The sequence below is a fragment of the Theobroma cacao genome, chromosome 9 (genome assembly GCF_000208745.1).
Source record: "Theobroma cacao cultivar B97-61/B2 chromosome 9, Criollo_cocoa_genome_V2, whole genome shotgun sequence".
NCBI classification, from domain to species: Eukaryota; Viridiplantae; Streptophyta; class Magnoliopsida; order Malvales; family Malvaceae; genus Theobroma; species Theobroma cacao.
The window spans coordinates 20,889,324-20,961,412 of NC_030858.1; the positions used below are offsets into that span (position 1 = coordinate 20,889,324).

The 72,089-nt window shown below is 33.7% G+C and overlaps 2 protein-coding genes across 2 annotated transcripts; one reads left to right on the forward strand and one right to left on the reverse strand.

Moving 5' to 3' along the window:
• LOC18589150 lies at positions 1,699-3,499 on the forward strand. The gene is made up of 4 exons (XM_007014001.2): positions 1,699-2,142; positions 2,296-2,578; positions 2,667-2,744; positions 2,827-3,499. Exons 1-4 carry the CDS (start codon positions 1,934-1,936, stop codon positions 2,920-2,922), a joined length of 666 nt encoding a protein of 221 aa, XP_007014063.2. The 5' UTR covers positions 1,699-1,933; the 3' UTR covers positions 2,923-3,499.
• Positions 7,045-30,739, reverse strand: LOC18589149 (calpain-type cysteine protease DEK1). Its single transcript, XM_018127592.1, has 31 exons — positions 30,449-30,739; positions 30,151-30,285; positions 27,707-27,957; positions 26,013-26,195; positions 25,670-25,805; positions 24,885-25,015; positions 24,655-24,769; positions 23,543-24,563; positions 23,235-23,345; positions 21,979-22,037; positions 20,416-20,578; positions 18,503-18,776; positions 18,212-18,362; positions 17,962-18,073; positions 17,703-17,868; positions 17,504-17,574; positions 17,298-17,389; positions 16,951-17,113; positions 16,727-16,798; positions 15,890-16,267; positions 15,692-15,807; positions 15,287-15,584; positions 10,467-10,786; positions 9,862-10,213; positions 9,440-9,760; positions 9,254-9,358; positions 8,987-9,115; positions 8,157-8,537; positions 7,920-8,057; positions 7,568-7,804; positions 7,045-7,483 (listed from the first exon to the last, which is right to left on the reverse strand). The coding sequence occupies exons 2-31, from the start codon at positions 30,267-30,269 to the stop codon at positions 7,178-7,180; spliced, it is 6,471 nt and encodes a 2,156-aa protein (XP_017983081.1). The 5' UTR covers positions 30,270-30,285; positions 30,449-30,739; the 3' UTR covers positions 7,045-7,177.

Consider the following 72,089-nt stretch of genomic DNA (forward strand, 5'->3'; position numbering starts at 1 on the left):
TTTCATCGACACCCATAATATTAGCAATGACAACAGATAAGAAATCCACTAATTTTGAAGTATTCATATCCGAACTCAATTACAAGATTTAGTACTCATACCTTAACCAAACCCAATTAACAATATCTATTAAAATCCAATTAAAACCAAGCACATTTATTATAAAATTTAATACTCATACCTTAACCGAACCCAGTTAACAATATCTATTAAAACCCAATTAACCAAACACATCTATTTAGTTAAAAATGATGTGGCTACTTACCCACAAAACCCAACTCTACTAGAATTTGAAAAAAAAATATATCATTTTTATGTATTTTATTAGTCCAAGTCTTATTAATAAATTCAGAATAATTTTATATTTAGACCATTTATAAATTGAAATAAGTAATTTGTCAATTATAAGTAATCCAAACCTATTTATAAGCGTATTGTAATTTTAATTAAACTAATCCAATAGTGGTAAAACTTGTTTACATGCTACCCAGTATGGTCCCCACATGGCATATGGCCAAGTTTTGCAAGGCAAGTAAAAAAATAATGGAATTTAATTGATATAATGCTTGAAAAAAATCTCTGAATTATTTTTAAAAATTAAAAAAAAATTATTCTTCTATTGCATTCAATCAAATTTTTATATTTTTATTTAAGTCAAATAAACCCTTATAACTAACAGTTGAATATTTGTCATTAGTCAAAATGCTATCTACCATTTTATACCTAGGTGGTACTAATGTGAATGATGAAAATGTCACATGATCATATCATCATGTCATATCAACATATCACGTTATCATCTATTATGACATATCAGTGCCACACGATATAAAATAACAAGTAGCATCTTGGCTAACAACGATTAATTAAATATTAATTATAAAAACTTATTTGATTCAAAATAAAAAATATAAAAACTTGATTGAATACAATAAAAATGTAAAAGATTTATTCGAGTTTTGTTAAATAGTTCATGAGCTTCTTTAGATATCATGTAAACTTTTTTTCAAAAGCCAAAACATAAAGTTTTGTGCTTTATGGAATGAAGATATTTGATAATTTGATATTCATTTATTTTTCTTATAAATATATAAATATGGATTATTTTTCATTTTTAATCTCTTTAATCAAAATTTACACCTAAAAAATTATTAAATCAATATTCCATCCATCTCAAATTAAATGTATATCTTTGACTTGACAAGGAGATTAAAAAGCAGATTTTGACTTAAGGTTTGAATTTTTTTTTAAATATATATATATATATATATCATATTGATAAACTATACTTTTTTAACAAAAATATTAAATATTAATATGAAACTTAAAAAAAGATAAGAACCGCAGATATTTAAAAAAACAAAAGAAAATGGACATAGTTTTATTAGAAAGATTCAAAAAGAAAAGATGAATATTGAAGGGAAGACGAGAAAGAGTATCATTGATTTGACAACATCGTGAAACAAGGCAAGTCATAAATCTCGATCGGTTGGGTCACATGGAATTTATTTAATCGATGAACCAAAGACAAATACAAACCTAATCCAATATACACTAGAAATCGAAAGCTGTTTGGATCCAAAGAAACCCCAAGCGAGGAAAACTTGGACCCGGACCCAACCACCAAAGAAGGGAAAAGGTCATTCAATTGGATGATAATACAACAAATGAAAAAGACTATAAAATAGGATGATTTCTTATTTAGTAAATGTGTTAAAAGAGTAAGAAACAAAATAGGGTGAAAAAAGCAAACACAAAGAGAGGAAGTGAGGGTCGCTTTTGGTGAAGACAACATAAAAGCGCCGTATTTTTGATTTGTCGTCCAGAAATCTACTGTGTCCCATGCTGTAAATCTTTTGTATTTGAAGGCGTTTTCTCCTCAGAGCATTGTTTCTTTAGCCCACAGATCTTGAGAGAAAGTCATATAGTAGCAATGGAGATGGAGGGGAAGAGGGAGAACATGGAGAAAGATTTTGTGTTGCAATGGGGAAACAGGAAGAGGCTTAGGTGTTTCAATAAGCTTAAAAAAGAGCACCGTTTTGGCAACAGCAGCAGCAGCAGCAGCAAGCCAACAACAACAGAGCCTTTACCTTTGCCAAAGAAGAAGATGGCTTCTTCACCTGTTGCCAATCGTCTCAACAGGTGAGAAAACAACTACCCAAATCCAATTTCTTCTTTGACTTTCACTTATTGTATATAAAATTTTGTTTAAGGTACTGGGTTTCTTCATTTGTTGAGCATCCAGCACTAGTTAGTTTTAAGTCTAATCATAGATCCGGAATTTTCCTTTGACAGGCATATTTCTGATTTGGCAACAAATAAACCAAGATCAGCATTGACATCACCAGAGAAGGAAGATAGGTACTATGCAACAAGGGGCTCGGGTTCATTAGGACTGGATGACAATACAAAGGTTTTGATGGATCATCAGGTAAAGGAAGATAAACGCATTGTGTGGCCAAAGTTGTTCACCACATTATCTTGTAAAGAAAAGGAACAAGATTTCATGGCTATGAAGGGATGTAAGCTTCCTCAAAGGCCAAAGAAAAGGGCAAAGGCGATCCAAAGAAGCATACTCGTTAGTCACTCTACTTTTATAAAAAAAATTTTGCAAAAGATTGTCATCTTGCCTCGTTTATTGTTCACCATGGTGTTTGTTTGTGTAGTTGGTGAGCCCTGGGGCATGGCTATCGGACCTGTGCCAAGAGAGGTATCAAGTCAGGGAGAAGAAAACTTCAAAGAAGGTAACTCGTTTTGCCTTTTAACCAAATCTTTTTCTTTTGACCAATTTATTTCTTCTTGTCATTGTTTGCTCCTATAATTCAGAAACCAAGAGGACTGAAGGCCATGGGAAGTATGGAAAGTGATTCAGAAAGAGAATTATGCAAAGGAATGAATGAAACCGTTGATTTTGGTTGTTAGGAGAGACAATTAAAGATATGGATTTTCTTTTTTTAGTGCCATTGTTGAATAGATAGTTAAAGGGCAAAAATAGGGTCTCTCTTCTTGTATTTGATTCTGTAGCTCTGCAAATTCTGATCACATTTGGACTCAGTATCTCTCTTTCTAAGTCTAAATCACAGATTCTATACCAGATAAAGGACGGGTAATCTGACTAGTAGTTGCATACTGTGGAGGTTGGATAAACATCTAGTTGAATTGAGTAGTTGGGATTTCTAGGTTCAATGAGCTCAAAGGGCAAAAGCAATAGCCTTCATCTGGGAGATTCATCTTTGTCCATTTGTTATTCTCAATGCAATCATGGCCAAGCCTGGCGAGAAAGAAATTAAGGGAATTCAGTACCTAACTAGATCATCATGATACTGTCAACCTGCCATGTAGTGTTTCATCAACGGTATCATCTGCAGTTTCAATTTCTTGTTTTAGTTAGGTAGGAAATCTATTTAAGGGTAGACACTGCAGTGCATTTTGTAAGAAGGTATTGTAGTTGTAAGCTTGAAATGAGACAAAGTATTCCATGTTTCCCAGTTTGTTTTCACTCTGGCAAGCATTAGGCTTTGGTTGGAAGGATGACAAAATGGATGGGTGGAAAAACATCCAAGAAAATGATTATCACTTGTACTTGGAGCTGTCGAATATCATTAAAACACTTGATCTTTAAATTAATTAAAAAATAATATTTACAAAACAAGTTATTGGTCTACTAAGATTTATTTTTTATACTCTTGCTGGATATTATCTTTCTTAATCTTGAGAAACAAGAGTAAGAAAATAAATCATTTCTGTTACGATAATTAAATTTGTTTTCTACAATTATACATCATAAATTCAAGTGTAATAAAAATTAAAAATAAATTTTTTGGGAGAAAACTGTTAATTTTTGTATAAAATGATTCTAAATTAATAAATGACTTTTAATATACTTTTTTAGTAAATTAAACGCCTAGTTCTCAAAGTTTGGGGAATACATCATTTTGGTCCATACAATTTAGAAAGCATCTCGTTAGTCCCTATAATTTCCAATATTACAATAAAATGATCATTTACTGATGTGGCAATTGAAGTTTATAAAAAAAATGCTTAATTGGAAATTTTTCACTTTTCTTATGGGCAGTTTCGGGTTCGGGTTTGCGGATGCAGTTCAGGGGTGCTCCTGAGAGGTGCTTTTGACAATTTACATTTTTAATTTTTGAACATTTTTGATGGAGAAGGGGAGGGAGAGTGGGCGGTGAAAGGACCAGATTTGGCTGTCCCACTCACTGATCTACGATCGTGAAGGGCCATGCCCCACTCCAGGTAAGGCGCGACCTCAGTCCCAACTGTCGATATCCATATTTGGCCCTTTCACATGGCTCATTCATTCGGCCGGTAGAAGAGGGGTGACGAGAAAGAAGAAAAAGAAGAATAGAAAAAAATTTTAATTAATCAAAATAGACATTTCCCTTCAAGAGTGTAAACATCATTAATAAAAAATATATAAAAATTAAAATATTTTTTTATTAATTTAAAATTTTATTATCATATTTGTTTTTGTTTAAAAATAACAATCTCCCTTTAATTTCTCAAAAGATCAGTTAGCGCGCACTCCCTATTTTTTTTTTAATTTACAAAAAAAATTAGATTATATAATAATAATTTTTTAAAAAAATATAAAGTATATAATTATCATTTTAATATTGTCACGTTATCAAATTAACGATTACCAAACGACTAGACTTATGTATCCAGCGAAAGATATTTTTTTAAGACGAAATATCTATTTCGAAAACTAATAATAAACTCACTTAGAATTTCGAATAAAACAAAGAGGATGGGGTTATTTTATCTTTATTTTTATAATAAATATGAAATTTATTAGTAAAATAGTTTTGTTCTTTTATATAGAAAATAGCTTTTAAAGAAAATAATATTGAATAAAATATTTTGAAGAAAGCAATTATTTTGCACATCATTTAGCAAATGTTACACGGTAGAATTATAAAAATCAACATGGGGACAATTTTGCTACAGGTAGAAGAAGTACAGGAACCAACAAGTTACATTTTAAATTATAAAAATCAAATTTTAGGTATCACGAGTGTAATAAATTGTCTTCTTTTTATCTTGTCATATGATTTACTTTTTTTTAAAAAAAATTATGATATCAAATATTAGGATTGTGGATATTTTATAAACTGATAAAAATATAGCTTTAAATAAGTTGATAAAATTTGACGTGATTTGTCCAAATTCAATTCAATTTAATTTTAAAAATCTACAAAATAAGTTATCCTCGAAATGACCCAAACACAAAGTTTTCAAACTCAAAATTAGAAGTGACAATTAAAAAAGGTCGAGTTTTTCCAAGTAAAAAGGAAATTCAAAATCATTTTCGAAATTAAGTCACTTTAGTTTGAATCATTTCAAATTCCAATAATTAAAGTTTCCCACTCACATTATTCAAATTTGACTTTCTCGAATTCAAGTTATTTACCTTTATATAAACAATAAATCAAATAGAATTAATTTTGAATGGATTATTCAAGTTTAGATCATTCTGACCGTTCATTTTAAAATCACTTTAAATTCGTATTAATTCAACTTCCAAGAATTTCAAATTCGAGATTATTACGGTCAGATTACTATTTTTTTTTCTAGTAACATGCTTTGTTGACGAATAAAATAACCATCCTCCCTAATCTTAATCTTCTTTAACACATTCTCCCTAATCGTAATCTTCTTCAACACTTTATTGGGTTGGAAGGAATGATCAATTCTTGGAATGGTCATTGAGGGAATAACCAGTACTAAGACCTCTTAGTATTGGCTATTCCAAGAGGCAAGGAAAAGAGAAAAAATATCGAAAAACAAAATTGTCCTTCTTTAATTTAAAAATTACCATTCTATATAACATGCATTTTATTCATTTTTTATAATTTCTCTACCCAACTACCTCTCTGTTTCTCTCACTAAATTAAACTGAATTTAAAATAAAAAGATTTAAAATTCTAATTATACACTTATCAAAATTAACATTTTAAACTTAAAAATTAAATTAAGATTTTAATTATAAATTCTCTATATTTCAATATTTTAAAAATAAATATTTTAATTTACAAAATAAATATTATAATAAAAAATATTTTTATCATTTATCACTTATTCTAAAAATGATTCCTGTCAACCAAATATTAGAATAATTCATAATAACAATTCCTGTCATATATAAAAATAATAAAACAAATATAATTTTCTTTTTTTTTTCCATTCTCCTTCCTCAAAGGTTTTTCATGTTTCTGTCCTCAGTTACTATGCAAAAGCTCTAGGAAGGCACGAGATTCCAATGAATGCAATGCAATCACCATGTCATCAATGAATGTTTCAAACTAACATTCGTTCAGAGCGAGGGAGAGAGCACAAAAGCAACAATATTAAATGGGATTTATACAAAAGGAAAGCTCATTCAGATTATAAAAGCACTTCAAAACTGCAGCCTAAACCGTCAAACCTTTTACAGCTGCAATGCTTTTCTATGTTCCCCTAGTTGTTAGTAATTATTTTCCTATTTCTTTTCATTTTTTTTCCTTTTCATTTACATGATTGGACCTATACTCCTCACAAATACCTACAAATGTACAGTTCAACCGCCACCAGAACCCTCCTCCATTCTTTGCAGACACTAAAGATCCATGATATACAAGGGTTGAGGAAATCTCCAAACCTGATCTATGTGATCACCCGTCGTGTCAAGATTAAAAAGCATTTCGGCTCATCTTCCAAATTGAGATGGGATCAACATTATGCTTGCAGTGGTCGAATGAATTGTTAACTCGCACGCCATCCTTGCAGCTAAGAGCCCTGTGTCACTTTTACCTGCTAGGCAAGACGCTTCAAATCAGTCACTTTAACAGCCCAATATTTCTTTTCCTTCATTTTTTTTTTTTTTATGGATAACAAACAGACATATTTCATACGCTAAGAATCAACAAATTTTGATTGTTTTGACATAAAAAACAAGAAAGAAACTGACTTCCATCAACACAAAAATTGTACACAGTTTCCCAGGAAATCTCTAAATCAGACAATGTTAAATTACCTACTTGCTTTTTGACTGATTTGGTTCAATGAGCCCTGTCTGCAGGTGCACAGTTCACGAACAACCCCAGCACCGAAAAGTTTTACCAGCATGCCCTCAGCCGAAAAAACAAAAGCAGACTAAACAAGTTACCACCACTAACTACAAAGGTTCCAAAATTATGGATGCTTTTGTGAATACTGAAAGAACAAATGGCGCTTCTTCCCCAGGATGTATGGTAGTAGGCACTATTGTGTAACCCTTTGGATCAGGCTCCAAAACCATTTCACATGATATTTCTCGAGAATTCACATAATCTGTACCACCAACTGATTCATGCAGGTAAATGTTGTAAGCAGCACGACGACCACGAGTTTTGAGTATCCTCATTCCAATGTAGAACATCAGTGAATCATGACTTGATTGATAATTTCTAAAACCAGCTGCAGTTCTTGAGAAGCTAACTCCCTGAACAGTTAATGCCACTTGGAAATTACTTGAAAAACTAGAGCAAAGGTAACTAACTAATTAAAGATTCGTTACAAGGCATACCTGAGTTAAGGTGATGAACACATGTATTGGATATGATGCATCTGGACCACTTGCCCTCAATCGGAACTGGGGATTTTGATGCCACGAATTATAATCTTGACAGCCACCAGCACTGTAACCACGCCATTGTCCATGGACAGAATAGCGCATCTCAGGAGGGTAGACCCGACATACATAAATTGATCTGAAGTGAATTTGAAAATCTTGCCAAGACATCCAGAATATACCATCTTTTGACTGTTAAAAAAGGATCACATAAGTCACATAGAAATGAGATATATTCAAAGATAACAAGCTTTAGATAAATGCAATTATCCAATAATTCATGCCAAACTGAAAAAAAAGCAACAACCTGAGGAACATGCTTCAGCTTGTGCCTCATCCTATCAGTCCATTCCGATGATGTATCTGACCAGGGACCATTCCATTCAACTTCATTAGCCCATGGGTTTCGAATTTGAACAAGCTTGTGCCCATCCACCTCTCTTACCTGGATAAAAATTTAATAACATTGATCACCTCTTTCAAACAATTCCTTAGTGGTTAATATTATATGTAGAGCAAGATAAGAGGTTGCATTCTAGTATACCTGCAGTAATGAGTAAGCATGTCCTTGTACTATGCCACTAGAAGAAACATGGACATCAGAACCTGATGGACTTCCAGCACCAAGAAGAAATCCTTCTTGTTTAAAGCGCAACAACTGAGACCATAGTCTACCACTTGCAAGATCTATCTGCGCCTGGGGACTTCTCATGTCAATCTCCTCACCAGCACCACCAGTAAGGTCCACAAGTGCATCCTGAACAAGCCCACCTTCTAGTGCCTCATAAGAACCATGCAACTTGGCATATGCCTTCTCCAATATAGAGACCCATAGTTCATTACCCTTCCTGCTTGTGGCAAATGACGGTTTGCCTGGGGATTCACACGGAATCCAATCATCAACGACAACAGGGACCCACTCACCCTGCAGAGTGTTCATAACCAGAGTATGCCAAGGATCAACATGCTAATTATATGTTGATAAGCAACATAAAACAATAAACTATTCATTAACATCAACAGCTAGTTCATCGAAGAATCAGGCAACACTAGAATCCAATAATGGGTTTTTCATACGATTTGGTCAAGGGGAATTTTAATCTGGTGAAATGTCATGCAATTATGTCACAAAGAAATAGAGTTTTATTTATACAAGCAGAATATTTGGAAATGGAATTAAAACCAATTGCACTGACATCCCAGTTCCTTTACTATCATTTGGTCTTGGTAAATGAATATAGCCAGAGTACTTCAATGCTTTGAAAGTAATAAAATTCCAATAGTATTCTTCCAAAAGATCAACTACTGATACATGATAAGCATTGCAAAATGTGCATACAGTCAATAAAGAAAAATGACTTACAAGCACATTACCTGAATACAGAAGCGAACTGTGTAGATTCCCTCCTCATTGTACTCTGGAGTAATAATTACTTCTGATATTCGTGAAACCTCAGTCAAAACTGCAACAGCACTCAAAAACCAACAATCGCCTAATCGACCCTATTAAATTGGCAGGTAAACACTAATCACGAAGAGCTGAACCACTAAGCTAGCATTACTTAAGAAACATAAATTCAGCAGAAAATGTAAGGGACAAACAACTACTATATTGCAAATTAAGCTCATGAAAGAATGAACCTGACAAACATCAGATGGATTTGCAGTGCCAGAAAATAAGCATGGACGAGAATCTAGACGACCTTCTTTAACAATTTCAGCAGGTCTCATCCACTCCGAAACAACCTAGGTTAGAAAGCCAAGATAAGTTTAAAATAGCAATGAAAGTAAACAGAAGAGGTAGCAATGGATTAGCCAGGAAATCACCTGCAACTTTGAAGGAGGATTCCCCGGATCTATAAACAGTGACAGATCATTTGGAGGGAACTCATTGTCAGTAAAATGCATTTCACCTCGGGCAGAAAGGGCTTCTTTGACAGCCAACTCAACAGAAAGCATCCGCTGATTAATTTCTTCTTGTGTTTCAATCCTAGGTTTCCTATACCTTCTGGCAAAAGAATCCACATGAACCACAAAACCTTCACGTTCTGACCTCCTTTTCCTCCCACTTGAGTACTGACCATCCCAATCTACATCATCCCTATCATATAGGTCAACGTCTGCCGGGTCACTATCCCACTCATCAACCTGAAGCAATAATTAATAACAGTTTGAGTTACATATGTTCTATATTTTGACGAGATGCAAAATTTTAGCACATTTTATGTAAATTGACACTAGAACCATACCCTTGGGGGTGAATCTGCCCAATGCCAATTGTCCTCGGGGAAATCAATCAAGTTAAACTCAGTTAAGCTTATAGCAGCATGAAGAGAAGCAATCTCATCTTCATTTAAGCACCTTCCCCAAAGGAAAACATCCATTACATGCATCTTCGACTCGGCCCCTTCACTATCCGACCTCCCAAACGCATCCATATCAATAGGTGGCCTAACACCAACCCAAACTTCAGTCTCTTGTTCCCAAATGCTACTGCCCACACACAATGGTAAACCAGTTTGGTAGCCATCAAAACCACCATCTAAATAGCAAGTTGCCTCCCCTATATCAGCATCAATAGTCATTGTCACAATATGCCACCTGCAAAGCAATTGTAATCCTAGTAAGGCTGAATGTTAAAGGGAAAAACTAAGGGAGTAGATTAAAGAAAATTGCCTTTGTTTTCCCAGCTCCACACCCTTTTAAGAAAAATGTGACTTCATTAAAGAAATATAATATTGGTAATGAAGAAATAAATTTATCTACATAAGGATCACATAGAATTGAGCAAGAAATTTTGGCAGGAGAAAAACTGATTATAAAACATATATAATAAAAGAAAATTGTTAAAAACCTTCCGTCTGCAATACTTGTTGCACTGATACTCCACTCCTTTGCAACAGTTGTCTGTCTGTCACCTTTAGTAATCAATCTAAGTCCAACTTGTCCAGCCTCAATACCTTGTTCAGAACCCGCCACCAGAATTTCCCAGCAGACCTTTTTCTGGAATTCAGTCCCTAATAGACAAACAGGACCAGACTCCGGTTGGATCATCACTGCAATTGAGAAGCTGACCTTTTGACTTTGACACATGCTCGGATCAATTTGGCCACAGTGTCTGCCACTTGTAGTTGGTTCATCATCAAGAATGCACACAGCACCAGTAATTCCAGTCTGTCATCAACATTTATCTTTAACAAATTAAAAATAACACAAAAGCAAGGATTTCATTGACACTGAATGATACATTACAATAACCAGTATGGCCCAAGCTGAATAAATATACAGTAGGCCTTCTTATAATTACAGAATTACATCTTTCAAAGCAATGAAAAATCACAAATTACAACATCCACACACACCACTACCACTTCCTGTTGGCTCATCAGGAGTGCAAATAACACCAGTAATTCCAGTCTGTCATTAACATTTATCATTTTACAAAAGTAAAAATAATTATACCCAAAAGCAAGGACCTCATTGATACTGAATGGTACATTACAATAACCAATATGTTCCAAACTGAATAAAAATACAGTAGACCTTTACTTTCATAATTATGTATGTCAAAGGAATGAAAAATCACAAATTACAACACACTGACGCACAACTTGCACTATAGATGCGAAGGCATAAAGGCTGCACATCAACTTACACTATAATATCATAAAATCTTTATATATTTAGTAATATTAAATCCATAATCATTTACCTCTATGTGCTACTAGTTTTACATATTTTCTTTTTTAAAAAGAAATAATTTTACGAGGAAAAATTGTGAGATGTGAGAAAATTAAACTTGTTATATAGCAGGGTTAATCAGGATTAAAATTTTATAATAGATCTATGATGTTATCAAGTGTAATGAAACAAGGTGGGAGATTAGGAAGGACAAAAGGACTTCCTCCTATTTCCTTTACTATAGTACTATATATATACAACTAGTATATCAGCAACCTATAAAAATAAAAAATAAAACAAAATTGTTATCTTTACAACAATCATGCTAACTAAATTAAATACTGAAAAGATAACATAGATAAACAACAATCAACAAGCTCATTGTTATTTCATTGCGCATCTACATTCTGCAATATATCTGATGAATAGAAAAAATAGTTCCAAATATAGAAAAAAGGTTAAATACTTCTATTTATTGATTTTATATAGGGTAAACTTCACATATTTATTTATTTTATATAGGGTAAACTTCACATACACCCTTAGTGGTATGACTTTTTTTCACATTACACTGAGGTTCTTTTTTTCCAAAACAGAACCCTGTGTTTTACTAACATTCCCAAAAAGGGTAATGGTGTCGAATTTTGACTAGGAAGACAATAAAACCTGTATATTCTTAAAAGCCTTATTTTTTGCATTTGAACCCTAAAACTCCCTAATTATTCTTCAATTAGAGAGAGAGAGAGAGAGAATTGAACCTATTTTCATGCTTACTTCAGAGAGAGAATCAATCCAAAGAGGAGAAGAAATTCAGAAATCATTCGATTATAGTTGTAGGAAGACAACAAACAGAGGTCTCCCATATTTTCTTTAGTTGGATTTCCCGTGAGTTGCAATTGGGAAGAAATTTTGGAGGTAAGTTCAGTTTCTCTCTCATACAACTAGCTTCCATAGCACATTAACAATGAAATTTGATTTTTGATTTTTTTTTTGTTAGTTTCATCAAAATCTGGGTGTTGAGTAATTACAAAATTAGGTCTTAATTTTTGGGTTTATGGTATGTTAAAATTGGATATTTTTTAGTTCTTATTTTTAACCCTAAAATGAAATGATATTTCATGAAAATTAGCATGCTTTTGAATAAACACTTAAAACAGTTCTTTGTTAATGTTGCATGTATTTCTATTTCGTGGAAATTGTTTATTCTTTTTATTATAATACAAGTTAAATAATAATCAAAAGTTCTATTGCATATTACATGGGGAATGAATGTAAGTGGAGATGTGCACTGTTATAATGATTTCTCTGTAGATGTAGTTTTATATTATGGATTATACAAAATTTTTGATAACTTGGGACCATATGATTGGAATGGTACTAAAATGTACTATTGTTTTTACCATAATTTAGACTTGATTCTAGGTTGATGAAAATTGAAACAGACAATCGTGGCTCAAGATATGTTAAAAATTTTATAAAAATGAGTACAGCTATCCTCTATACTTGGTGTCTAAAGATCAGACTATTATTCCAACAATAGGCTTACTCCAAGTAGGGAGAATCAAGCCCATGTGGGTAGTTCTAGTGCACCATTCGGCTTATGTACCCAAGATCAAGCGCCTGGTTTTCTTACGGAAGAAGATTGAACTGAGCTGTATGTAGATGGTACTAGTGGTGATGGTAATCAATGGAGGTATTTTGGGAAGAACTGTTATGATCCAATATGGAGAGGCAGGGGGGTGGGGGGGGTGTGTTAGCAAACTTGACTGGTGATGAAGAGGCATTTCTTGGTTTTAAATGTGGTGAAGTGGGTACAAAACATGAGAGTTCTGTAGAAGATGTGCCTCCTAAAAATATTGCTAGTGAAGAAATGATTGTTGAAGGTGTGGATTGTCAAGAAGGTAGGATAGATGATTACATGAACTCGACTGAGGATGACATGAAAAAGTTTATAGAGCTAGTGGAAAATGAAGATGTATTACACTGTTGAAGTGTTCAGGTGATGAGGGAGGAGAAAACTACCCTAAATACCATGCACTGGGCATGTCAAAAGTGGAATTGGAAATGGGCATGGTGTTCTCATCATTAGTGCAATTTAGGTTGGCTTTAAAGAATTGGGCAGTAGATGGAGGATATGACTATAAGTTTCAACACAATGATAGTATTAGAGTTTCTGTGATTTGTAATACTGATCCTAAAACTTGTCCTTTTAAAGTTCATTCATCTGTAGTAGGTGGTGAAAAAGCCTTTCAAATCAAGGCACTTAAGCCCCAACACACTTGTGCTAGAACATCAACAATGACTCAAGGTGATGCAAAGTTCTTTGATAGTAAGATTCTTAGAAACATTTAAGGAGGATCCAAAGCAAAATGTCTTATCTCTTCAAAACAAAGCATGGAGAGAATTAGGTGAGATTAGCAAATCAGCTCTGAACAGTGCAAGAAGCAAAGCTTTGGACATTATAGGAGATTACAGGGGTCAATTTGCTAGTTTATGGGATTATTGTGAAATGATTCAGAGAACTAATCTAGGGAGCACTGCTAAAATGTACAACCACCCGTTATGGTGGATGGGATAAACAAGGAGATGCCACCAAGGTTTCAAAGATTGTACCTTAGTTTTCATGCCTTGAAAGAAGGGTTTTGGAAATATTGCAGACTAATAATTGGTATAGATGGGACACATTTCTCTTGGAATGGGTACTAGAAGGAAAAAGGGAAGTTACAATATAAAGAGAGGAGCTGCAAGGAGCTAGTTAGCTTTAAGTATAGCTAGGTTTAAATATAATTGTGACCTTTTTTGTGTATAGAAGCTGTGACTTTGGATAGTTGTACGGTGGGTTCCATCTAGATAATTTTGTATAGCTAAGAAACTTTTGAGTTTGGTGTACATCCAAAGTGATTTTGCTGGCATAGGGATGATGATAATATGCTTACCCAGTAAATGTTAAGGTGAATTTTGTGTACAACTTAACATAATGTAAGACTTTATCTTGATTAAGTGATTATATGATGAATTTTTAGGGTTTATTGAAGACTTAAGAAATGTTTGATCCAAGTTATTATTATGTTGTGGCTTGCTTACCTTTAACATGTGCTTTTTTTATCTTTAATTTCAAGCCAAATAATCTTGTAATCATCTCCTTTGTTCTTTTGGCAGCCATATATCTTAGTTCTTTAAGCATCAGAATTTGAAATTTTTGGTGTGATTTATTTCAGCCCTTTTACTTCATTTTTTTGGAAACAACAGGAATACATAGTGGAATACAACTGCCAATATTTCCTAACCCCAAGTTTCTGAACAAGGTTTTGGAGGGTGCTTTGGGGCTTTTGTAAAATATTTTTTAGTCTTCTTCCAGTCACATGCAACAGATTGACACCGTTACTTATAACACAGGGTTTTTTTTTTTTGGAAAAAAAAAGAACCCCTGGGTGCTACGTGGGAAAAGGTCATGCCACAAGGAATGTATGTGGAGTTTACCCTTTTATATAAATTATAGTGCACAATTACCTAAACATAACATATATGGCATCCAAGAATCTTGCAAACCAAATTAAACACTTACAAGTAAAAACGTAGATAAGCAATAATCATCAACAAGCTCACAAATATTTGGCTACCTTCGTGTAATTCATCAGATGAATAGCAGAAAATGGCACTAAGTAAAGAAAAAAGATTTAATGCTTCAATTTATTGATTTTTATATACAGTATAGTAGACAATTACCATGCATGATGCAATGCAGTACACATATACTACACTATTATTTCTCAGAATTAATTCAGTTTCATTCTAAAGTAGTATGCATTAGCAGATTTGTGTATAAGTATTTCTCATCAAATGATTAAGCTATAGGAACTTATTCCATGCGAGATAATAACCATCAAGGAGCAAACCATGTTGATAAGCAAAAGAATTATAAATAAGATAGAAGCAAAATAGGGAGAGGCCAACTGACAGCATTTCAAAATGTAAATAAGAAGAAAACTCAACCTGAAGTGCTCGACGAGCTAACTGAGCTGTACGTATCCTACGTGCAATACTTGAAACTCTCTCACGTGCAAAAGAATCCTCGAGAACAGAATCACCTCCTACTGCACGCACTGCAGCTGCCATGGCTGCTGCCTCACGGCCGCCAGCATTAGGAATAGAAGAAATGAGGGAAGCTTCAATCTCCTTCCACTTGCGTTCTTCCTTCTCCAGAAGGGCCTTTCTTCTCTCTTTACCTCTCCCCTCCTCTTCACGTCTCTGCATTAAGATTTCCTCTTCCATCTCCTTTTCTCTTATATAACTATAAAATCATAACAAGAGTAGTTAAAAACAGAGTATAAAGGTTTAATTTTAATTATATTTTTTCAGGTAAAATTAGCAAATGAAAACATGTCAAACAGTTGCTACCTCTCCTGGATTATTTCAAACTGCCTACGGTCCTCTGGCATCCATTTCTTGATTTTCTTGGCACTTAGATCTGAGAACCCTATGCTGTCAAGAAAAAGGTTCAAGCGCACCTCATCCTGCCACATAGTTATAAAGATATCATTAGAAATTGAAAGCATATAGCATCACACATGAAAAGCACATAAGGCAATGACAAACCTGTACTCGTTCTGCCTTAGCAGTCAAACCAAGCAAGAGTAGTAAATAACCACCAAATTTATCCCACATGTAGACCCATTCAGTATCAATTGCCTCTTCTAAAGCTAAAATTCGTGCATGTGCACACATTTCTCTTCTGTAATCAACATCACTGGTTGGTTCATGGTGAAACCTCCTACGATATCTCATTCTATGGAAGAATGATCCAGCGACTAGTTCCTCATTTCTAAGACGATCTCTCAATTTCATGACATCATCTCTAGGAAGCACAAAATTTCCTCCCTTATCAAGTGTAGCAGCAGGGTCTCCTACCAAAAGAGCTGCTGAGCTAGCAGACCTCTGTGGAGCGGAATAGGTTCCAGATAAAGCATTCCTAGTCTGCTTGCAAACATAACAACAACTTAATAATCAAAACTAATATTTGCCTCCATTACAAAAAAAATTTACTAAATCACGAATAAGATTTTCCTGACCAGATTCTGAAATATAAAAGGAACCAAGTTAAAAAAAAGGAATGGATGGAATGGAATTAATACTAAAGACATTAAAAAATAAATAAATAAAATATCTCTTAAGGCAACAAATGAGGAAAAAAAATATAAAGGGAGATTTATGCATCTTCTACAATGAGGGAACACAATGAACAGTAATGAAGAAACAAGAAAATGAAACTGCAAAATAAAAACCTCAACTGTGATTTAGAAAATGGCATGACAGAAAGCAGAATAGTACGTTAAACTTCGAAGAAAAGCAAAACAGAAAATTTTACAACAGAGTGACAAGAACAAAACATATCTTTAAAACGTGAAACCAATTTGTAGAAACATCTCCACACACCTTAGTAGCAGATCTAGCAATTGCTTGGACAACAGTATCTTTGCTGAGAAAATGGACTGCGTCTTCCATCATCTGGTGGTAATAACAAATGGCATAAAGTTAAAAGGCTACATGCATGTTTATTGAAATAGAAAATTGCACACTATATAGGGCAACATGCCCGAAAAAAATATAGCTCCAAGTTGCAGCAACAAGCAAATCGGAAGATCAGACATGAACCGCACCTTAAGAGTTAAGCATGGACGAGAAACAGCAAATCCAAAGGCTACAACAAGGGTTACAGCAGATACAGCAGCACCAGCAAATGGTGGATAGATTTTCAAGCTAGCGACAACACCCCAGCCCTCAGTTGCCAGTGCAATCCCATACAACACAAGAAATGCAGCACTGCAGGCAATTGATCACAGAAGAAAAAACAGAAGTCAATAAATGATGGTAAATATTTAGGTTTGTAATCAAAAAAAAAAAAGATTGACTTAACAATACCAACAGAATAGAATGAATAAACAAATGTGAGTGAAGATAAATTGGAAATCTATCAGACAAAATAAAACAGTCTATCTTAACAAACCTGACATTCTTTCCGCAGTCTGCATGAGCATCATAAACATATACAGGCAGCACTCGTGGAGAATAAACAACAATTGGTGGTGAAAGAAGAACCTACACAGAAAAGAAGCCACTTTTGTAAACAAAATGAAGAAGTAGCACAAGCAGAAGAATCAGAGATAAATAGAATATACAAACTTTGTATCAATAGAATCGAACATAACTCACCGTCAGAGCCCTTCCAGCAAGGAGAAACAAAAATGAAAAATAACCGACAGATGCTCCAACAAAAGGTTTATCTGAAAAATGAAGGCAAGATGGTAATGATACCAGTAGCACAAGTTGCAAAGTTACACATCAAAGCTACAGTGGATATTCTCAGATAAAGCACCAAAAATGTTATAGGTAGGATGGTGTTTGTGTTCACCTTGAAACCAACCAACAAAAAAGGCTGCCAAACCCAAAAGAAAAGCAAGGAAGCAAACCAGGAACATTTGTGTCCTGGTTAAATAGAAATTGTTTGATGCCCAATGGTGGATAACACCAATAGCTAGAACAATCAAGAGAAGTACTAATAGAAATGCTGCCCCGATCTGTTTGTGACTCAAGAAAGACAACAGATTAGATAGGGAAATAAGTATTGAAGAATAAACTAAATTAAGGACATCAAAATAAGCCTCACTTACTGTCCATGGCTTAATTACAACAATAACAGCAGAAATTGCACCAAGCAGAAGAAGAAGACCAATGGTAACAAATACATATACACCTCGCGAAAGTTTCCAATCATCATCTTTCCTGCAAAATAATAATAATAGTAAAAAACAAAAATTTCACAGTGAAAAATAATGGTTAACAAGAAGTTCAAACAAATATCAAAATCAGATTGAGGCTTAAACATTCATTATTTGTTAAATTCAGAAGAAGTTTACTGACCATTTAAGTAATCCAGAGCAAAGAGCTAGCAATGCTGGAATGCAAACCAATGGAAGTAAAGCAGCAAGAAAATCACCAGTTGTAGGAACCTGGTCATCCCTAGACTTCACAATTTTCAAATAGGAGGCACCACAAAATGCCACAAGTACAACTAGCAAAATTAACAGCAAAAGAAAATAAGATAGAATAACATATTAGCAAATGAATGAAATAATTGCTTGTTCAAAAACATACAACAGAGGTTCAATTGATGAGCCAAAAGTAAAGAGTATGAGAATAAAGAAAAAGTACCTGAGAATATACCAACACATACAGCAGAAGAGGCAGAGAACCGGTATGTTGCAAACCATGAAATGATTGGAAGCACACCAGTAACTGCTAAAGCAACTGCAGATGCCATTGCCCAGCCAAGGTAAGCAGATGATGCATATGGAGAAGAAAAGTTATTCTGTTCACCAGTCCATCCCTTGTATCTCAAATCCTCTAAAGGCTTAGCAGATACTATTGCACCCAGCGCAAGTACAGAACCAGCAAATACCGTTATACAAAGAGTAAGAACAACAACCTGACAAGGACAGCAATGAATGTTAGAACCAAACAGAAAATTCAATACTGCAAAAAACTTCCATAGAGCAAAACGATGTGTAACTAGAAATTTGAAGAGTAAGCAATCATAAATCTCTTGGCAGCTCACTTCCAAAAAATGACAAAAAATAGCAAAACACGGAAACTACATAAAATGCGGCTTCATATTAGTACAGCCTAAACATGACTCGCTAAAACTTACAAAAAATGCCTCCATTACATGATTATTTAAGTATGTTACTTGTATTATACAACTTTTTTTTAGAAATTTAAGCAATCTAAACTAATAAGTCTAAATTAGTAATAGATAAATGATCTACCAAGAGAAAAATAATACTCATACTAAAATTTTAAGTCAAGCAAAATAATATTAATGGCAAATAACATTGCACAAAGTAAGGGTATGTAGTAGATAATGCTCCTTTGAATCTTGGGTTACAAAATGAAAAATCTACAACATTTTTAAATGACAAAAATTTTAAAATATATAGACCTGCCATTTTTATATGAAAAAATGACTTGTTATTATACTTTTCAAATTTTCTTTAAATATTTTTTCTTATTTTGATATTACAAGAAGCATTAAATATTTTGTGTTTTATGAAATTGTTTTAGGTTACAAGTCTTAATTAAAATCATATAACCAATTATTACTTAATATATTGACCTCCAATAAGTATAACTCCTAGTTCCATCCCTGACTGCCAATCAACATTGACAAATGAAAGAGTTTGATGAAGGCAACTGGGTGCTTGTGCATTTATGGCACAAAAGGTACCTATCACAAACTTAAGTCAATGAAGTTTGGACCATAAAAAGTGTTGAAGAAAATCAGCTCCAATACCTATATGATAGAGCCACCCTCTGAATTACAAATTAGTCCCATCTTTAAGTGCATGATTTATATTAATTTGAGGGATTTGATAAGGAAGTGGCAACTACTAATGAACAAGTTCATCAATTTCCAACATAAGTTATTAAAGACTGTGTTCGATGTTATGGAAGAAAAGTCTAGAAAAGGCTTGTCAACCTGAGGAGATTGATGTAAGAGCATCCTCAAACCCTACTAAGTTTATTATTTTGATATGTTCTTTTTTTTGTTTGCTATTTAGTTTCATCATCAATGACTATATTTTTATTTTATTAAGAGACCATAAAACTCATATGTGATCATTTAATGAGTTTCAATGGCTAGGATTTGTGGGGTTTATTTGTATCGAAGGGCTAGGATTCAAACTTGTTGTACACCTAGTATAAATTGTCTTTTTAACACAGTATGCAGCCATATTATATTTGGATATTATTCGTTAGTCTACAACCAAGACCTAGTTTGTTCCAAATTTAATTTACATCAAATTTAGCCTTTATTCTGGCTTTCTAATACTGTTTTGGTTTTCTTTTATTGTTTCTATACCATTAAACATTATAGCTTTCTGTTTAAACTGTTAATTGAAATGAGAGCCAAATCCATAAATAAAAGATCCTGAAGGCAAGCTGAAAGATGATTCGTGATGATGAATTTACAGAGTCATGACCCTGTAAATTCATGACTCTGAGCTGAGGAGAAAGCACTAAAAGAAGGTGGGGGCAGGGAAAAAAAGAGAAGGGGCAGAACAAACCTCCTTTGTCCCAGGAGGTCGATGGTTTCCTGCATGACCTACACACTGAACTTGTGGAACCCAAAATTGGTAGCCATTGTGGATCCATTTGGGAATGGCAACAGAAAGACATGCCACCATGAGAGGAACAGTCAAGGACAATCCAAGAAGCACCGATGACTTGCTGCAGAAAGAAAACAGATATTAGGGCATAATAGGCAATTAACCTGACACCACCACTACGATCACAGCAGTAGTCCAAAGAACAAAATTGTAAATGTGATAGGGAAAGTGACAACAAAGGGAACATTCTTAACAAGCATGTTGATTATATAATATAGCTGTTAAACAATGAGTAAGAGATATCTAGTTCTACATGAATCAAATTGGTTTTAACCTTAGAATTTCATAAGGACTTACAGAACCACAAAGAGAGATTTCCATCTGGGCATAACAGGAAAGAAAGCATAAATTTATATATCCAGGACTAAAAATCTTGGGGGAAAAAATTTTTGGTAAATGTACATGACAGGCATATATCACTGGCAAAACTATAGCTGCATTTGATTGATGCTTTTGCTACTTGTTTTTTCCTTCCGGAAGCTAATAAGCCAAAGACACATTTAGATAAAAAAAACAAACAATAGTTTTAAAATATTATAGATAAAACATGTAATTATTTTAGAAAACAAAATGCATTATTCTACTTCTACATAGACAAATTATTTTAAAATTGGTGTGACATTTTAATTATTTGTCCATTTTTAATCAATTACAAGTTTGCTTTTCACCTTTTCACTTTTCCTTTATATCAACTTTTCAAGAAGCACAAAGAAAATAAAAAGCGAGTAGCAAAACCATCAACTAACTGGAGGCTAAGTAATTTGCATTCTTTATTCCACATCACAAGAACCATAAAATTAAATATACGGACTAGCTAATGTGCCAATCCCAAAATGAACCAATGCAAAGCTGTTCAAAGAAAAGATAAGTAATGGTTCTCAAAGATATATATAGAGACTTGTGACAGCTTAGTGTTTAATTATAACAAACGCACAAAAACACAAGAATTTTTAAAAATATATAAAAACAAAACCCTGCAGAAGAATTTAAATGGAATGGGCTTTATGACATGTGGGCTTTGTGAGCAGCTTTTATATAGGCAATTTAAATGGAGTTTTTTTTTTTTTTAATTGGGAGAAGGGGGATTCAAACTCTGCTCTTTAAGTAGAAAGATCATGCACCAACCAATAAGCCAAATACTCGGGTGAAGGCAATTTAAATGGAGTTGAAAGAAGACATTTAAGCAGAAGAAATTAAGAAAAAAAAGAATCATACATTACATAACAATTCTAGCACATTACAACTGAACACTTGGAAATCTAGCCATTCAACTGAGTCTAAAGACCTTGAACGACATCAAAGTATTTTTCATTTCACGTATTTTATGCTGCATAAATCACTATCAACCGAAAGGGAAAGACATCTAAAGACAGGCCAAAAAAATATTGAAAGATGAAACTAACTAATTCAAGCTTAAAGAGACTATGAAACGCATACATTCTAGAATAAAATAGACCATACCTTAGGAATGAAAGCAGCAGTCCAACACAAGTGCTGAGCAGCCACGCAACAAAGCCATACTGAACATAGCATTTTGAAGAGAAGAAGAAGAAAAATGGTAGAAAACAAGGTCATTAAATTCAAAACAAAGAGAATTCAAATACTAAAGTGGAAGCAACATGAATGAATACCAGAAATGGTAATCTAATATTGGATGTCATTACAATATTAATGGCCGCATCAACAATGTTAAATACTGTAGCCAAAGGAAACAAAACAAGTAAAATTTATTATTAACTTCTCCGATAACGAGGAAATGTATTAAAAGATAAAGGGTAGAAGATTAAATTGATATTTTGTAAAATTGAGTGCAGCTGCATAATAAATTTTGTAATTAGTGGCACACGCTGAAAAGCCCACAAATTTTAAGTTCTAAATCTCATTATGCCCACTCAGGACAAGGGCATAAAGGAAGCATATTAAACTGGGAAAATGCAACTATGTAACATAACAACATTCCTAGCTATACAACTATCTACCAGCACTAAAGATTTGGAAAACCATCCTTCCTTGACCTAAAGATCTGCAATCATGAACAGGTGTAGTTTTATTCTAAAAGATAAATATACTCCATCAACTATGAGAAGTGGGAGATATCAGGGGGCAGGGGCCTCTCTTCAATGCTTGGCCTCAATAAGAAAGCATGGTCAAACAAAACCACTGGATGTGGAAAGTAGAAGGCATATAGGACCCGTATTATCAAATAAGTCTTTTCTAGAAATCTTTAATCTTCATGAAATTGACAACAACTCAGGACGAGAGAAGTATAAGAAAACTTCCGTCAAGGTAAGGATTGTCACCTGCTGAAACCACTAAAATACACCTACTGAAACCACTAAAATATTCCTTCATGAACGCATAGGAAGAAAAAGACAATGACCATATCTTAGGAAACCAGTAGACTTAGCAAACCAGTTGAAGCCTAAAGCTCCTACATAAAGAATCATTTGAGAACAGAATGCCTTTATACTAAACAAATACGCCAGTTTATTATGAAAATAAATACGATTTAACCTGCATTTCAGAGCCAATAAATTGTGGACAACCACATTATAAACTTGGAAAAATCACAATAACTTCTCAAAAGAAACTTCCTTAGAAATAATTAAGACAAACACAATCAAGAAAATGCTCATACTAGCTATTGAATTCAATGTGAAACCAAATCACAATTTCATGTGGAAACATCCAACATAAACTTGAGATGAGCAGTATACCCTCCGAGGTTTTGGTGTCAAGGCTGAATCTTCTCCTTGAAGTGAACGAATGAAAGCCATGATTGAACAGACAACAGGAGATAAAAGCAGAACAGCAAAGCCAAATTCAAACTGCAAGAGATGCATGCAGAGAATGTCTAAATCAGCATATATATGACAGTGCCAAACAACCTTATAACTGAGATCAATCTAGAGCATAGCCTATTTACAATTATTGAAAAGATGTAAAACATGTATATCAATCACGGCACTACCAAGTGCTATCAAATAAAATAAGCAACATCCCAGGGGAAGAAGGGCCCACTCACTTGCTGATGTGTAGCACTTATAATTTTGATTGTCTTTGGACGAAAAACTGCCACAACAATTGTTTCTATAATAAAGACGAAACTAAAGAGAACCCATGCTCGCTCTGGAGTACTCGCTATATGATGCAAAACAAGTCTGGACAACTGCAGCCACTTTTCAAGCCCTTGGAGTCTCAATTCTTCTGACAGAGAGATCTGAACGGGCATAGCATTATCAACACTACTGGAATCAACAATTGTGATATCAGTATTGTCTCGATGATCCCTATCCGCATCCAAACTACTCCTCTGTAGTAATGCAAGAATAGTTGGATCCAAGCTCTTCTCCTTCAACATCATAGCAAAATTAGGATCCAATCCTTTATCTTGCAATAAACTAGTCAGTTCTCGATCACCATGCCTTGCCCTCCTTTTCAACATTGATGTAATCCTAGGATCACTCAACCTTTCTTGAAATGCAAGAGCTAAATTCATATCCAACATTTGTTGATTTGCTGAAGTTGATGTACTAGACTCGCAACCTTGGCTATCAAGACCACTACTAGAGCAAACCACAAGAGAGTTATAGGGGTCAAAATTTTTATCCGATCCAACTTCATGCTCTTGCACAACTGAGCGATGGGAACTGCTATGTAAGGCTAAACTTGGTCTTCCACTATCTATGCTCTTATCACTATTGATCCCCTCTTGAAAACTGGCAGTTGGACACGTAACAAGATTATTCCAATTATTAGCATCAACCGAGCATTGTACAATACTTCTGCTACTATCTTCAATAATATTATTAAGATGGCCTGCTTCAACGCTACTACTGCGTTTCACACTTGAGCCGCAACCATCAGATGAGCTAGAAGAACTATTTTGCTCCTTCCTTCGAAAACCTTCCCTTAGCCGAATTACTGTGCTCTGCAAGGCATCTCTCCTGGCAGCTAACGGGTTTGTAGCTGAAAAATGGCGAGAAACTGCAGCACCTAATAGAACAGATGCTACAACTGCATAACTAATACAATGCCCCAAGTACCTGTACAAATTTCAAAAGAAGACAGAAACTATTATAATGCAATAGCAATACAACCAGCAATACTATAATCAGGGGAGAGGCTAGAACAAACCAATAATGCACTCCGAAGCAAATGAGAAAGACCCGAGAAGTTCCAGCAACAAAAAGTGCTGCAACACGACTTTTAAGAAGCTGAAACCCATACAAGCATGCTCCCATGTTCCAATCTACAGAATAACAAAGATAAATGAACTAAATTTGCACAACCAGGATATGAATGTTTATACCATGACAACAACGTAAATATCTAATAGAATATTAACATAGTAGTTATTAGCATACCAAGAATGATAACTGCAGCTGATGTGATGGCCCCAAGCCAATGTGCATCCTTTGCTGTCAGACCATATAAGATAGAGTAGACGAGAAGAACAGCAAGGGAGCCAAGGTAAAGAAGTCCAAGATGTGAAGCTCTACAAACAAAAGCAAAAATCCAAGGAACAAAGTATGGTATTAAAATAAGCCTTTGAGGAACATAACAGCTTTTTCCATATGCATCCTTGAGAAGAATAGAAAAAATATTAATATTTGACACTGTATATAAAATAGGTCTTGAACAATTCACATAGTCTATTCTGAAAAAAGAGAGAAGAGGCTCTTGAACAATAACATCTCTTCCTTAAAAAGAGATAAGTGGAGAAAAACCTTAATGAAATAAATAAAATATAAGCATACTTGGAGGTATGTATAATCTGCAACATGAAACAGAATTCACTATCCCAAAGTATCTACCAACATTATTTTGGTCATGCATACTCAAAAGACTGATCCGTGAGCATGGTATAGAACAAGAGATGATAATTACTCAGTACACACATATATAAAACCAAAAACTACAACCATCTGGCAATATTTCGTACCACACCCAAATATGAAAATCCATCATGTTACAAGGTGACCCTATTTCCACGCATGTTGCGTATTGAACACAAATGTTCGTCATTATGTGAGTATGCTGGTGGGACCCACATGTAAGTAAAAATGACTCAATATGCATTGAGGAAGCAAAAGTGTGCAAAGAAGTAGGGTCACCTGAGCAACAAAGAAAATGCAATAAATAGTTTTACCTACTGAATTCCCGAGGATATAACTCATTTGGATCTGGTGGTTCTGGTATACAAGACACAGGACCCATTTCTATACTATCAGAATATGCAAATTTATAAGCCCTCCGGACATACTCATCCACGTCCAAGCCATTTCCTGCCCAAATTGATGAAATAGAAGAGACAAAGTAAACCAATCTACGCGTCTAAACCAGAAAATAAAAAAGATCAAACCATTAAATAACCCAGTGCAGCTGCAAGATTAATGTCCACGAACTGTCAAATGATACCATCATATTCTAGTTGCATGTGCAACAAGGAACAGAAAGGAGACTCATAAAAATAGCAATAGAGCAAAGGTTACCATTGAAGACCATGCAGCAGATAAAGAGCATATTGATTGCTAAGGCTATTGCTGATACGCCAAAGAAGAATCCAGAAGGAGAATATCGCTCAGATGCACTGGAACCAGCCGTAACATACACAGCACAAAGTTCATATGCACATAGCAGAGCAACAGCCAGCAGGAGTAGAAAAGCAACAGCCCCTGTCAGAGCAGAAACAATCCAGTATGAGATTAAGAAAAAAGGTAAAAGAATGATTAACAGCCAATCAAGGGCACCCATATAAACAAGATGGTGTCCTTAACATCAACACATCACAGGTTCCAACATCCCTTTCCTTAAACCTGTTGTTTACAATAGATAGTCTCTTCAACCATTTCACCTCCTAAACTTCAATAATTTTCTTTTTCTCGGAGCTTTAGCAAGCTAGCTATTTTATGTTCCCTTCTACCCAAAGTACATATTTGGTATGTCATTGCTAAGTTAGTGCCCATTTGGCCCAGCTTGGATCTAAAGTCAACAAGACGGATGAATACTGTTTTTTTGAAAACTGTCAGACTGCAATTTATTCAAAATAAATGTATCTGTCCATTTGAAAATATTACTAGATATGTCCCTCACGCATCAGCTTCTCAATGCAGTTCTTTCAGAAGCTTTAATTTGAAGCTTAAGCATTTAAACTCCAGAAGCTCACTTTGAGCTTTTACAGAAGTTAAGAGTTGAAAGTTAAAACCCCCATTTGGCTCTGCTTTAGCATTCTAGAGTAAAGAAGTTGCTCGAGAACCTAGGCCTAAGAAGCACCAAAAGGTTTTCAGTAATCTTCTAGTCTAACATGAAGAACATGTCCAATGTTGCTTAAATACCAAACCACTCAGTGTCGGGTTGAAAACGTTTATTCCTAGGCAAATCTTCACCCCCTAACTAGAGCAGTTATGAAACATTAATGAAAAAACTTGCTACAATTTCTGTTGGTAGATACTCTCTTAAAATGCATAAAGTAAAGCTACTCCATTATAATTATAATTAGTCTACTAAGGAATTAGTCCATGGTTTTAGTCAGATAGCAGTCCTTTAATACCATTAAAATGCTCTTTTCCCTCCAAGAATAAGCTTTTGAGCTGATATAGTTCAACTGTATACTTATCAGCCTCAAAGACGCTAACTCAAACAACAATTCAGAAAGGGGACGAAATTAGAAATATAACAAGACAAGAGAAATGAGCAACTAAGTAGGTCAAATAGCCAGTAAGGCTCACAAGTGAGGGTCAAAAGAAAAGGAACCACTATAAAACACTTTTCTCAGACATTTGACAATAGCAGTATAATCTAATAAACTCATTGCTGTATAATCTAACTAACAATTCCTTTCTTTGGAGATCTAACATTCTCAAGTTTACTTCTTCATTGAAGCCAATGCCTTTTCCCAACACTGATTTTTTTTCCCTAATGATTTTTATTTCTACTACTTAGTTCATGGACTTTATTATGTTCTTAAAAAACTAGACAGATGGACACTTAGACTAATGAGATTATTATGAGGTCCATCTCTTGTGTGAAATAAAAAAACCACCGCAAAGCTTCAAACAAATTTCAATTAATTTGAAATAACACAACCGGGGAAATAAACATAGTCGCCTTTTTAGAAGGAAAATGAAGTATCATCACCCTTTTAAGTTGAAAGGGGGCAAAAAAAAGGGGTCATGAAGATGCATACTTGAGCTTTGCCATCGAGTCCTCCACCACAGCATAATTGAATAGAATGCCAATAAAAGAGCAGTGCCAGCCATTATCACAGCCAGACCAACAATATCTCGACCCAATATTATGATTAGCCAGCATCCCCACATGATAAGTACCAGAACTGGAGATACAACAACTACCCATGCCAATAGAGATAGAAAACCACATAGCATACCCAATTGAGGTCCTTGTAAGATACTCGGCCATTTCCTGGCAAAAATCCAACTGAAAAGAGAAATGCAAAACAAGTGTTGAAAGAAAATCAGAAAAATGACAATTAAATCGCAACCACCTCCCCACCCCCTTACCCCAAGGAAAAATGAAAAAAAAAAAGGGAAAGGAAAAGGCATGAATGAAACAATTAATTTTATGCAGCACGACACAAAACATTCATACCAACCAAAATAGCACTTACATTCAATTTTTTTTTAAAATAAAATTAGGAAAAGATCGCTCCATCCAGTAAACAGAATAACAAAATGTTCTACGAAATACTGAGACACCATTGGTGAAGTATGAAGAGATGCATAATCGAGAGAATTAATCAACTAGCAACTGAACTATGCAACATTCTAGGATTGGTACTTTTCAAATCTTAATCAAAGACAATACCACTGCCTAATATTAAACCCCTATTGGATATTTTAATCTTTCTAGTTATTTCTTTTAGTAATAACCAACTAAAAGATCCAATATGCCAATCTTCCCACTAGATATTTCAGTAGTGAAAATTATAAAATAAAGAAAAGGTCAAGCAGCATATTTTGGCAACTTCGGGCCAGGAATGATAATCTGTGATTGGTTTTACTGTATGAATACAGTTCTTTTAGTGGAATTCAGGTTTGATTTCTAATTTTGTGAATTGAAAGGTATAAGAAATTGATTTGTCTACCACCCTCACAAAATTAAATGATGATTGTACGAGAAAAAAAGTATTTATACTCATGCCACTCAACAAAGCAATAAACTTCAACGTCCATTGACTTTTTCATTCCACACAGTACATGAACTGAAAAGCAAAATTTTCCATCTTCCCACTTTTCCATTCACTCTATAACCATTAAATGGAACAATGCTTCTGTTACCTTGCAACCAAAAATATGCACAGAATCAAAAATCATGTATGAAGATACATTGTTTTCTGTTTTCACGGGGCTTGTTGCTAAGAAAAGCAAACATTCAAAGAGTTTACATGTAATTTTTCTCTGCCCTGAACATTAGTATGAGGGAGAATGAATCAAAAAAGGATTCAAGTTTTTAATGCCTTGTTGGAAAAGTTACTTTGTTAAGTACAGAAATTTTGCAAGATCTTAGTGGAGATTGTATGATGAATCTAGCACCAGTGAAAATGACCAAGTTGCGATAAGTACTTCGAAAGGTTTTCCCTAAAGTTAGAAAACATTTTGAGTCATATGGTTCCTCCTATCCAATAGCTATTATTAAACAGCAAAACAGAATTATGCAAAGCTAAGAAAATATGGTTATTCCATATTTGCAAATAAGTCTTCAAGACAACAAATTAAAAAGAAAAAAGAAAAACCTCAGATAGTTTTTTTTTTTTTTGGTGGCAACATTTGCAACACCAAAGAAACATTTCCAACCTCCCAATAGGCACACTGCTCAATATATGATTTAGCAAATTGTTTATATTTCAAAACAATACCACAAGCAGGAAGTATGACATCCCCAGATCAGTGCCAATCAGTAAAGTGTGTGCATTGCCTTAGCTACACTATTAAACATGAGAAACTACATTCTGTTCGGTAAAGTTCCAAATTCATGTTTGTCAGCATTTCAAAATTTTAGACCTTTCTCATGTCACTAGAGACCTTTCTTAACCTTCCATGAGAATCTCCTTTTATTTCTCCGGGTTTCTCCTTTGACTCCAGATTATGTTCTATTTCATGCATATATTTTCTTCAAGAAGCCTGATTTCATGACTGAAAGAAAGTTTCTGGAAGAACCACTAAAGTTTCAAAGATGAAATATAAAATTACAAGAACATTGTTTGGACATCATTTGGCATCCAGCGGTACTTTATTCACAGAAATGAAATAAACCGACCTGCTTGTAAAGGGAAAAAGTCATATAAATGACTAAATGTGTTCTTATTGGCATGAATTAGTTACTCATGTTTCCGGAAAAAGAAAAAATTAAATCATTAACCATATACAGGCATTGCACTAAATACATGTAAGCCACATTACTAATAAAGCCAACTGAATAAATGATTAATAATCAGCTTCATAATCAAATTTTTAATCTGATGAAAATGCCATAAAGACTAACATCTCAGCTTGTAATTATCAATGTCACACTGCATTCTTAAAAGTCGACTTACATAATGCGTATCCATGTGATTATGTTAGCAAGCATATCAGTAACGATAATAAAATTAAAAAATGTTAGATGAAATACCTATAAATCCGCCATGGGCGCCAATTGACGGCCCAGAGTATGGAAAATGAAGCTGAACCCAAAACTGCAAAAAGGGTCCCAGAAATCACACACGCCAGTGCAACCCCATCCCCTTCCATGGCTTCCTTCTCTTACCTTCAAACCACAGGCAAAACCATTTTTTTTTATCTCCAAGTTATAATTTTTTAAAAAAAAAAAGGCCAAAAGACAGAAGAAAAAATTAGAAATTTTTATGTTTCAGGAAAAAATAATAGTGAAACCCAGATAAAGAACAGTGATGCAGAAATGGGGGTATTACCTACTTAGGTGAAGCGGGCTTAAAGGGCAATCGCATGACGGCGAATTTAGCTGAAAAGAGTGAGTTTTGGGCATGGAATTGGGGGGGCGGTCTCCAACTAGGGCAAATTGGTCATTTTCAGTGAGCCAGGGCTCAAATGACGATGACGAAAACGAAGAAGAGGAAGAATTTGAAGATGAAGAGAAAACGGGACCCGGTCCTCTAGGGTTTCTTGTTCTTTGAGAAAATTGCCCAAAGACTAAAAAACTCACAGATGAAGGCACAAAAAGAAAGAAAAGAGTAAAGTTTAAAACCCTACAGCTCTCTCTCTCTCTCTCTCTCTCTCTCTCTCTCTCTGCACTCTCCCAAGTAAAACTAAAACAAAATAAAATAAAATAAAATAAAAATAAAACAATATAATTAGAAAACCCAAACAAAAGCTTTTCTAGACAGCGAAAGTAAGGGCACCTCTTAGAGAGAGAGGGAGTGGACAAACAATGAGAAAAGATAGGAGAGTGGTCATGGTTATGGTAATAAAATAAAGTAAACCTGTCCATATGAATCTCTGTCCCCCCAGCAAATCCACGCCCACTTTGACTCATCCACCGTGACTGGCACTCGCTAATCAGACACACCGGCCTTTGGGAGCTGTCTTATCCGATTGGAGGGTGCTCGCCACCCCTTTTCACTGGGGCCATGACTCTGGAATTCTCTTGGGACCATGTTTTAGGGGTATTTTTTTTGAAACAAATTTACCTCAATTTTTGTAATTTATTTATTTTTATTTAATAAAATAATAAAGAAAGCCACCTCAAAGGTCAATTTGTGGACAATGATGTAAGTTTTCTTGATTTAGTAGGTGAAGAATTGTTTCGAGTGTTCAACACACGGACCTTTTAATTCTACTTAGACAACGACCTGCAACCAATTTGCCCACTAAATCACAAAATTAATCCGCATTCATATGCTGAAAGATGTTGTTCTGGTTACGAGGCAAATTGATAAGCCCAAATTAAGCAACATCTATTCATAGATGGATCTTAACTAAGGCAAAGCCTTATATAATTACAACGGATGGTTTTATAAAACAAAAGTATATTCAATTAATTTAAAAACTAAAAGCATATCTTAAGCCCATTTCTTCTTACTCTTCTTGAAGGCACGACCGCGACCTTTTTACCATCTCTGATTGCTTCCTCATTCATTCAAAATCAGAAGTTTTACACGAGCTTGATTCAGCAACGTAAGGCATGACCTGAAGGCTTAGTGACCTCAAGATGTAACATCTAGTTCCAAATGACACGCAATCGTATCGAAATTTGTAATATTTATGATTATGTGTTATGTTGACTTTTATATGTTCCCAACTAAGTGGAGGAGACCGGATCACAAACATTGACTTATTATGTATATAGAGTAGCTCAGTCCAAATAACAATGGGTTTAATATATTTACATTGTCTTAAAATATGACAAATAAACCTTTCAAGCTATTTATAATTTTTAAGGCCTATGCTAGGGTTTATTACACTATCAAAATTATGAGCTTTACCGATGAAATATTTCATCAACAAAATGTTAAAATTTATTTGTGTATCAATTTATCGACGGAAAGTTCTGTCCTTACGTGGTTGACAATACTTTCGTTGGTGACGAAATAATACGTTGTAATTTTTTTGAATGAAATATTTTATTGAAAATTTTGTCATTAAATTAGCTAATTTATTGTTAAAGGGAGTTGTCGATGATGAAACAATTCCATCAATAGTTTACAGACTAAATTTGCCCATGGATTAGTGAGAACCTCATTTGTAAATTTCATTCATGTAGAGTATAAATCCGTTAATATTGACAAAAATTCCATCGGTAATAAAAACTATTTTTAAAAAATTTTAAAACATAATGATAAAAAATAAAAACTACACAAATACAAATATGTAAAAAAAATTAAATATTATAAATATGTAAAGCAAATAATTTTTTAATTAATAAAATCATTAATACAAATTATATTATTTTTATTACAATTAATTAAAAATAAAAAGCCAAAAACGTATAACTATATAAAGAATACAAATGAAAAATAAGTACAAATCTATCTATTAACATCATCCCTTCATTGCAAGGGACTATTGACCGCTCTGATGAAAATTCGGCATGGACTACTGACCACATCATGCAATTGATACTTTGCTAGACACTAAACTTGAACTTCATAGTATTAGTATGTGGAAACATCCCTTCAACAAAAGCACTCATTTTGAAAAAAAGAAAAAAAAGACAGATAATATAACACATGTTCTATTTTAAAGATTTCAATACCGACAACTCGTATATTCTATATGAACTTAACCTACCTACCCTAAATTATTTAGCAAATAGGGATTTCACAACAATATATATGCTTAATCCCTACTTGCTAAATAATACCAAATAAGTCAATCAAGTCCATTGAATGTATAAGTGACGAATTGTGCTGTACTCCCTAACGAGGAACTTGGATATTCCCTGAACCTAATCAACGTACTCAATGCCGACAACTCGTACATTGCAAAAAATATTACAATGTAAACAGCTCGTATATATTATGGATCTGACCAACTGACTTAAATTAAATTCAATTTGAGGTTGGTCGGTCAAGTTCAGGGAATATTCGAGTGATAGGTTTTGTTGTACACTCTAAACAAACAATAGTTTTAAATAAGTCTTAAACGAAATAATCTAAGTAGAGATTACAAGTTATAAGTAAATATAAATAAAAAAATAAATATGATATATAATCAAAGATTAAGCAAACACCTTAACATAAAATGTTGTTTTCTTGTGCATAAGGTAATGCGAGTTGTTAATGGTAAAGATTAATAATAACATAGAGCAGAAAGTATAACCATTGGCTCCTAGATACCTCTTAAGATATTTGCAACCTCACAATCCACAAGGCATTTAACATTTTCTAGAAGTTTTGCAAATACTACCAAGGAGATATCAATAATTTGGTATACTATACCTTTAACTCATTAGGTTTAGCAGAACAATCCATTGCTAGCTCTATGTCTTCTAAATGGAGAGCTACAACCAACTTTAATAATTGTTGAAGAAGGATACTTTTTTTTCATTTATTGGCATGGAGCTAACAATGGATTGTGAGGCTAAACCTTAATGAGTTAAACAAATTGTATAAGTTAATGGTATCTCCTTGGTAATATCTGCAAAACTTCCAAAAAATGCTAAATGCCTCATGGATTGTAAGATTGCAAATATCTTAGAAGGCATCCAAGAACAAATGGTTATTCTCTTTACTCTCTACTAGTGTTAATCTATTCCATTAACAACTAGTATTACCTTACATACATGAAAATGGCAAACCCAAGGACTGAAATGGTTTTCACTAAACATCTGTGGATAAAAGCTAATTAGTACCATAAAACACCTTAGTAAATTATAAATAAAAAAGAATTAAAATTAATTAGAAAAATAAAACAAAAAGAGAATATAAATTCACATTATTAAGACAGTAGATACAATATCTAAAAAGATCAATCTCTCTAAATGATTCTTGACTTCTTGGGCTTCACACTTCAAACCATGCCTACTCTTTCCAAGTTTATTAGATAAATATAATGACATAGTCTGGTAAACTTTGAAAGCAATGCTAACTAGACTATGTCAGTATATTTATCCAATAAACTTGGAATAAGGAGGCATGGTTTAGAGTATGGAGCCTTAGATGCCAAGAATCATTTAAAGAAATTGATCTTTACAAATATTATGTCTGTCGTCTTATTAATGTGAATTTATATTCCTTTCTTGTTTTATGTTTTATTTTTTCGATTAACTTTGATGTTTTTTTTTATTTCTGATTTATTAATGTGTTTTGTGGTACTAGTTAGCTAGTGAAACCCCAAAATTTCATTTAAGTGAAATTTATTCAAGTTGTAAATGTTTGTGTGAGCCTTAATATAATCGTGCTATTGGATGAGTTTTCCAACTACTTTATTATAAATCTCTCGTTAATATTGTGTTACATTAGTGTAAGTGTGATGGTGGAAGAATGGGAGTAAAAGGAAACCCAAAAAATGAATTTTTGCAAGTTAAGGCAAAACGGGTCAATCCCTATAAAAGAAGGGTCGATCTTTAGAAGTTTTGTCACATCCCTTTTTTAAGGATCATGATCGGCACTAGGAACTATGTGGGCATGGCCCGTTAGGCCCTAGTAAGCCTCATACTCATCAATCATTCATTATCCATAAATACATGCATTTATCATAATGGGATAGACATCCACATAAACCATTCATAAAAGCATTTAACATGAATATGTTCATACATCCATACATACGCGACATCCCACAATTATGGAACTTCTTAACATAAAATGTGGAAACACATTCTTTCATTAATAACATCCGTATAACATATATTTCTTCTCAACATTTCAATGCACCTTAAGTGCTCATGGGGGCCCTTAAGCCATTATCTATCACATTTATACAATTCCATATAAGTATAACACCATTCAATGGCTTCACAATCAAAACATAATCAAGTATTTATAAATAAGAAAAGTAAAGACCGACTTGTAGCGGAACATGACTCGACCCTTTAAATTGCAAGTAGTTGCTATAGCACCTACCAAGAAGAAACAAATCATGTGTCCATGACATAAGTTGCTATATAACTTTACTCACTAATCTGCAAAAAAAATGGGAAACTAACATTTGAGTCACAAAGACTCCGTGAGTGAATACAGGAGGGGGACAAACCAAGAGGAAGAGTTTTTTCCATAAAACATACTTTACAAATATAACACAAGTTTCATAAGCATCCACATATTATTTTCAGTGCTTAATAAACATTATTTCAAATCATTTCTCATAAATGCAATATAAATCCGAGTTATGCAACCATTTGGATACACCAGTTGTAATTCTATTCACAAAACATTTATAAAGAGAAAATGAGATATTTCCTTTCCCTTTTGGTATTAACACCTTACCTATGGCAGTGGCAATATTCTTGCATTTAAACCCTATATGGAGTGTGCCATTCATCACATTTAAGTTTATATATTCCTTTTAACTTTTAAATTTGTTAGGCATCTATATAGCCATTACATCTTAACAAAGAATATAACATTTAATCATATCAATTACACCTTAACAAAGAATATAACATTTAATCATATCAACATTTCATAGTATAATAATGACATCAAACTCATTTACATCATGTGTGTCACATCCCATTTGGTGAAAGGATTGTGATAGATGCATGAACCTAGACGCGTACAGCCCGCTAGGCCCAAGCAAGCCTCTTTGCATCCATTCATTCACATTTGAGTTCGTTAACTAATATTGTAATACATAAAGGCAATTAATATACCATTCACAAACACCCATCCATGGACATTAATACATAATAATGGAACTTCTCAACATAAACATTGTATACGCTTCAATCATTAATAACAATAGAGTCAAAATCTTATACATTATGTCGTATAAACATTCATCTACACCCTCGGATATCCATGTAGGCTCACAAGCCACCTTTGCAACATTTAAGCATTACATTCCATAAAGTAAATGTCGTCCTTTGTCTACATCATCATAAATATGTTCATACATATACAAGCATAAGATAAAGATCAACTCATCAGTGGAACTTGACCTAACCCTCTAGGCATTAAGTGGGCTACTAGACACCTAACAAGGAAAGAAAACTAAGAGCTCATCTCCACGACAATGGTAGTAAGCTAATCACTAATCTACAAAACAAAAATAGAAAACTAACGTGAGTCACAAAGACTCCGTGAGTGGATATAGGGAAGAGGACAAGCCAAAGGGGGGAAATTTTTCATAAACATTCATTTGTAATCTTATGTCATTCATAAAAAACTTCCTTCATTTCCATAATACTCATGAAACATGACATTAGATACATTTTCAATCAAATTCAATTGAAAACAAGTTTGCATAAATCATTAGAAACCATTTGCCTTTGAAAAGCCTTGCAAAAACATTTGAAAACCTTATTCTTAAAAAATCTAGCGATACATTTGGAAATGTATCAATAGATTTCACACAGAATGCTTCTTGTAGCATTCTGTCTAAAATCTATTCAATATGTCTCCCTTCTGTATCGATAGGTCAGACAAAAGAATCCTAGTTTTTTCGGTAAATTCTTGCACATAACCATTCTCTAAGTTCTTCTACTTCATGGGACTATACTATAGGCTAAATTTCAATATAACCAAGCTTTCATTCATCACATTCTAGTATACATCATATCAGCAGTATTCATTCAAACATAATCGTAGTCTTAACATCATTAATTCCATAGAATTTTCCTAGTAGATCATAAACATTTCAAAGTTCTAAGTGGTGTCTACCTCAACTTAAGGGGATAATGATGAAATCCTTACTACCTTTGAGACCTTAAGTATAAGATCTCTCTTATCCATGACTTGCATCATAATCATTTAGTCATTCTCATTAACCATTCTCATACTTGGCTCATAGTGTACTTGGAATTCACATCACCTACATCTCATAGCATACATTTCATATCATATCTCATAATTCATAATCTTACCATGGGAGGGAATGTCTACATCCTCCAAGCATTTCATCATCTTATAGGTACATGTCATAATCATTCATAAACTCATAAATGGAAATACATGCATCCACCAATATATCATGTGACATCATGTCAAGCATATACATTGTTATTGATTTCTCACGTAAGTGCACCTATCATTAACAAATAATATAGTAATGAATAGAGTATCGTTCCCACGGAGAATTGTTTTGATTCCTACTATTAATTACTAAAATTAACACACCCTAATTTTATTCAAACAACTAAATTTTAAAATTATTAAAAAGAAAAATCAAAACTACTAAACTGAAACTTCAATCAACTACCAGACCTAAGATTATGATGTCCCTCAATACTTCATCTAATTATTGTCTCTTTCTCTCTCTCTTAACTCAGTTTAATAGATTAAGTTGCTAGCCTAGAGTCCTAAATTATTTACAAATCTCTGTCGAGTTTCTCATAAAAATACATTTTTCAATTAACTTTCTATATGTCTATACAAATTAAATTGGAGAAAAGATTCATTAAGTTTGTGCTCTAATCTTGGCTACGTATGGCTTATAAGTGTATGTCTACCCTATATACAAATCAAATCAACTAATCAACTAAGTGTATTCGATTCTATGCTATTCTATTCAGGGTTTACCTAAATCTTCTTCGTCAAGGTTTAACTTATGTTTTCAATTCAATCTAATTGGTGATGAGATAATTAGAAGCATTAAGAATAGAATAAAATAAACAACTAAATCTATTAAACATAATTAAAAGAGAGATAGATAATTCAAACTACATATTGAGTTCAATCATAATCTTAGATTAAAAACTTAGTTCTCTATCAAGTCACACATCATTATTAAATAAAGTTTAAACAATAAAAACAAACCAAGAAAATAAAAGAATAATAAAAAAAATAAACTCAAGAATTATAATCTTGATCTTCCTAGTCTTCTTGAATCCTTCACATTCTTCTCAACTTCAATGACTTTGTGGCTTGACTCTCAACTATCAATTTGGTGTTTTTTCCTTTCCCTTTTTAAGTCCCATGAAAGGTTATTTTTATAAGCTTTAAAGTTAGGCCAAGTTGGGTGAAGAAAGAAGTCAATTTCAGCGTAAATTTCCTCACTAGACTATGTGAGTCATAGCTTTGCCCAGTTAATTAACAAAAATCGTAATTGCTCTAGGATTACTACAACATGTTAACTTCGACAAGATTTTGACCATCTTCCAAGCCAAACTGGGTAAAGTATAAACATAAAAGTTGTAGCTCTTTCTCTTATCTTTCCAATGGTCTAAGAATTGCTTCATTTGGAGCTTTATAGAGAGAGTTATGACCAAAATACCGAAATATGTGCAGTGGAAGTCTACACCTTAAAATTGCTCTCCTTCTTTCACTAAAATTTTTCTTTCAAATACCTACAAAAGCACAAATAAATCAATAACAACCTATCTTAACCTCATTAACACCAAATTAAGCATAAAATTAACTAAGATTAGATTGACTCACCTAAATAACTAATTTAAAATAATCAAATAAAACTTACTAATTTTTATACATTTCTATAAGAATTAAGCTAAATTACTATCAAAATTAAGCTCAAATAACTCTATATCATAGAGTTATCACACATCGTACCATTAAACTCATTTTGATTATAAATGTTAGAAAGGGCTTGTCCCCCCTTGTTGAAAACTAATACATAATGAGATATTTACATACGTAATAGATTTGCAAACTAGTTGAAATCATTTGTAACCAGCTTTTTTGGAAAGTTATCATCAAAATAATATTTCTTCAAGCATAAAATTCAAAACTAGTTAAAATCATTTGTAATCAAACCATTTGGAAAGCCATTCTCAAAACAATAATTTTTCATGCATCACTATGAAATTCATGCTTACTTTACATATCAAAATACTTGAAAAGATGTATCCACTCACTTATTTGAAGACTCGATCTCTAGCAATGATCAATACGCCACTTCGATGAATCCCTCGAAGTTTCCAACTGATCATAAACATTCAACAATCATTATAACCAATACTTAGTCTAACAATCTTGTAATAACCATTTTGAGCCTTTTCAAAATTACTTAGATTCATCTAAAGCTAATTTTCTATCTTTAACCCATAACTACTTAATTAAATAAATGCTTAAAGACCCATAAATTCTTTATCCTTACCTTAAGTGAGCTTTGATGCTGAGAAAAATCACAAAACCTTAGAGTTTTAGTATTCAATAGAAAATCTGGGTATAAAAACAATATTTTTAGTTCTGAAAATTCATCAATCAAAGATTTTAAAGTTGAAAAATGTCACATTTGTTCATAAAACTCAAATCCAAGCTTTAAATCTTCCAAAATGATGATTTGGGTTCAAAATGGGTTTGAACGAGCTTAGAGTTGATGAAAATTGGTAAACAAATGGTTGAGAATGATAAATTGTCAAACCTCACTTTGAGTAAAGAAGTAAATTAAAGGAATCCTTAGGTAAGTATACATATTTCATGTTTTAAAACATCAAATTAAGTTTTTTACATTGGAAAAATTCATGTTTTGAGGTTCTAAGATGTTTTGCAAAGTTTGGTGTAAAAAGGAACTCACTTGGACAAGTTTTCAATGTTTATTTTTTTGCCTACTAAAGTAAATCTATCAATACATGATCTAATGTATCGATAGATTCCATCTAGAAGCAAATCTATCGATACATAACCCAAATGTATCAATAAATTTTACTCAGAATGCTTTTAAAAAAGAATCCTGATGAATAATTATCGATAAATTTCACAATCTATCAATACATTGCCAAATCTATTAATAAATGGCCAAATCGATTACTAGATTTCATCAATTTCAGAAAAATGAAGGAGTAAAAATGTATTTTCACACTTTAAATATAAAAAGGTCACATTTACAACGGTTTATCATTCTCAGCTATTTCCCCTAGTTTTTCATCAACTCTCAGCTCTTTTAAACCCATTTTCAACCTAAACCAACATTTTGGATGATTTGAAGCTTAGATTTGAGTTTATGAGCAAAGTAACATTTTTAGCTTTCAAATCTTTGATTCATGAATTTCAAACACTAAAAATATTGTTTTATGCTCATATTTTTTTTGAATACTAAAGCTCAAAGGTTTTGTGATTTTTCTTGGCATCAAAGCTCATCTAAAGTAAGAATGAATGATTTATGGGTTTCTAAGTATTTATTGGATTAAGTGGCAAAGGGTTTAAGCTAGAAAATTAGCTTTAGATGAATTCGAGTAGTTTCGAAAAGGCTTAGAATGGTTATTACGAGATTGTTAGAATAAGGATTGATTTTGATGATTGTTGGATAATTAGGATCGATTGAAAACTTCGAGGGATTTGCCAAAGTGGAGTCTTGATCGTTGCTAGAGATCAAGTTTTCAAGTAGGTGAGTGGATATAACTTTTAATGTATTTTGTATATGTAAAGTAAGCATGAATTTTGTAGTGATGCATGAATAATTATTGTTTTGATAATGGCTTTTCAAATGATTTGATTACTAATGATTTCAACTAGTTTTGAATCTTATGCTTGAAGAAATATTGTTTTGATGATGACTTTCCAAAAGAGTTGATTAAAAATGATTTCAACTAGTTTGCGAATCTACTATGTATGTAAATACCCTATTATGTATTAATTTTTAACAATGAGGGACAAGCGCTTGCAAATGTTTTTTTATCAAAATGTGTTTAATGATGTGATGTGTATGTTTAACATGATGTCACATGATATGTTGGTGGATGCATGTATTCCCACCTATGAGTATATGAATGATTATGCCATGTATGTATATGATAATGAAATGCTTGGAGGATGTAGACATTCCTTCACAAGCTAAGATTATGAATTATGAGATATGATATGAATGTATGCAATGAGATGTATGTGACATGAATTCCATGTACACTATGAGTCAAGTATGTAAATGGCTAATGAGAATGATTAAATGATTATGATGCAAGTTATGGATATGAGAGATTTTATGCTTGAGGAATCCGAGATAGTGAGGATTTGGTCACTATCTGCTTGAGTTAGGGCAAGCACCACTTAAATGTGTGGGAAGGCAGAATGCCATTCACAAAGTGCACTAAGAATCCGAGATAGTGGGGATTTGACCACTATTTGCTTGAATGGGTCGAACACCACTCAAACTTGAAATGTCTATGATCTACTAAAAAAGTTCTATAGAATTGATGATGTCAAGACTATGTTTATGTTTGTATGAATATTGTTGATATGATGTATATTAGAATGTGATAAATGAAGGCATAGTTAAATTGAATTTAGCTTATAGAATAGTCCCATAAAATGAAAGAATTTAGAGAATTGTTAAGTGCAGGGAAGCAGCTAGAAAAAAATTAGAATCCGAGCCTGATTTATCTACACTTGAGATGGAAGTATCGATAGATTTGAGGTAAAATGATATAAGAATCATTCTATGTGAAATCTAACAATAAATGGCCAAATCTATCAATATATTCCTCACATAATAGGATTTTCAAGAGTTTTTACAAGTTTGTCAAACGTAAAATGGTTTTCAATGGTTTATGCAAACTTGTCTTCAATGAAATTCTATTGAAAAGGTATTTAAATGTCATGCTTCATAAGCTTTAGAAAAATAAAGGAAAACTACCCTTGTCACGAAGACGAGCTCTAGGTTTTCTTTCCTTGGTAGATTTATAGTAGCCCACTTGATGTCTAGAAGGTCGAGTCATGTTTTGGTGACGAGTTGGTCTTTACTTTATGCTTATATATGTATGGACTGTTGGCTCCATTAGTTTTTGATGATAATAAGATATTCCCATTCATTTGTGTCTAACAATGCTACTTAAGTGTGTAGGATGGCAAAATGTATGCCAATACTGAAATAATCACTAAAAAGTAAATATCAAATCGCATAAGAATGAAGAGCTACATTTGAGCCACAAAATAGAAGCCACTTAGTCGGATAATCAAGGAGTTAGTAAACTAAAACTCAAAAATAAAGATGGTTAGTTCAAAGACAGAGACGACTTAATTGACTAAGAGAAGTTGTTAGTCGACTAAGTGCTTACTGCCAAAATCGAGCTTAGAAATAGAACCAACTTAATCGACTAAGAGATTTTGTTAGTCGACTAAGTGCTCACTGCCAGAGATTGGGTCCAAAGACAGAAACAACTTAATCGACTAAAAAGCTATGTTAGTCAACTAAGAGCTCTCTATCTGCAACTTGGAAGTTGAATGCTAGAAGACAAATTAACAGCTAGAACCAACTCCTAAATGTTTCTAATGGTCAGAATCTGTCAAACAACCAGTAGAGTTGTTTCTTCAAGTGTATAAGGCATTCCCAACGGCTAGAAAACAAATCCAAGGCTTCCAAATCCAAAAAGAGCTCAAAAATAGTAAAAACTAGCTACTTACCTTCTGCATTTCACTCCTATCATTGATATTGATACTTGCACTTCACTTTATACCACTTAGATCAACTTGGTGATCATAAGTACTTCTTTTTCTCTTTTCTTCTTGTAAACTTAAAGTGAGGGAGTCACTCTAAGGTGTTTACTCAAGCTTGGGTTAGCTTGTTTGAATGTATAGGTTATAACTTAGCCTAGAAAAGTTAGTTTTTGGGTTTTGGTTAATCTTGGTAAAAACCATGATGAAAGGTTTTGGCTGAGCTTGTGAAAAGCCATTGTAAAAGCTTGGTGGGAGCTTGAGAATTCCACCGTTTATAATGATATTGTTTAAAAAATCCTTGGTTGAACAATCAAGGTAGTGGATGTAGGTCCTTGACCGAACCATTATAAAATGTTGAGCATTGTCCCTTCGATTTTTAAATTTTCATTTTCATTTCTTCTTGAATCATTTCTCCATCTTTCCATGAACCAGTGATTATTGATCTTCAACTTGTCCCAAATTTAGAGCCAGTTTTTGTAAGAGCCAAAAAGTGTTATTCACCCCCTTTTAGCACATTTACTTGGGACCAAAACCCAAAACTAACTTTTATTAAGATGAGTTGGAACCTATATAACCAATCAAGTAATCCAAGCTTGAATTAAGCCCTTAGAGTGACTCTTTCACTCAAAGTATACAAGGAGAAAAGAAATCAAAGTGTACCTATGATCACTAACCTGATCTGAGTGGTACAAAGTGAAATGCTTAAATTTGTTACAAGGATAGGAGTGAAATGCAAAAGGTATGCAGAGGATTTTTGCTATATTTGAGCTCTTTTTAATCTTGGAAGCACCAAATCTTGTTCTTAACCATTGGGAAGGGTTTTTATTCTTGAAGAAACAACTTTGATAGATGTTTGACAGATTTTGATCGTTGAAAATAGTTTGGATTTGGTTCTAGCCATTAATTTGTCTTTTAGCTTCAAATTCAAATTTTTAGACAGAGAGCTCTTAGTCGACTAACATACTTCTTAGTTGATTAAGTTCATTTTTTCTTTTGATCTAATTTCAGGCTGTAAGTTCTTAGTCGACTAGTGATTGCTCTTAGTCGATTAAGTCGTCTTTGTCTCTGAACTGGCCATCTTCATTTTTAAGTTTAGTTGACTAACTCCCTTAATTATCCAACTAAGTGGCTTCTGTTTTACGGCTTTAAATGTAGCTCTTCATTCTTATGAGTTTTGATATTCCCTTTTTAGTAATTAATTTATTATTAGCTTACATTTTTCATCCTGCACACTTAAGTAGCAAAGTTAGATATAAATGAGTGGGAATGTTTTATTATCATCAAAAACTAATGGAGCAAAAATCTCTCCTTTTTTGATGATGACAAAACATTCCTTGATTAATAGCATAGTGTCTATTTATTCCTTTTTGTTCTTGACAGAATGAGGATTTTCTCCCCTTGAATATGTGCTTCCTTTTAATGCATGCATGATTCTTGTTCTTAAATTCAGTAAGTTTTTATCTATCTCTTAAAGAAAATGACTAGTATAGATTCAAATATAATCAATGTTGTAATTAACTGTTTGTCATATTGTTTCCAAACCTTATTTATTCCAAAACTAAATACCATAAACCATCCAACAAAAATATCAGCATTCATATTCATTCTCAACCAAATTCCATTCACAATATCATAACAAGAATTAGTTATCAGCACAACAGCCCAATATCAGCACCTAATCTTTAAACAACAGCAGTCAAAATAACATAAATATCAAGAACAGATTTAAATGTTTAACCATAAGCTTACAATTTTCAACACAATAACATAAATAGCAAAGTCAAATTCAAATTCAAATTCAAATGTTCAACTACCAACAAACAAAAACAACTTAATCATCATAGTCTGAGTTTTTAAATTGCCCCTATATCATTTCTACCTTCCTTTAAAACTTTTCTACTTTCTATCTCCCCTAAGCTTTCTATCATAATTCTCCCCATTTCTGTCATCATCAAACCAAGGGGTGTTCAATCAGTTTCTGAAGAGGTAGAAGGGGTAAACTCATCAATGCCAAAATAGACATTAAGGGGTTTAGGAGAGAGTTCAGGTCATGGACTTTTGGGTGAGGCTTCAAGGGAAGATTGGTTTGAAATTTGGAATGGATCTGGAGTAGAAGAGATGGCTAAGGGTTTGGCTTTTTCAGCTATCTTAGAAGACTTTTTTCTCTTGAGGAATTTTGTTTTTGTTGCCATGGTCTTCCTTTCTTGACCAAAAGGTTTAAGTTTCTCTTATGTTGGTGCAACAACTTTTCCTTTGTCTTTACCAAATTGGTTAGTTTGCCTTGTAGTGTGCATTGACTCAAGGAATGCTTTGATAGGTGCTGTCTTCTGAGCTTTATCTTTTATTGCTTCTTTTTCTGCTTGTTCTTCTTTGACCATTTGATGAAAAATATCCATGATTGAAACTTCCTCAGAGTTAGGTGGAGATCGCTATTCTGGTTGTGGTTCATCATGTGGTGGAGAGGTGTCATTAAAGGATCCAAGTACTTTAGTGCCTTCATTGGATTTTTCATCATTTTCAAGCTCAAGAGTGGGAGATTTCCTTGGCTGAACTGATTTTGGTTCATGACCTTCAGGCTGAAAACAAGACTTTTAGCAGCTTATTTTGCTGGTGTTGGACTTGCTGTTGCAAAGGTGTCTTCAGTTACAGGACCAGTAGTAGATTTTCCTTTTTCCTTTATCACACTTTCTAACTCTTTCAACTTATCTTCAATTTGTTGAATCTTTGTAGACTGGTCAGTGAGTTTTCCATCTATTCTCATTAGCAGATTTAGAATCATTTCACTTGAAATTTGTGATGAAGTTGCCTTTAACTAAGCAAGAAGGGAATGCTCATCTCTTGGAGTCATTTTGGGGGTTTTAATAAATTTTTCTCCATCAAGCTTGTATCCCATCTTTGGCAGACTTCCTAGGTAGATTGCTTGGTCTATGCTTTTCACTTGATCTCCAATTCATACCTAGAACTCCATATCCCCTTTTCCTTCACCAGTGAGGTGATTATGTTCCCATAAGGCAAGTTTACTTTATCAATTTGACAAGCTCCTCTCATCCTTTCTATCATGAATCGACCTAAGTTGAGTGGAGCAGCATTAAAGGCATGCTCTATCAGCCACATGTCCTGAAGACTTGCGTAGCTGACGCTACCACTTCTCCTATGAATATTTGTAGCAATAAAATATGCAGGATTCGAATTTGAGGGCTTGCGATGAAACTGGCATAACTTTTGGATGAATATCTTTCTTTCTTTCCTGTGATTATCTCCCACAAAGATAAGGGATCATAATTCTCAAGAATTTCATAATCACCTTCTTCACATTCAATTTTGAGTAGATTTCCCAAATCTGTAGCAGTCACCATAAACTCTTTTCCATTTAGGAAGACATTCAAACCATCATTAATAAAATCCTCAAGTTCATTCTAATCTAATGCTATGCTTGCATAAAATTCCTTTTCAAGGCTAGCACTATAGGTTCTGTTCCTAAAGGTGTTACATTTCTTCAATTCCATTTCCTCAAAATAATCCGATAAACTTACTTGAATTTTATGGGTCTCATTAAAGCTATCCTAGTTGATAAATTTACCACATGTAATGGGAGCATTCTCTATCTTTTGGAATTTATCCTTATGAGCTTTATTTCTAAACTTTGAGGACTGAAGATTACCTTTCTTGGAGAGCTTTTCTTTTTCTTGATTTTTGTGCCTTCTCTTTCTGCTTTTTTCTAGTTTTCTTAATCACAGAAGCGGACTTAACTTTCTTCTTCTTCTTTTGAATTTTTTTCGGTGGATTCTCTTCCATAGGTCGTTTTCCCTTTTTCTTTTCCAAAGCGCTACTAGTTAATGTGGTTTGGCCATTTTGGTTTTAAGCAATTTCAGGCTGAGGGTTTCGTGAGTTTGAGAATGAAGGATTTCAGTTTCAAGAAGGTCAGTTTCAGATGAGAGAAAATGAAGAGAGAATGAGTTAAGAGAGATTAATCTTTCCCAAAAAATCATCAATCTCCCTTTCTTTAAATGTGGTTGGTAACCCTTTCTTTCAAAATTCAAAAATTTACCTCTCATTTTTATTTTTTTTGGTTAAGTAGTTTTTCCCTCTTTTTCTTCACCCGATAGACTGTCTCTATTTCTTTTTACTATTTTATTCATTCTATTTGACTGAGTCTTATTATTTAAGTACACAGAATGTTCTTAGTTGATTAAGCGATTCTCTTAATCAACTAAGTACCTATAGTCTTATAAATAAAAATTTCACAAATTTCCTAAAGCTCCTGTACATTAATCATTCCTAGATTTTTCCTAATTTCACAGAATCTTTCCTCATTCAAAGGCTTGGTGAATATATCGGCTAATTGTTGTAAAGTGTTAACAAATTTAATCTTAATGTCTTCTTCCATCATATGATCTCTAATAAAGTGATGTCTAATTTCAATATGTTTGGTCCTAGAGTGTTGGACAAGATTCTTTGAGATGTTGATAGCACTTGTGTTATCACAAAATATTGGTACATTATGCATTGTTACTCCAAAATCTTTTAATTATTGTTTAATCCACAAAATTTGAGCACAACAACTACTTAAAGAAATATATTCAACTTCAGTTGTGGAGAATGCAACATAATTCTGTTTCTTACTTGACCAGGACACAAGCATACTTCCTAGAAACTGACAAGTTCCACTAGTACTTTTTCTATTCGTTTTGCTTCTAGCAAAGTCTTCATCTAAATATCCAATACAACTAAAGGATGATTCTTTAGGATACCATATTTCTAGAGTTTGTGTATCTAGGAGGTATCTAAAGACTCTTTTAATAGCAATCAAGTGTGATTCTTTAGGTTGTGATTGAAACCGTGCATACAAGCATACACTGAATTGAATATCAGGCCTACTAGTTGTTAAATAAAGTATTGATCTAATCATACCTCTATAGAGCTTTTGATCAACACTTTTTCCTTTTTCATCAGCATCAAATTTTATGGATGAACTCATTGGTGTGCTAATTGATTTCAACTTTAGCATATCAAACTTTTTCAGCATGTTTTGAATGTATCTTTCTTGACTGATGAAGATTCCTTTCTCACTTTGTTTGATTTGAAGGCCAAGAAAGAATTTAAGCTCACCCATTATGCTCATTTCGAATTCACCCTACATCTATTCAGCAAAGTTCTTGCACAAAGCCTCATTAGTAGCACCAAATGCAATATCATCTACATAGATTTGAACAACAATTAAATCATTTAAGCATTTTTTAATAAACAATGTTATATCAATGTTTCCTCTAACATACCCCTTTTTTAACTAAAAACTTTGAAGGCCTATCATACCAAGCTCTAGGAGCTTGTTTCAATCCATGAAAAAGCCTTATTTAGTTTGAAGACATAATCAGGCTTTTCAAAGTCTTCAAATCCAAGGGGTTGTTTAACATAAACTTCCTATTGGATGACACCATTTAAAAAAGCACTTTTCACATCCATTTGGAATAATTTGAAGTTCATAAAACATGCAAATGCCAACAACAATCTTATAGCTTCTATCCTAGCAGTAGGAGCAAATGTTTCATCATAGTCAATGCCTTCCTCTTAGTTGTACCCTTGAGCCACTAGCCTAGCATTATTCCTAACTATATTTCCTTGCTCATCTACCTTATTTCTGAACACCCATTTGTGCCTACAATGGGATGATTTATTGGCCTATAAACTAGTGTCCCTACTCAGTTTCTCTCAAATTGATCAAGCTCTTCTTGCATGGACAATATCTAACTCTCTTCTTTTTCTGCCTCTTTAAAGCTTTTAGGCTCGATTTGTGAGATAAAACTTGTAAATTCACATGTTTCTCTAGTGCCTCTCTTAGTTTTAACTCCTTGTGAAATATCTCTAATAATCTGCTCTTGTGGATGATCCTTGATATACTTTCAGCCCTTTGGAAGATCATTGTGTTGATTTTAGTCCTTTGCAAGGTTTCTAAGGATGGAGGTTTTGTTTCTCTTCTTAGGAAATTTTCCTCACTATTTTTCTTGTCTTCTAGGCTCGTTTTTTTCATTTGATTTTCAAGGTCATTTGTATCATTTTCATCATTAGAAATTTCCTTTTGCAAGGCATTAGATTCATCAAAAACTACATGGATAGACTCCTCAACTGTTAAAGATCTTTTGTTAAAGACTTTATAAGCTTTTGAGTTCAATGCATATCCTAGAAATGTAGCCTCATCACTCTTAGCATCAAACTTTCTTAGAGGATGTTTTCCATTGTTCAACACAAAGCATTTGCAGCTAAAACTTCTAAGGTGAGAGATGTTTGGTTTCCTACCTTGGTATAGTTCCTATGGGGTTTCTAATATCATGGCCATTATTGAGACTCTATTAAGAATGTAAGTTGCTGTGTTGACATCTTTTGCTCAAAAGTACTTTGGTAGATTGTTTTCACATAGCATGGTTTAAGCCATTTCTTTTAAGGTTTGATTTTTCCTTTCAACCACCCCATTTTGATGATGTGTTCTAGGTGCTGAAAAATTATGATTCAACCCCTTTTCTTTACAAAAATTTTCAAACTCATCTCCCTTAAACTCACCTCCATGATCACTCCTAATACTAACTATGACAAGTTTTTTTTCATTTTCAACCTTCCTACAATGATTTATAAATGCAGGTAGAGCATCATTCTTATGAGCAAGAAAGTAAACCCAAGTATACCTAGAGTAGTCATCAACTATCACAAACCCATAAGATTTGCCTCTTAGGCTAGTTGTGCTAATTGGTCCAAATAAATCAATGTGTAGTAGTTTTAGAAGTTTAGAAGTTGAGACAATCTTCTTAGTTTTGAAAGATGTTCTAACCTATTTACCTAGTTGGCAAGCATCAAAAATATGATCATTCTCAAATTTAAGTTCAAGCAATCTAAGAACTAGATTTTTTCTTATCAATTTTGAGATGGTATGCATGATCACATGTCCAAGCCTCCTATGCCATAACCAGCTATCATTTTCTTCATTTACCAAAAGACATGTTTCATAATTAGGCTCAAGATCTTCAAGAAATATAACATACATATTTTTGATCCTTTTTCCTATGAAAGAAACTTTATTGGTACTTATGTCTATCACTTCACATTTATTTGAATCAAAACATACCTTAAAGCCTTTATCACACAATTGATTGATGCTTAATAAATTATGTTTCAAACCTTGAACAAGCAACATATGACTAATTTGAGCTTGTGAATTCTTACCAATAGTTCCTATACCATAAATTATACCTTTTGAATCATTTTCAAAAGAAACAGTAACTTCCTTTTTTTTTGTCCAGTTGAGCAAACAACATTTTGTTTCCAGTCATGTGCCTTGAGCAGTCACTGTCCATGTACCATGGCTGCTTCTTCTTCAGTTGAGCTATTGAACATGTGCCTTTAAGGGTTGGCTCAACCTGCAAAACAAATTTTTAGTTTTTCTTAATAGGTACCCATACCTTGATGGGTCTTTGAAGGTTAGCTGCTACATAGGATCCTTTTGGAACCTAAATTTTTCTTATTTTCTACATGCTTCTTTTTCTATAACAGTCATTAGATAGATGACCAGTTCTATCACAAATATAACATCTAGTTGAGGCATTAACATAATGTTTCTTGAAGTATGTGTCTCTTCTTGAATTTCCCTTTTTAAAATTTTTTAAGTGCAGCATTTTCCTTAATTGCTTTTTGTAAAGCTTCAGTTTTGTTTTGTAATTCCAATTTCAAGATCTCAAGATCTGTTTTTGAATGTTCTAATTCCGTTTGAAGAAAATTTCTTTGTTCAAAAACATAATTAAAGTCATGTATAATCTTTTCTAAGTAAGTGTCAAGAGATGCAGTCCTTTTCTTTAAAGCTTTATACTTTAAAGCAAGTTTTTCGAATTCATCATAAAGACATTCATACTCTTCTTGAAGTTCATAAAAAGAAATATCACAAGGGTTGAAGATACCTCGAATTCATCATCCTTTGCCATCAAACATAAATTTGCTCTTTCTTCCACCTTTTCTTTTTCCGCATCAGAACTTGAGACATCACTGTTGAACCAAGTTGCTGCCACCATTGCCTTATTTGATTTTTTATTTTTCTTTGGAGTTTCATCCTTCAGTAAGGGGCATTCTGACCTGAAAATGTCCAGGCTTTTTGCAATCGAAGCATATAACTTTTTCCTTTTTGTTTAACTTATTTTTATTTCTGGTTCTCCATAAAGAACCTTGATATCTTCTATATCCTTTCTTAGCCAATCTCCTGTTCCTTTGTCCCATGAGCTTTCTGAATCTTCTTGCAACCATTGCCAATTCTTCATCATCATCATAGGGTAGATTGTCTAGTTTTTCTTTAAGGATGCTCACTTTAAAGGTAATGCTTTTCTTTTTTCCTTTGCTTCTCTCTTATCTTCTTCATCCTCTTCCTTAAGTTCACGCTCATGAGTGAGAAGCGATCTGTAAATTTCATCAAGGGTGATAACATTTAAGTCCTTGGCTTCACGAATGGCAGTCACCTTTGACTTTGAATTTTTAGGTAGGCTTCTAAGAAGTCTTTTGACAATTTCATGTTTGGAAATTAGTTTGTCTAGCTAACTGAGTTTATTTGTGAACCTATCTAGCATGCTGGTGATATCTTCACCAGGTTCCATCTTAAACATCTCATAATTGTGGGTTAGGAAGGCTATTTTGGACTCCTTAACTTGTGAAGTCCTTTTAAGAATAATCTTAAGTTTGTCCCATACTTGTTTAGCTGTGGTACAGCTTGACACTTTGTTAAACTCAGTGGGAGTTAAAGCACAATGCAAAGTGTTTATTGCATTAAAATTTGTCTGGACCTTTTTGGTTTTAGCCTCAGTCCATTCAGACCTTGACTTGGGAATCATTTTATTTGTCACTACGTTTAAGGTTGAAGGAATGAAGGGTCCATCAGTGATGACATCCCACATCTTATAGTCTATTGCCATTATATAAATTGACATTCTAGTACTCTAATAGGGGTAATTTGAGCCATCAAACAAATGTGGTCTGTTTGTGGATTGTCCCTGAACAACTACTGATTTTTAAAGAGCCATTAGGATCTCCCTTAGGATGTTAAGACTTGAGAAAGAGGGATAGGCTCTGATAAGACTTGTTAGTCCCAAATAAATGTGCTGAGAAGGGTGAATAACACTTTTTGGCTCTTACTTAAAGTTGCTCTAAATTGAGGGCAAGTTTAAGATCAATAATGACTGGTTCGATGCAAGATGAGAGAATGGTTTAAGAAAGAATGAAAATAAAAACAAAAACAGAATAGACAATGCACCAGAATTTAGAGTGGTTCGGTCAAAGACCTACATCCACTACCTTGATTGTTCAACCAAGGATTTTCGAAATCAAATCACTAAAAAAGGTGGAATTCTCAAGCTCTTACCAAGCTTTACAATGGCTTTTAGAAAGATTAGCCAGAACCTTTACAATGGTTTTTCATGAGATCAACCAAAACCCAAAACTAACTTTACTAGGATGAGTTAGAACCTATACAACCTATCAAGCAACCCAAGCTTGAATTAACCCCTTAGAGTGACTCGCTCACTCTAAGTATACAAGGAGAAGAGAAATACAAGTGTACCTATGATCACTAACCTAATCTGAGTGGTACAAAGTGAAGTGCTTAAATTTGTTACAAGGATAGGAGTGAAATGCAAAAGGTATGTAGAGGATTTTTGCTATATTTGAGCTCTTTCTGATCTTGGAAGCACCAAATCTTGTTCTTAGCCATTGGAAAGGGTTTTTATACTTAAAGAAACAACTCTGATGGATGATTGATAGATTCTGACCTTTGGAAACAGTTTGGAATTGGTTCTAGTCGTTAATCTATCTTCTAGCTTCAAATTCAAATTTTCAGACAGAAAGCTCTTAGTCAACTAATATACTTCTTTGTCGAATAAGTTGATTCTATCTTCTGATCCAGTTTTAGGCAGTAAGTTCTTAGTCGACTAACGATTCCTCTTAGTCGATTAAGTTGTCTCTGTCTTTGAACTGGTCATCTTTATTTTTGAGTTTAATTGACTAACTCCCTTGATTATCCGACTAAGTGGCTTTTGTTTTGCGGCTTCAAATGTAGCTCCTCATTCTTATGAGTTTTGATATTCCTTTTTTAGTGATTAATTTATTATTAGCATACATTTTTCATCCTGCACACTCACATAGCAAAGTTACACATGAATGAGTAAAAATGTTTTATTATCATTAAAAACTAATGGAGCAACATTAAACACAAAACCATCTTATAAATAAGGAAGTTGCGGAAAAATCAATATTTCTCATCATGCGAAAGAATACGTATTTGAAAACTGAAAGATATATCACTCTTGAGTAGGTAATCATGGACAATCAACTCGTAGACCCTTATCCACGTAATAACATTTGGAAGGCCCCCCTCCACCGGATTCCCATAGCCATGGCAGTCTCGACATTGTTGGTCAACATTGGAGAAATCATGTGGTCACAACCACGTTTATCAACTCATGGCCTACCCACATATATCAACCCGTAGCTTGACCATGTATATATCACGGACCGTGGCCTAGCCACGTCTAATAGCCTATCGGCTACCCAAAGGTTCTCTAGCTAAAGCTCATTTGTGCATAAGGGTCACACTATCCTGATGGGACATTCGACCTACTCTCGAATCTCCCAGCTTGACAAAACCTTTTATAACCAAATTGGGTTCTCAAAAGTTTATTTTAAATCAATTTCGAAACAAATCACGGCAATGTTATAAATCCATTTAAAAGAATTCATGATGTAAAACCTTTGCATGAGGTTTAAATATTAAATCAAAGCATGGTGAACATAAAGCTTATTCATGAATGCACATCACCAAAACAAGTAAGGCACATTTTGACATAAACCATGGTAAAGAGCTTGTTCCCCAATTTCTAAAACCCTTTACATATATAGCTTATATATTATATATAAAGCTAATTCAAAAATCATGGCATGCACAATCGCTTACCATTTCTACCAGCTTATGCTTTCCACAATAACAATGTATAAATCTTTCAAGAATAGGTATTTAATCCACCTATCGTTTTCTAGCAACTTATGCTTTCCACAATGACATAGAATGAATCTTTGAAAAATTACTATACATACGATATTATATAATATGGAACCTTTTGAAATAAACATGCCTTACTCACCTTAATTCGGTGGGACTTTTCTTCGCCAAATAATTATCCTCAATGAGCTTATCAATGCTAAATCACAAGTCTTTGCAAGCTCTCCTTTTAATTTCTAACAATGCTGAATCTGTATATCAAATTGCATATCATTCAAATTCAATTTCAATTATTTCTTGCTAGCTTCCAACTAACATTTCAACATTTCAAATATATACCACTCAATCATATTCATTTCACTTACCTTTAAGAGCCAATCAACTTCAACAGTATGCTTAATCCTAAGCTTCAATTCTAATTTCCTGCAAGCTCATTCCTTCATTCAACCTTTTAACAATAACATATACAATAAGGTTTATAAATTTCCAGTTCACATAAACACTTCTTTTCTAATCCGTGTCTAAATATATCATGTACAAAAATTCTAGATTTCAAATCTCATTGACTTAACACACTTAAATGTCAATTCCAGCAACTTCCCTTTTTACTTCTACAAAACCTTGCAACAAGTATCTTAACACAATCCATTAATCTCTAGCTCATCAAAAAGTTTTCTTTCAATCAGCACCAAAATCCATGATAAATGTCTAAATCTTAAACTTAAATCCCTTACTATAATAGCTCAATAGCACCATTTCCATAACCTTTAGCAAGCCCTCCATGCCAAGCCTTCTATTTGCTGCCATTAATCAAAGCTTTGATTTAACCGTTTATTCTTGTATATAAAAAAAGATCAAATATCATGATTCTTACCTTTGTAACAGATTTTCCAACCTCAACTCAACGTTAAGAGGCTTAGAATCCTTCAAAGAAGACTTGACAGGTTTAGTTTAAAGAGGAGAAAACCATGCAGTAACTTATTCTCCGATGGCCAAATGATTAATACTTTCCTTCCCCTTACGATCTCTTTCCTTCTTTCAAATTTATAGATTTAATGTGATAATTTTGGAGGTTTAAGGTTCATAAAAGGATTAGGGAAGCACGAGTTTTGGAGAGAATTTGGCAACCCTCTTTGTGTTACAAATGGGCGGATTGCCCAAGAATTCTTCCTAAAAGTCTTTAGAAGTTTTAACTTGGGCGGATTCCCCACGGAATCCTTAAAGCTTGAATGATTGGCCAATGTAATGCCTTGTATCCTTAATCCTTTGTAATCCATTTACTTCATTCTTTGGTAGATTGTATTTCACTTACATTGGCCATACAAAAGTTCATCTTACATGTTGCTTTCGCTCCACATGGGTTGGTAGCCTTTGTCCTCCACTTGCACACACTTTTCATTTAAATATTTTCCTTCCTTTCTTATTTAACGGGGAAACTGCCCACTGTTTATCCATTACCACCTTATATGCTTTGTTTATTTTTTTGTTCCTTTACATGCATTAATTCCCAAGATTTTCCTTCTTGCCTTCATGCCTTCTTTTGCATTTCATTTCACATGTATTTCCATGTATTTTATTTACATTTGCATTGAACTTGCATCCAACTTGAATTTCATCTTGCTTTCCAAAACACAAATATATACATAAAATATTCTCTTAACTTAATATGGTGCAATTGCACATAGGTTCTCAAACTTTTTCTTATTTACCATTTGACCCTCCAAACTTTTCATCCTTTATAAATTGATTCTACAACTTTTGATAATTACAACTTCCCCCCTTAACTTCCCATTATTTGCAATTCCACCTTTCAACATCTTATTCTTTTCAATTAGGTCCTCCCATCATTCTTTTAATTTCAATTCTCTTCTACTTTCTTCCTTTGCACTTATACAAATAAAATGTCAAATTTATACTGCACCAATGTCACTATAATATTTAAATATATACTTTATCTTTCTCATTTAATTTAATGAAGGCATGCGAGCTCCACTAAAGCTTCCTTTCTTTGAAATTTTTCTAACTTCCACTCCCTTACTAAGACAAATTGCACAAATCACACGTTCTTCGTGTAATATAACCAATTTGACATTGGTATTATTTTAATATTATTTTATTCCAAAATTTTTCTCTAACCTTCTAGGGCTCCAAAACATTTTACTTTGCCTCGATTTAGCTCTATAGCACCTTTTAACTCCACAACTTCAACCTCAATAAGATACTATTATTTTATTATTATTTTGTCACATACGAAATATTTTATTCTAAAATATTCCTTGCACCCTTTAACACTCTTAAACACTTTAATTAACCTCAATTGGTATCCAATAAGCTCTATTAGCCACCATATCAAAGTACGAGGTATTATATGTTGGCTCTATTAGTTTTTAATGATAATAAAACATTCTCATTCATTTGTGTCTAATATTTCTACTTGAGTGTGCAGGACAAAAATTGTAGGACAAGAATAATCAATCATTCAAAGGCACATATAAAAAAATCATATGAATAAGAAGCCACAATTGATCAACAAAACAGAAGCCTCTTAGTTGGATAATGAAGGGTATTAGTCAGCTAAAATTCAAATTAGAAGTTGGCGGGCTCAAGAGGTTTGAGAGACAGAGAAGACTTAGTCGACTAAGAAGTAAGTCAATCAACTAGGACTTACTACCAGAAATTTGGACTTCAAGACAAAAACAACTTAATCAACTAAGAAGGAAGTTAGTCAACTAAGTGCTCACTACCAAAAACTGGAATCAGGAGACAGAGACAACTTAGTCGACTAAGAGCCCAGTTAATCAACTAAGATCATTTTGTCAAAAAATTTAAATTGAGCAGTAGAAGATAGATTAATGGCTAGAACTGCCACCAAACTGTTTCCAACAGTCAAAAACTGCCTAACACCTATCAGAGCTGATTCTTCAACTATTTAAGAGGCTTCCAACAGCTAGAAATGCATTTAAGGCTTCCAAGTCCAAAAAGAGCTCAAAAAAATTACAAAAACCATCAGCATACTTTCTGCACTTCACTCCTATCCTTGTAAAAGATTCAAGCACTTCACTTTGTACCACTTAGATCAAGTCAGTGATCATAGATACACCTTTATTTCTCTTCTTCTTTTATATTTAGAGTGTGCGAGACACTCTAAGGGAATTTATTCAAGCTTGAATTGCTTGATTGGGTGTATAGGTTCTAACTTAGCCTAGAAAAGTTAGTTGTTAAGTTTTGGTTGATCCCAGTAAAAACCATTGTGAAAGGTTTTGGCTGAGCTTAGTAAAAGTCATTGTAAAGCTTGGTGAAAGCTTGGAAATTTCTCCGTTCATAGTGATTGGTTTGAAAATCCTTGGTTGAACAATCAAGGTAGTGGATGTAGGTCTTAGGTCGTACCACTATAAATTCTTGTGTGATTATTTATTATTTTTTTAGTTTTTCATTCATCTTTAATTTTTTCTTTTATCTTGCATTTGTCCCTAATTAGAAGTGAATTTTAGTAAGAGCTAAAAAGTGCTAGTCAACCCCTTTTTAGCACATTTATTTAGGACCAACAAGTGTTGGTCCCGTTAATATGTGATAGAGGAGGGGTGAATAGCACAATTTGGCTCTTGGCAAGATGTGGAGCTAATTTGCAGAACTTAAGAAAGTAAAAACAGAGTATAAGGTGCACAATAATTTAGAGTGGTTCGATCCAAGACCTACATTCATTACCTTGATTATCCAACCAAGGATTTTTCCAACGATTCACTAAGAATCCGGTGAAATTCACAAGCTTTCACCAAGCTTTTACAATGGCTTTTCGCAGGCTCAGCCAAAAGCTTTACACTAGTTTTTCACGGGCTCAACTAAAACCCAAAGTGGTTTTTCAAGGCTCAACCACAACCTATAACATTCAAGCTTTCCCAAGCTTGAACAACCCCTTAGAGTTACTCCTTCACTCTAAGTATACAAGAAGAGAAGTTAAAGAAAGTACCTATGATCACAAGTTGATCTAATTGGTACAAGATTGAGTGCTAAATACAATGACAAAGAGTAGGCGTTTAAGTGCAGACAAATGCAGTGAAGCTTTTCTGGTTTTTCTTCTTTCTAAAGCTCAAATCTCATTCAAGGCTTTAAAAAACTTGTTTCTCATTGTTGAAATACCCTTTTATACTTGGAGATGCAACTCTAATGGCAGTTTGGTAGTTTATATCTGTTGGAAACAGTTGAGGATGAGTTATAACCGTTAATCTGTCTTGTAGTACTCTGGTTCAAATTACAGATAGAGAGCTCTTAGTCAACTAACTTGGTTGACTAAGTTGATTATGTTTCTGGTTTGCAGATTCTAATAGAGGGCACTTAGTTGACTGACTTGGTTGACTAAGTTGGTTCTGTTTCTCAAACTCTTCAGCCCGCCATTGCTCCAATTTGAATTTTTGGTCAACTAGTGTTCTTCTTTGTTTAACTAATAAGCTTCCTCCTTGTTATTCAGTTACATCCTGTTGATTTTATCCCTATTTTTCTTTCAAAAATACTCTTTGAAGATTTAAGAAATTAAATTCATATATTAATTTCTTGCACACTTAAATAAAGAAATTAGACACAAATAAATGGGAAAGTTTTATTATCATCAAAAACTAATAAAGCCAACAATCTCCCCCTTTTGGATGATGACAAAACACTCCTTGATTAACAACATAGTGTCATTTTAAATTCTTTTTAGTTTTTGCAGGAATTGAGGATTGCTCCCCTTAAGTATAAGCTCCCTCTTAGTGTGTGCATATTTTGCTTATTTTATTTCAGCCAGTTTTATTCACATCATATTGAAAATGATATTATATATTAAGAGAATATATATGTGCAGCAATATAGAGTGATTTGCATCCAGAATTTTTCAACTGCAAGTTTTGACAGATTTTTATCTATGTTTCAGCAGTTGTCAATAGTTAATTGATTTCAGATTGTGTCTACATCATCCACATTTCAATTGATATGCTATATGCTTCATCTATAACTTATTCTCATCAATCATTATATAAACATAATCTATTCAGCATATAAATCCATATCAGCATATTAGCAGCAGATTTTGTTTATGACAATCAAAATATCAAAAAATCAGCAGACTTTAGTTTACAACAGTTAAATATCATAAACATATCAGCATTCATGTTTCACATACATCCACATAAATAACAAAATTAGAGCTGAGTGTTTAAGTGCCACTAAGGCATAAATAACAGTGAATAAAAAGTATTCCAAAAATGCCCCTGGACTAGTTTTGCTTCTTATCTCCTATTTTTCTAATTTCATGCTCCTCTGGTTCTACTTTCTTTCCTTTCTTAGGTTCTTGGTTTCTCTACCCTAACATTTGTTATTTTTTAAACATTATTCTTTGGTTCCTGCTCCCTTAGTACCATACTACTCCCCTTTTTTGTCAACATCAAAGGAGGGGGATTCTACTCATCGGATGAAACAGAGGGTGAGGATTCACTTCCATAGAAAGGGTCAAGAGGAAACAGAAAGGGTTCTCGAAGATGAGATGACTTTCTACGAGAGGATTCTGAAGAAGATTTGTCTGAAACAAGAACTGGACTGTGAAGAGAAGAGGCTGAAACTGGTTTGGACTTCTCTGTCAATCTGGAAGACTTTCTTCTTTTAAGAAAGGCTGTCTTGGTTGCCATAGTCTTCTTTCCTTTGGTTGGTTGTCTTTCCTTAGTTGGTGGTGCTGCGGTGGCTTCCGGTTTCCTTGTTTTTGCCTTTAGTTTGGGAGTTGAAGCGATTTCTTTCCTTTTCGTACATTTGCACCATCCTTCTGAGTTGCTGTCTTGATAGTGTTTTTTTCGGCTTGTTCCTCTTTGACCATTTGATGAAAAATGTCCATAATGGAAACTTCCTCTGAATTTGAAGAAAAGGCCTGATGTTTCTCAATTTTTGAAATAGCTACTTTAGTCCCTTGTTCTGAGTCATTTTTGCTTTGATGTTCAGGGGAGGGTGATTTGGCTGCCTGTTCAACTCCCTGTGGGGAGTCCTCAGTTTGTAGAACAGGACTAACAGACTTGTAGGTAGAGCTTTCAACTTGAGTGCTAGAACTTGCAGACTTCTCTACTGGCTTTGTTGAACTTTCAGCACCTTGCTGTGCAGGTGAGTGCTGGATGTGGCAGAACTATTTGCAGCCATAGGTTCAGACGCCATGTTTTCTTTCTCTTTCAGCTTATTTTCCAACTCAGCGATTTTATCTTCCATCTTCTTAGCTTCACTCCTTGGTCAGTCAGCTTACCATCAATCCTCATAAACAGATTAAAAATCATCTCATTCGAAAATATGGAAGGAGTTTCTTCAGGTTGAGCAAGCAGACTGTGATATTTTCTTGGGCTAGTTTTGGAGGTTTTAATGAACTTCTCTCCTTCGAGCATATACCCCATTTTAGCTAAGCTGCCATAATAAATGGCTTGGTCTTTGGTTTTCACCAGGTCCATATTATACCTTTTAGCCCATATCTTTTTCTTCTGCACAAGGGGTATAATCACATTCCCATATGGCAGATTTACCTTATCAAGTCTGCAGGCATTTCTCATTTTCTCAATCATAAATCTCCCCAGATTTAGAGACACTCCATTAAAAGCATACTCCATCAGCTAGAGATCCTAGAGACTGATGTAGCTAAGACTTCCACTCCTCCGTTGAATATTTGCTGCAATGAAGTAATGCAGTATCATAATCTGTGGATTGATTATTAGACCTGAATTACTTTTAGAGGAGTATTTTTCTTTCCTTCTAGTGATGATCTCCCACAGTGAGGATGGATCATATTTTTCTGGAAGTTCAAATTCACTTACTTTGCCCTTTAATTTCAGCAGGTTCCCTAAATCTCCAACAGTCACAACAAACTCTTTTCCATTCAAATAGACATTCAAGCCATCTTCTACATAGTCATCAAAATCTATTAATTCATTTTCTTTCAAAGTAATGCCATAGTAAAATTCTTTAACCAGACTTGGACTATAGCAACTCATCAAAGTACTCAGATAGACTAGTCTAGATTTCTACATTTTCCTTAAAACTCTTCCAATCAATAAGCTTTCTGCAGGAGATTGGTTCATTTTCTATATTCTTAAATCTATAGTCATGCAGCTTATTTCTAAATTTCGAAGAAGAAGAAGAACTGATACCTTTATGGAGTGAGGGTTCTGTATCTTTCTTCTTGTGTATTCTCTGCTTGTTTTCTCTTAGTTTCTCGACTATTTCCTTCATTGAGGCAAGCACAATTTTCTGTTTCTTCTTCTGACTTTCTGTTCTAGTTTCTTCCTCTATTGGCCTTTTTCCTTTCTTCTTTTTTGATACATCTTTACTCTGAGATGTTCTAGCCATTTTGGTTTTAGAAATTTCTGAAGATCTGAGTTGGTTTAAGAGGCAACTAAAAAGATTTAGGTTTTTGTTTTTAGAGCAATCGGTTGCAAAGGTGAGGGAAAAAGAGGTTGGCAACAGTTATTGCTCAGAAAACTTCTCATCTTCCTTTAAGAACCACCCTACTTTTATTTTTTTATATTTTCAAATCTCCCTCTAAAATTTTGATTATTTACCTTTGGCAACTCTGCTCTTTCCTCTTTTCACCCGGTAAATCAAAATTTTACCACAATTTACTCTTATTTCATTAAACTCACTAAGTCTTATTATTTAAGGATGTTAGGCCACTCTTAGTTGACTAAGAATTCCTTAGTCGACTGAATGCATTCTGTTTTCAATGTGAGAGTCAAAGCTTTTCTTATAATTCCTTCACATTAACCATCCCCAAATTTTTTCTAATCTCACAAAATCTATCTTCACTCAGTGGTTTGGTAAAAATGTTTGCTAATTGATTAGAGTATTAACAAAATCTATTTTAATGTCATTTTTCATTACATGGTCTCTAATAAAATGGTGTCTAATTTCAATGTGCTTTGTCCTAGAATGTTGTATTGGATTTTTTGATATGTTGATTGTACTTGTATTATCACAGTATATCGGTACATTATGCATAGTTATTCCATAGTCTTTTAATTGTTGCTTGATCCAAAGGATTTGTGCACAACAACTACCTAATGATACATATTCAGCCTCTGCTGTAGATAGTGCTACTGAGTTTTGCTTCTTGCTAGACCAAGACATAAGCATCCTTCCTAGAAATTGGCATATTCCACTAGTACTTTTCCTATCAGTTTTGCTCCCAACAAAGTCAGCATTTGAATATCCAACTAAGCTAAGAGTTAAGTTTCTAGAGTACCATATTCCTAGTTCTTGAGTGTCTATGAGGTATCTAAAAATTTTCTTAACAACTGTTAGGTATGATTCTTTAGGCTTTGACTGAAATCTAGCACATAAGCACACACAAAACTGAATGTCTGGTCTACTTACTGTTAAGTAAAGAAGAAAGTCGATCATACCTCTATAGAGCTTTTGATTTACATCTTTACCCTTTTCATCTAAATCGAGTTTGGTGGATGTACTCATTGGTGTGGAAATTGATTTCAATTTTACCATATCGAACTTCTTGAGCATTTCATGAGTATATCTTTCTTGGTTGATGAAGATTCCTTCCTCACTTTGTTTGATTTGAAGACCAAGGAAGTACTTTAACTCTCCCATCATGCTTATCTCAAATTCACCCTACATTTCATTTGCAAAGTTCTTGCATAAAGCTTCATTAGTTGCACCGAATACAATATCGTCCACATATATTTGCACAACAATTAAATCATTTAGATATCTTTTTATGAACAATGTAGTATCGATGCTGCCTCTATCATATCCTTTCTCAACTAGAAATTTTGAAAGCCTCTCATACCAAGCTCTAGGAGCTTGTTTCAATCCATACAATGCTTTGTGAAGCTTAAAAACATGATCAGATTTTTCAAAATCTTCAAAACCAGGTGGTTGTTTTACAAAAACTTCTTCTTGAATTAATCCATTTAATAATGCACTTTTTACATCCATTTGGTACAACTTAAAATTCATGAAGCATGCAAAGGCTAGCAACAACTTTATGGCTTCAATCCTAGCTACGGGAGTAAAGGTTTCATCATAATCTATTCCTTCTTCTTGGTTGTAACCTTTTGCTACCAGCCTAGCTTTGTTTTTAACTACATTTCCTTGCTCATCTACTTTATTTCTGAATACCCATTTAGTACCAACAATAGGATGATTTGACGGTCTAGGTACCAATGAACATACATGATTCCTAGTGAATTGATCAAGTTCTTCTTGCATGGCCATTATCCAACTTTCCTCATTTTCAGCTTCTTCAAAGTTTTTAGGTTCAATTTGAGATATAAAAGCTGAAAACTCACAAGTTTCTCTAGTTGCTTTCCTAGTTTTAACTCTTTGTGAAATGTCACATATTATTTGGTCTTGTGGGTGATCTCTTACAAATCTTCAACTCTTTGGTAGATCATCATGCTAATTTTCTGCTCTTTGCAGATTTCCTAGAAATGGAGTTTCATTTTCTCTTCTAGATGAGCTTTCTTCATTATTTTTATTGTTCTCTAAGCTCATTTCCTCCATTTGTTTTTCTAGGATTTCTATATCATCATCATCATCATGAACTTCTTTTTGTAATGCATTTGACTCATCAAAAACTACATGGATTGATTCTTCAACGGTAAGGGTCCTGTTGTTAAAAGCTCTATAGGCCTTTGAGTTTAATGCATATCCTAAAAATATTGCTTCATCACTTTTCGCATCAAACTTCCTTAGGGGCTGTTTTCCATTGTTCAATACAAAGCATTTACAACCAAAACTCCTAAGGTGAGAAATATTTGGTTTCCTACCTTCATAAAGTTCATATGGAGTCTTTGAAATCAAGGGTCTTATTGAGACTCTATTAAGGATATAAGCTGCTGTATTTATTGCCTCAGCCCAAAGATATTTAGGTAGGTTGTTCTCACGTAACATGGTCCAAGCCATTTCTGTTAATGTTCTGTTTTTCCTCTCTACAACTCCATTTTGCTGAGGTGTTCTAGGTGTAGAAAAATTGTGATCCAACACCTTTTCATTGCAAAATTTTTCAAACTCATCATTCTCAAACTCTCATCCATGGTCACTCCTTATGCTAACTATGGCTAGTCCTTTTTCATTTTCTACTTTCTTACAATAACTTAAGAATGCTTGTAGAGCATCATTCTTATGAGCAAGGAAGTATACCCAAGTATATCTAGAATAGTCATCAACTATTACAAAGCCATAAGATTTACCTCATAAGCTAGTTGTGCTTATTGGACCAAATAGATTAATGTGCAACATTTCAAGAGGTCTCGATGTTGACACTATTTTCTTAATCTTAAAGGATGTTCTAACTTGTTTTCCTAGTTGCCAAGCATCACATATCCTAGCTTTTTCAAATTTCAATTTCGGCAGTCCAGCAACAAGATTTTTCTTTATTAATTTAGACATAGTATACATGCTCACATGTCCTAATCTCCTATGCCATAACCAGCTATCATTCTCAGCATTTGCAACAAGACATACTTCACTATTCACATCAAGGTCTTCAAGAAAGATTACATACATGTTCTTCAACCTTTTTCCTATAAATGAGATTTTATTTGTACTCATATCAATCATTTCACACTTAGTTGAATCAAAACATACTATAAATCCTTTATCACATAATTGACTAATACTTAGTAGATTATGCTTTAAGCCTTTATCTAGCAACACATGACTAATTTGAGTTTGGGAACTCTTACCAACCATACCTATACCATGTATTCTGCCTTTTTAAAAATCTTCAAAGGATACGGTTCCTCCCTTTCTCTTATCCAACTGAGCAAACAGCATTTCATGTCTTGTCATGTGCCGTGAACAACCACTATCCAAGTACTAAGGCTATTTTTTCTTGAGTTGAGCTCTTGAACATGTCTCTTTTAAGTCCAGCTCAACCTATAAAACAGAATTTTAGTTTTTTTTATAGGTACCCATACTTTGATGGGTCCTTGAGTGTTAGTTGCAGCAAAGGATCCCTTAGGAACCCACATTTTCTTAACTTTTTGTACTTTCTTTTCTTAAAATAGTTATATGACAAATGACCATGTTTACCACAATTATAACATCTAGGTAATGCTTTAGCTGGCTATTTATTGTGGTATGCTTCTCTTTTTGAATATTCATTTTTCAAACATTTAAGAGCTGGGTTTTCATCAAGAGTTATTTGCAAGGCTTCAGACTTGTTTTCCAGCTCTTGTTTTAAAAAATCAGAGTCAGTTTTTGAGTATTCTAACTCAGCTTGCAAAATATTTCTTTGCTCAAAAACAGAGGTGAACTCTTGTTTGATTTGTTTCAAATCATTTTCAAGTAATGCAACCTTTTTCTTCAATGATTTGTATTTTGAAAAAAGTTTTTCAAATTGATCATAAAGGTATTCATATTCATCTTGTAAATCATCATAAGAATTAATGTAGGGAGATGAGGATACCTCTGATTCATTCTCTTGTTCCATTAAACAGATGTTTGCTCTTTCCTCAGATTTTTCATCATCAGTTTCAGAGCTTGAAGTGTCACTGTCTGACCATGTAGCAGCCAACATTTCTTTCTTGGATTTCTTAATTTTCTTTGGTGTTTCATCTTTTAGCAATGGACACTCGGACTTAAAGTGACCAGGTTTCTTGCATTCGTAGCAGATCATTTCCTCCTTTTTGTTGGAGTCTTTTTTGTTTCTTATTTTCCATGAAGCACCTTGGTCTTTCCTGAAACCTTTTCCAGTTAGCCTTCGATTTCTTCTGCTCATTAGTTTTCTAAATTTTCTTGCAACTAGAGCTAAATTTTCATCATCATCACAAGAAAGCTCTTCCAGCTCTTCTTCAAGAATGCTGGCTTTAAGTGCAATGCTCTTTTTCTTTTCCTTTGCTTCTCTTTGGTCTTCTTCTTCTTCTTCCTTAAGCTCTAGCTCATGAGTGAGAAGAAAACCACATATCTCATTGAGAGTGATGATGTTTAGATCTTTAGCCTCTTTAATGGCAGTTACTTTTGGTTTCCAAGATTTTGGTAGGCATCTAAGCAGTCTCTTAACTAATTCATGTTCAGGGATAGGCTTACCTAGCTGACTTAATTTATTTGTAATGTTTGTAAACCTATCAAACATGCTGGTGATGTCTTCACCAGGCTCCATTTTGAACGTTTCATAACTATGTGTTAAGAGAGCAATTTTTGACTCATTTACTTGAGAAGTCCCTTCATGGATTATTCTAAGTTTTTCCCACACTTGTTTAGCTGTTGTACAGCTTAAGACTTTGTTAAATTTAGTGGGGGTCAAGGCACAATGTAATGTGTTGATGGCCTTAAAGTTTATTTGAACTTTCTTAGTTTCAACCTCAGTCCATTCAGACCTTGGCTTGGGCATCAACTCATTTGTAACTACATTCACGGTTGAGGGCATAAAGGGTCCATCAGTTATGACATCCCACATTTCATAATCTATAGCTCTAATATAAATTGACATTATAGTGCTCCAATAAGGGTAATTAGAGCCATTGAACAGAGGTGGTCTGTTTGTTGATTGTCCCTCAACAACTATGGTTTTTTGTTAAGCCGTTTAGATCCTCCTAAAGGATGTTAAGCCTTAAAAATAGGGAACTAGCTCTGATACCATTTATTGGTCCCGTTAATATGTGCTAGAGAGGGGGTGAATAACACAATTTGGCTCTTGACAAGATGTGGAACTAATTTACAGAACTTAAGAAATTAAAAACAGAGTATAAGGTGCACAACAATTTAGAGTGGTTCGGTCCAAAACCTACATCCACTACCTTGATTATCCAACCAAGGATTTTCCCAACGATTCACTAAGAATCCGGTGAAATTCTTAAGCTTTCACCAAGGTTTTATAATGGCTTTTCGCAGGCTTAGCCAAAAGCTTTACACTAGTTTTTCACAAGCTCAACTAAAACCCAAAGTGGTTTTCCAAGGCTCAACCACAACCTATAACATTCAAGCTTTCCCAAGCTTGAACAACCCTTTAGAGTGACTCCCTCACTCTAAGTATACAAGAAGAGTAGTTAAACAAAGTACCTATGATCACAAGTTGATCTGATTAGTATAAGATTGAGTGCTAAATACAATGGCAAAGAGTAGGCGTTTAAGTGCAGACAAATGCAGTGAAACTTTTCTGGTTTTTCTTCTTTCTAAAGCTTAAATCTCATTCAAGGCTTCAAAAAACTTGTTTCTCATTGTTAGAAGACCCTTTTATACTTGCAGATGCAACTCTAATGGTAGTTTGGCAGTTTATATCCGTTGGAAACAGTTGAGGATGAGTTCTAACCGTTAATCTGTCTTGTAGTGCTCTGGTTCAAATTACAGACGAGAGCTCTTAGTCGACTAACTTGGTTGACTAAGTTGATTCTGTTTCTGGTTTGCAGATTCTAACAGTGGGCACTTAGTCGACTGACTTGGTTGACTAAGTTGGTTCTGTTTCTCAAACTCTTCAGCCCGTCATTACTCCAATTTGAATTTTTGGTCAACCAGTGTTCTTCCATGTTTAACCAATAAGCTTCCTCCTTGTTATTCAATTACATCCTATTGATTTTATCCCTCTTTTTCTTTTAAAAATACTCTTTGAAGATTTAAAAAATTAAATTCATATATTAATTTCCTGCACACTTAGATAAAGGAATTAGACACAAATAAATGGGAATGTTTTATTATCATCAAAAACTAATGGAGCCAACAACAAGTAGTATCAGAGCAAGTTCCCTATTCTTAAGGTCTAACACCTTTTGGGAAGATCCAAATGGCTCTTCAAAAATCAGTAGTTACTAAGGAAAAGTCCACAAACAGACCACCTCTATTTGATAGCTTAAACTACCTATATTGGAGTACTAGGATGTCAATATACATTAGAGCAATAGATTATGAGATGTGGGATGTCATAATTGATGGTCCCTTTATTCTTTCAACCTTAAATGTTGTAACCAGCGAGATGATTCCTAAGCCAAGGTCTGAATGGACCGAAGCTGAAACTAAAAGAGTCCAAACAAACTTTAAGGTAATCAATACACTGCACTATGCTTTAACTCCCACTGAATTCAATAAAGTGTTAAGCTGCACCACAGTTAAACAAGTGTGGGATAAACTGAAGATTATTCATGAGGGGACTTTACAAGTCAAAGAGTCCAAGATAGCCTACTTAACCCATAATTATGAGATGTTTAAGATGGAACCTAGTGAAGATATCACCAACATGCTAGATAGATTCACAAATATCACAAACAAACTCAGTCAGCTAAGCAAACTAATTCCCGAACATGAGATTGTTAAAAGATTTCTTAGAAGCCTACCCAAAAATTGGAAGCCAAAGGTGACTGCCATCCGTGAAGCCAAAGACTTAAATGTTATAACTCTGGATCAAATTTGTGGTTCTCTTCTTACTCAAGAGTTGGAACTCAAGGAAGGGGAAGAAGAAAATAAGAGGGAAGCAAAGGAAAAGAAGAAAAGTATTGCGTTAAAAACAAACATCCTAGAATAAGGATTGGATAGTTTATCCTGTGATGATGATGAGGAATTAGCTATGGTTGCAATAAGGTTCAGAAAGCTTATGGGCTAAATAAACTGGAGATTGGCTAGAATAAGATATAGAAGAGATCAAGGCTTTTTATGAAAAACCAAAAATAAAAATGAGTCCAACAAGAAGGAAGAGCTTATATGCTTTGAATGCAAGAAGCTAGGAAACTTTAGGTTAAAATGCCCTTTGTTGAAGGAAGAAATGCCAAAGAAAAATAGAAAATCGAAAAAAGCAATGGTCGCTACAACCTGGTCAGATAGTGATACCTCAAGTTCTAATGATGAAGAAGAAAAGGTGGAAGAAAGAGCTAATCTATGTCTGATGGCAAGAGATGATGAATTTGAGGTATCTTCATCCCCTTGTGATATTTCAATTGATGAATTACAAAAAAAGTATGAATGTCTTTATGATGAATTTGAGAAACTTGCATCAAAATATTAAACTTTGAAAAGAAAAGCTGCATCTCTTGATACTGATTTGCAAAAGATAAAACATGACTTCAATTCTATTTTTAAGGAAAGAATTTTTTTTGCAAACTGAATTAGAGCATTCAAAAACAAATTTTGAAACTCTAAAATTGGAATTGGAAAATAGAATAGAAGCCTTGAAAAAGGCAATTGAAGAAAATGCTTATCTAAAAGACACATGTTCAAGAGCTCAACTAAAGGAGAAGGAACCATGGTTTATGGACAGTGGCTACTCAAGGCACATGACTAGAAATGAAATGCTGTTTGCTCAGCTAGACAAGAAAAAAAAAGGTATTGTTTCCTTTGGTGATGATTCAAAAGGTAGAATTTATGGTATAGGAACCATTGGTAAGAACTCTCAAGCTCGAATTAGTCATGTGTTGCTGGTTAAAGGTTTGAAATATAATTTGTTAAGTATCAGCCAATTGAGTGATAAAGGATTCAAGGTATGTTTTGATTCAAATAAATGTGAAGTGATAGATATAAGTACTAACAAAGTTACATTTATAGGAAAAAGAATTAAGAATATGTATGTTATATTTCTTGAAGATCTTGAGGTGAATTGTGAAACATGTCTTATAGCAAATGTTGAAAATGATGGCCGGTTATGGCATAGGAGACTTGGTCATGTAAGGATGCATACCATTTCAAAATTGATAAGAAAAAATCTGGTCATAGGATTGCTTAAGCTTAAATTTGAACATGATCAAATTTATGATGCATGTCAACTAGGAAAACGAGTTATAACATCTTTCAAAAGTAATAAGAATGTGTCAACCTCTAGACCACTAGAATTACTGCACATTGATCTATTTGGGCCAATTAGTACAACTAGTTTAGGAGGAAAATATATGGCTTTGTGATAGTTGATGACTATTCTAGGTATACTTGGGTCTACTTCCTTGCTCATAAGAATGAGGCACTATCAGCATTTATAAATCATTGTAGGAAGGTTGAAAATGAAAAAGAACTTGTCATAGTTAGCATTAAGAGTGATCATGGAGGTGAGTTTGAGGGAGATGAGTTTGAAAACTTTTGTAATGAAAAGGGGTTGGATCATAATTTTTATGCACCTAGAACACCCCAGCAAAAATGGAGTTGTAGAAAGGAAAAACCGAACCTTGAAGGAAATGGCTCGAACTATGCTGTGTGAAAATAATCTTCCAAGATACTTTTGGGTAGAAGCTGTAAACACAATAGCATACATCTTTAATAGAGTGTCAATAAGAGCAATGATATCAAAGACCCCTTATGAACTATACAAAGGTAGAAAACCAAATATCTCTCACCTTAAAAGCTTTGGCTGCAAATGTTTTGTATTGAACAACGAAAAATATCCTATAAGAAAGTTTGATGCAAAGAGTGATGAGGCAATAATTTTAAGATATGCATTAAACTCAAAGGCTTATAGAGTTTTTAACAAAAGGACTTTAACTGTTGAAGAATTGATCTATGTAGTTTTGATGAATTTAATGCCTTACAAAGGGAAATTCATGCTGATGAAGATGATACGGATGATCTTGAAAGACAAATGGAAGAAATGAATTTAGATGACAAGAAAAACAGTGGAGAAAAGTCCTTAGGAAGAGAAATAGAAACTTCATCCTTAGAAACCTTACAAAGGATAGAAAATCTACACAATGATCTTCCAAAGAGCTGAAGGTATATCAAGGATCATCCATAAGAGCAAATCATAGGTGATATATCTCAAGGAGTCAAGACTAGGAGAGGAACTAGAGAAACATGTGAGTTCACAACTTTCATTTCACAAATTGAACCTAAAAGTTTTGAGGAGGCAAAAAAAGAAGAAAGCTAGATAATGGCCATGCAAGCGGAACTTGATCAATTCAAAAGAAACTGTGTGTGGTTATTAGTCTCTAGGCCTTTAAATCACCCTATTGTTGGGACAAAATGGATGTTTAGAAATAAGGTAGATGAGCAAGGAAATGTTATTAGGAACAAAGCTAGGTTAGTGGCTTAAGGGTATAACCAAAAGGATGAAATTGACTATGATGAAACCTTTGCACCTGTTGCTAGGATAGAAGCTATAAGATTGTTGCTTGCATTTGCTTGTTTCATGAACTTTAAATTATTCAAAATGGATGTAAAAAGTGCATTTTTAAATGGTTTCATCCAAGAGGAAGTTATGTTGAACAACCTCATGGATTTGAAGACTTTTAAAAACCAGATCATGTTTTCAAACTTCATAAAGCCTTGTATGGATTGAAACAAGCTCCTAGAGCTTGGTATGAGAGGCTTTCAAAATTCCTAGTTGAAAAAGGTTATGTTAGAGGGAGCATTGATACAACATTGTTTATTAAAAGATATTTAAATGATTTAATTGTTGTTCAGATCTATGTAGATGATATTGTTTTTGGTGTAACTAATGAGGCTTTATGCAAGAACTTTGTTGAAGAGATGTAGGGTGAATTTGAGATGAGCATAATGGGAGAGTTGAAATTCTTTCTTGGGCTCCAAATCAAACAAAGTGAGGAAGGAATTTTCATCAACAAAGAAAGATACATTCAAGACATGCTTAAAAAGTTTGACATGTTGAAGCTAAAATCAATTAGCACACCAATGAGTGAATCCACCAAACTTGATGTTAATGAAAAGAAAAATGATGTTAATCAAAAGCTCTATAGAGGTATGATCGGATCACTACTTTATTTATTAGCCAGCAGGCTTGATATCCAATTCAGTGTATGTTTGTGTGCTCGTTTTCAATCTCAACCCAAGGAATCACACCTGACTGCTGTTAAAAGAATTTTTAGATACCTCTTAGATACACAAACTTTTGGGATATGGTATCCTAGAGAATCATCCTTTAATCTTGTTGGATATTCAGATGTAGATTTTGCTGGAAGCAAAACTAATAGAAAGAGCACTAATGGAACCTACCAGTTTTTAGGTAGTATGCTTGTGTCATGGTTAAGTAAAAAATAGAATTCAGTTGTTCTCTCTACAGTTGAAGCCGAATATATTTTTTTAGGTAGTTGCTGTGCTCAAATCTTGTGGATTAAACATCAACTAAAAGACTTTGGGGTAACAATGGATAACATACCAATATATTGTGATAATACAAGTCAAATCAACATTTCAAAAAATCCTATATAGCATTCTAGAACTAAGCATATTGAGATTAGGCATCACTTTGTTAGAGATCATGTAGTGAAAGGTGATATTAAGATTGAGTTTGTCAATACTCTATAACAATTAGCTGACATATTCAGAAAGCCTTTAAATGAGGAAAGCTTTTGTGAGATTAGGAGAAATTTAGGAATAATTAGTGTGTAGGAGCTTTAGGAAAAATTTTAAAATGTTCTCAAAGAATAGTAGGCACTTAGTTGACTAAGAGAGTCACTTAATCAACTAAGAGCATTTTGTCTCTTTAAATAATAAGACTCAGTTAGTTAAAGAAAGGAGGAATTAAATAATGAAAAGAAACTGTCTACCGGGTGATGGAACAGAAAAGAAAAATCGCCTCACCAAAAATGAAATTTAAAAGGGAAATTTTTAAATTTTAAAAGAGGAGGTTACTGAATATATTTAAAGAAGGGGAGATAGACGGGTTTGATAGAATTCAACCTCTTTTAACACATTCTCACTTCATTTTCT

What these genes read in the sequence shown, in the direction of transcription:
- LOC18589149 (XM_018127592.1), bottom strand. Translation starts at nt 30,269, where the DNA reads ATGGAAGGGGATGGGGTTGCACTGGCGTGTGTGATTTCTGGGACCCTT. An exon ending in GACCTCCTGGGACAAAGGAG is followed by an intron (nt 18,777 to 20,415) that starts GTTTGTTCTGCC and finishes TGTCCTTGTCAG; the next exon opens with GTTGTTGTTCTTACTCTTTG. An exon ending in TTTGAAATAATCCAGGAGAG is followed by an intron (nt 15,585 to 15,691) that starts GTAGCAACTGTT and finishes ATGATTTTATAG; the next exon opens with TTATATAAGAGAAAAGGAGA.
- LOC18589150 (XM_007014001.2), top strand. Translation starts at nt 1,934, where the DNA reads ATGGAGATGGAGGGGAAGAGGGAGAACATGGAGAAAGATTTTGTGTTG. An exon ending in CGATCCAAAGAAGCATACTC is followed by an intron (nt 2,579 to 2,666) that starts GTTAGTCACTCT and finishes TTGTTTGTGTAG; the next exon opens with TTGGTGAGCCCTGGGGCATG. An exon ending in AGAAGAAAACTTCAAAGAAG is followed by an intron (nt 2,745 to 2,826) that starts GTAACTCGTTTT and finishes CCTATAATTCAG; the next exon opens with AAACCAAGAGGACTGAAGGC.